The sequence below is a fragment of the Dipteris shenzhenensis genome, chromosome 15 (assembly GCF_047967505.1).
Source record: "Dipteris shenzhenensis isolate YYH24624 ecotype China chromosome 15, Dip_SZ_1.0, whole genome shotgun sequence".
NCBI classification, from domain to species: Eukaryota; Viridiplantae; Streptophyta; class Polypodiopsida; order Gleicheniales; family Dipteridaceae; genus Dipteris; species Dipteris shenzhenensis.
The window spans coordinates 39,411,523-39,483,611 of record NC_141610.1 but is presented as its reverse complement, the minus strand read 5'-3'; the positions used below and the strand labels follow the sequence as shown (position 1 = coordinate 39,483,611).

At 46.9% G+C, this 72,089-nt stretch overlaps 1 protein-coding gene across 2 annotated transcripts; it reads right to left on the bottom strand.

Annotated features, from left to right (window-relative positions):
• Positions 1–19,057: 19,057 nt before the first annotated feature.
• Positions 19,058–59,680, bottom strand: LOC147893792 (DNA mismatch repair protein MutS, type 2). 2 transcript variants are annotated; one of them, XM_087385890.1, is made up of 5 exons: positions 57,330–59,680; positions 57,154–57,223; positions 56,699–56,913; positions 26,023–26,454; positions 19,058–19,452 (listed from the first exon to the last, which is right to left on the bottom strand). In XM_087385890.1, the coding sequence occupies exons 1-5, from the start codon at positions 59,076–59,078 to the stop codon at positions 19,129–19,131; spliced, it is 2,790 nt and encodes a 929-aa protein (XP_087242016.1). In that variant the 5' UTR covers positions 59,079–59,680; the 3' UTR covers positions 19,058–19,128. The 2 variants fall into 2 exon arrangements, with proteins under 2 accessions (XP_087242016.1, XP_087242014.1); XM_087385888.1 differs by having other exon boundaries at positions 56,699–57,223.
• Between the last annotated feature and the right edge of the window lie 12,409 nt (positions 59,681–72,089).

The following is a 72,089-nucleotide window of genomic DNA, read 5'->3' as shown; positions in this document are numbered from 1 at the left end:
TGTGTGCATAACAGCAGCCTATAATTGTTGCAAATTTAATAATAGCTTGTAAATTTTCTTTATTCAACCTACCCCCACCATTTCCTATTAACTTAAGAGGTGTTTCAAAAATGTTTCAAAGCTAAGACATTTCCTACAATCTTGCTGCTATATGAGTTGTTATGTGACTGCAAGGTGGTACCTTGTGACTACCACCCATGTGTTGGACAATATTCAACCATGGGGATTTCATGTCAATCATAGTGATACTGGACAGCAATATGTTTTGCTTTGTGTGTTGAACATAATCTTTCTTCAAGCTAATAATGATTTGATTAAGACATCGGGGCAATGCTTCAGGATGGAGGACAACTATTATGAGATGCATCAGGCTGTCAGTAGAAATTAACTTGTAAATGGTACATGAATCCTAAACCCTGAATAATTACATTTCATGACTCATTCACAAAGTACATCATATAATTATGGCTTGATTCAAAAGTACATGCTCCAAGCCTTGTGAGACTGCTATGAGCCAAAGGCTGAATAATTACAGTTCATGGGTCAATTCAAGCGTACGTCATCCAAGGTCTTAATAAATAAACTTCATACATGACAATACATAGATAGCATCATTAAGTACTATCCCCGCCAGTGTCTGGCATATCTGTGGGTTCTTTCAGGAACAACAATCTTGGATTACACCCATTTTGGATGTTCAACAAACGTTTTCGCAAGTTGCAGGCTATCCTAGTCTACCCAAGCCTCAAAGTGGTCTCCAGAAGCAAACTGGCAGTGGTGATCCTTTGATAGCAACCATTGCCATAATCATGATGCTACCTATCTAATCGAAAACTTGCAACACATATGTGCAAGGACTAATGCCATTTTAAGAAGTATGATGAATGTCCCTTTCATATTCCTGCACACTTGTAAAAGGTTTCATCAATAAGTATGGAACATTCAGAATTGTAGAAAAGGTATTGCTCCCAGAAATACCATAGGTGGTTGAAAAACTCTTGCTTCCCATCCAGAAAGGTGAAATGTGTCAAGTCAAAGCACTTCTAATCCATCCACCCTAAGATCAAAGACTTCAAGTTAGGAAAGCACAACTCAAACCATCATTTTAGGTTGTACATATGCTAAGAGCTCCATATATACACATCAAACCATTGAGCTTCCAAATGCAAAAATTTTATGTATCCTCTAAAACAAAAAATGTGATACCAATATCAAGTCCTATAATGAAGTCTCATAATTGTCGTGCATACACATGCCATTGAGACCAAAACAACTCATTTTTATGGTTGTGCTGATAAACCTACACGCCATTCATGTCTAGAAAGAGAGTGTGATGTTCTTGGCTCTTGCTTTTGGGGATGTAGTCAAAGCCAGCGTAGGCCTACTCTCCCAATTCAAGAGTGGTATGGCAAAATTGTTGCTATGATGAATGACCCCTACCTTGGCTTCTTTAACCTTGTGTGCTACCTTTGTTGATCAAGATAAGACCCACATGCTTTAATAGCACTCAGCTTGGTAGGCCTGAGTTTGAAAGCTCCTTTCACATATGTGACTAGTGCAACTTCTACGACACTTAAACAAACCACAACATGATTATGTTCTCATTCATAAACCCTAAACCTCTCTCCGTCTCTTGCTCTCTCATAAATTTTTCAAAGGTATGTCAATATCTACACTCCTAAATTTTGGAATGAATAGATGTTTGTCTCATAAAGATATAAGCATTGAAAGAAAAGCTATTAGTTAATTTTTCTAACTTCATTGAGGGAGTCATCAGTTAAGGAGTGAAAAGCACCGACATCTATCAAAAGATCCTACTCTTAGTTCTTCACATTTATGTATGATAATAGTTCTATATTTTTATATGTTGATTAAATATTTTTAATATGTGCTAATACAAGGCACTCTCTCACAGTGTTCAGATAGAGAACACGCTCTAATTTCTCTCTACACTGAAATCCTATTAATTAGTTTTGCATCTCTCTCTCTCACCCCTCCCCTATTCTCAATTAACCTAATCTCTCTCTGCACTAAAATCCTCTAATCACTCTAATCGCTTATGCTTTAATCGACCCACTTGATCCTCTGCGCAATTCTTCCCTCCTCCGTCAGTTCCCTTCCCTCCTCTGCTCGCTCTTTCTGCCTCCTAGCCTGGCAATTCTTCCCTCCTCTGCTTGCTCCTCCCACCTACTCCCTCAGATCCCTTCACTTACTCCCCTTGCCTCCCTCCTCTTCGTGCTTCCTCCCCTTCTCCTTCCTCCTTCCGACTCCTCTACTCCCTCCTTCCTCCTTCCCACTCCTTTCTCTCCCTTCCTCCCCTTCTCTTTCTCCTTATATCCTCCTTGTATTGGGGAGGGCTTCACATCCCCCCTTCCTGCATTCTATCTCCCCCCTTCCCCCTCTTATACCCAGTGGTAGAACATTCTAGACTAGAAGGCTTCTCGAAGAAGCCACCGCCATAGTCCCCCCCCCAATTAAATTTCAACATGCTTAGGTTAATTTAGCATCATGACAAGAGAAATTAATTAATGGAGGAGGCTTTTCATGCTGGGGGTACCTATTTGGAAGAAAACTTATGACTACAATTAGAGATTCCAAAATGTGTTGCTCTGGCTATCTGAAACATGACACTTCATTATATGAGGGTATAGACCAAACTTCAGTAACGTGACACTTGAATACATGTAGATATATCCCAAACTTCTAATCTAAAGGCTATAGCCTCTTGTAGGCCCGTGGCTTGTGGTTGGAAGCTATACTTTCTTTTTGCTTTGCCGCAAGACTTGCAACCTTATCAGCATTACTCAAGGTTCTAGACCTTTTCCCCCTGAGGTTAGGCAGAGCATTTGATGGACTCCCTCATGTTCATAGTTCTGCTTGGAATTACACTTTGACCATCCCTTTAACAAATCTCCAACAGTCTATCCCTCTGGACTACTCAGCTTTGTGGTTGCGGTATCTGCTACAATAGTGACTGCATCTATGAGAGCTTCAAAAGACACGTCAACCATTGCCTCTGCATCGACTGTTTCTCCATCTTCCAACTAAATTACATTCTTTTCTTTGCAGTTGTTGGCCCTGGGCTGAGGTCATGTATTGTGCAACCCACCAAAGGCATAGGTTCATTAGTAAAGGTTATGTGCAGGCTCATGTCTTCTAAGCTTCTCTCAGGACCCGGCTTGCAAATTATCTTAAATGCAGGAAAAGAAGCGCATACCATGGGCTTAGATCAATGTCCTTGTCATGTTGTGCCACCTAGAAGGCCCCCAAAAGAGGCCTAGGTTCAACACCAAATCTATGCATAGGTTCATGTCTTCCAGACTTGTCTGATGACCCAGATTGTGAATTATTGACAAAGACTATACATCTCACGAAAGCAGTTGTAAATTTTCAAATGGAGATTTACGAAACTACAAAAACACATATAAATTAGTTCCAAAAACACATATAAAGAAATGCCCAAAACACATAAAGCATTGCCCAAAACAACTATAAGCATTGCCAAAAACACGTATAAAGTAGTGCCAAAACACAAGGTATGCGAGACCAAACACAAAGCACATGCAAAGTAGTCACAAAGCACATACAAGGGAGGCACAAAGCACTCACAATGCAGTAGCATACATATGCAAAGCATTGCCAAAGAAGTCACCATGCACAAAGGCATGAGAGACAAGACACTACCAAGCACATGCAAAGCACGGCAAGACACTACCAAGCACATGCAAAGCACCGCCAAAGCAGCCACAAAGCACATCTAGAGAATTTTAAAGCACATGCAAAGCACAAACATAAAGCAGTGTGATAAAGTAGCAAAGCAGCCATTCACATACGATGACAACACATACAAAGCAATGCCAAACCATCCACAAAGCACACCTAAAGCACTTGTAAAGTAGATGCAAAGCAATCAAAATAGAAAGCAAAGATAAAGCAGTGGAAGCAACCATAGTCATGTAGTGACAATGCAATGCCTACAAACCCATACAAAGCAAGCATTCACAAAGTAGTCACAAACCATTTGACATGCTGTAATAGAGCGCATACAAAGGAGGCATGATGCAGTGGCTGTGGGGTTAAAGGTCACTGTGCCTTAACCCCAGTTATGTACAATACTCAAACACATATATAAATGAATGAAAAAGAAGATTAGGGTGGTTCTGCACCCACTAAAACTTGTGTGGCTCTCTGTCTCTCTCTCTCCTTCTTCCGTTCTTGCTTCCGTTGAGAGTACTCTCAACTGGTATCAGAGCCTGGGTGATCTAGCTGAGCGTGCGTGAATGCTTTGAAGCTCAGCAGCTCTGTGGGAGGAAGGAGAAGCTCTGTGGGAAGCCTTGTGGGCGACTTTACTTGCATCCGAGTGTGCAGAGACCTTGGAGGAACATTTGGAAAAGTCACTTTGGCTTTGCAAAGTGGTTTTGAGAGCCTGTTAAGTGCTTTCAAAGAAAAAGTCGTTTTTTGAGCTTTTCCCTGTTCCGTTCGATGACAGAGACTCCGTATTGACTTGTAGAGGCAACTATTGCTTGCTTTTGGTGTCCACATTACTTCAGGAGCATATTCTTGGTATGCGCATCACGCGTGATCGGAGTAGGAAACTCCTTTGGCTTTCACAAAAAGAGTATGTTACAAAAGTATTACAGCGTTTCAATATGGAGGGGGGGAAGGCAGTGAGTACTCCATTGCCTCCATATCTGAAACTGAGTCATACAGATAGTCCCAAATCAGATGAGGAAAGGACCATGATGGCCAAGGTTCCTTATGCATCAACAGTTGGGAGTCTTATGTATGCTATGATAGCTACTAGACCAGACATTGCATTTGCAGTAGGAGTTGTTAGCCGGTATATGGCTAATCCAGGAAAGAGGCATTGGGAGGCAGTTAAGTGCATCATGAGGTACATGAAGGGTACCAAGGAGATATGCATCTGCTTTGGTAAAGGAGACATGCGTGTACTTGGGTACACAGATTCAGACTATGCAGGGCATGTGGATAGTAGGAGATCCACTTCTGGTTATGTGTTTACCTTTGCAGGTGGTGCAGTGTCGTGGACGTCTCGTGCACAGAAGTGTGTTGCTTTGTCTACCATAGAGGCTGAGTATGTTGCAGCCACAGAGGGTTACAAGGAGGCTATATGGCTTGATCGGCTAGTGGGAGATTTGGGGATTCATACAGGTGTACCGACATTGCATAGTGATTCCATGAGTGCTATTCAGCTAGCACGAAATCCGGTCTTTCATGCAAAGACCAAACACATTGAGGTCAGGTACCATTTCATTAGGGAGGTACTTGAGGACAAGCGCATAGAGCTTGTCAAGGTTCATACAGATGATAACCCTGCAGATATGCTGACGAAGAGTCTACCTAGTCCACGCCTCCGCCCTCCTCTGTTCCGCTCACCCCCGCCACCCATTCCGCCCCCTCACCCCTCGCCTCCCGCCCCACCCCCTCCCGCCTCTCCGCCCTCCCGTTCCACCCCCGCCTTCCCCTCCCGCCTTCACCCCCGCCCCCCCCGTCCACTCGCTCCACCCCGCCCCCTCCGTCCCTCCATTCCCCCCGCCCCCCGTCCGCCCCCTCGCCCCCGCTCCGCCTCTCCCCCGCCCTCGCTTCCGCTCCCGCCTCCCCACCTCACCCGCTCCCCGCCTCCATGCCTCCACCTCGCGCCACCTCCGTTCCCGCCACACCCAGGCTCCACCCTCCTGCTTCTACCCCCCCCCCTTTTTGGGTGGCAGCCTCTTCCTCATCGGAAGCCTCGCAGTTTGTCTTGGCGGTATGGCGGCTCCCTGCCCGGAACCGGAGGCCCAAACGGTCCCTCCCTCTCCAGATGCCTACCACGTCATCCTGACAGAGCAGCAATCATCTCGGGTTCAGGAGGTTGCCAATGGCTTTGCTCTTACCTCTGTCTATGGCAGAGTCATTGGACATTCCCCCTCCAGATCAGCCATCAGGGACTGGCTCCAGTCCACTCTCATGCTAGAGGACGGCCATATTGAGGAGGTGGCCCTTATGGGAAGGGGCATCTTCTAGCTTAAACTCTCCAGTGCGAAAGCTGCGAGCAACCTGATTGCTGGCTCCCCCACGTCAGTGGATGGAAAGATTATCATGATAGTCCCGTGGTACCGTGGATTCAGCGCAGCAGATTTTGATGCCCGGTTCCGTATACCTCGCCATCCAGTGACGCTAGTTTTTCCTGGTCTTGCTGCTGAGCTGCGGCCGATTGTTAGGGACCTGGGCTCCCACTTCGGCTGGGTTATGCATGATACTTTCGCCGATGCGGTGACTATGGCAGGAGCCCCCCGAGTCCGTGTGGCTGTGGCGGATCCTGCGACTCTCCCGGCAGTGATCGAGATCATGACAGGTGCCGGCAGCATCACCCAGAGCATGGTAGTCACCGGACAGCCAGGACAGTGTCTGAGGTGTCACGGCTTTGGGCACTTGGCAGCTGTTTGCCCACGTTTCGCCAGCTCTTCTCGGCCTCCCCCCTCTCCGCCCCCTCCCCCCCCCTCCGGGCAGCCACGCCAGGAGGAGCAGAGGCAGCCGGAGCCCGGACCAGAGATAGCTGGCGGCTGGACTGAGGTTAGAAGGAAAAGAGGAAAGAACAAGAAGATTTCTGATAAAGGCAAGGAGGCAGAGGTTACCCCGCCTGTAGCTGCACCTCAGAGACCCGACAGGTAGCCGCCCCAGGGACATGGGAGAGCATCTTCTTCGACGGTAGCCCGCCCTCCACAGCCTCAGGTCCCCCTCTCTTCCTCTCCCCAGCCTCTTCCCATCCAGCCCCAGCCCATCCCCCAACTGCACCCCTTGTCTCCCGACCCGCAGCTTCAGCCCCCTCATCCTCCTCAGTCTTCTCCCCCTCCTTCTCAGCCCCAGTTCCAGATGCAACCCCATCCCTCCCCCCCCCCGCCTCTTTCAGCTCTCCCGCAGAGCTAGCTGCTCCGACGGTTCCTTAGCCGAGGGCAGCCCCCGCTCCCCCTCCTTCTCCTCCGCTAGCCGCCCCTGAGGAGTCTGAGCTACCTATTCCCCAGCCTCCTCCCCCTCCCCCTCCGCTGGCAGGACACCCTGAGTCTACACCACCACCGAAGCAGGCTTCTCCGTCCGCTAGCCCCTCAGTGGCAGACTCTGACGGGCCTCAGCTTCAGGAGAGAGAGCTCCCCCGCGACTTTTACAGATCTGGCCCCTGGGACTACTTGGATGTGGCCGACCTCAGGACCTTCCCTGCTTGCCTCGACATCAGTATCTTCCTGCTCCGCAAAGGGGCGGATGGGAAGATAGCCGCCTTGGCCCCTAGGGATGGCCCTAGCTTTGCTTTCACGTTCCTCAGCGATGGCACCGAGACCTGGACAGATGACTCAGTCTGGGAGGCCCTCAGGGAGCAGACGCATGCTCAGATTTGCTCCTGGATAGGCCCGTCCGGTGGGCAGCTTCTCGAGACTCAGTGGTCCGAGGGTGACGTGCGCCTGCGGTGGCGCTGCGCCGTCGAACGATTCAGACTGATTGTGATCCTCAGGCCCCCCCTGTCTTGGCCCCTCCCCCAAGATGTCAGAGCCTGGACTCCTCAGAAACTCCGTGCCTTCTACGGGATGTCCACCTCAGAGATCTCGAGCTGGCTCGAGAAAGCTTTCGTTCATGGTACCAAAGGCCTCTCGCCTTTGCTGAAGGTGTTGAAGGACGGGCAGGACGACCCCGCCTCCCCCTCCAAACCTTCCCATAAGCGCCAGCGCCTCCACTCCGAAATGTCAGCTTCTTCTTCGACCTCGACCGCGAGCAGACCAGTTGTTCGCTGCCTCCCAGTCCTCACCATGAGCCTACACCTCGTATCCTGGAATGTGAACGGGTTTCACTCTTCTGGCACCCGTGGTCCTAGGAAGCTCATTTTGAGACAAGAACTTCAGCCAGCAGTGATTGGTCGTTTGGATGTACTTCTGCTCCAGGAACACAAGCTTTCGGCGGCTCACTCCCGTAGATGCGGGAAGATCCTTCCTGGTCGCTCTCACACTTATTAGGAGCCCTCAATCGGCGCACTGGGGAGGAGTGGTGGTGTCTGTACTTCCGTGGGAGAGCAGCTAGCCCAGGGAGTTTTCGGTCATGGCACGTTGATTCCAGGTCGTGCCCTTTGGGTAGGTCTGGAATTGGAGGGCTCCAGAGTTGGAATCCTCAACATTTATGCTCCCACAGATCTCCGTTGTAGAGCCACCTTCTAGAGGACACTTACAGGGATTCTCCCAGACATGGATTCCTGGATTGTTGGAGGTGACTTCAACAATTTGGAGACCTTGGAGGACCAGCAGGGCAGAGGACCGGAGTTTACAGGTATGTCTCAGGCAGAGCAGTCCGCTTGGGACTCTTTTATCTTTGCGACAGGAGGAAGGGACTGTTGGCGAGACCCGTCCTTCCGGCGTTGGCACGGGAGCTTGGACTTCTCGTGGGGTTTCTGCAAGGAAGGAGGCAGACTCCTGGAGAGGCTGGATAGATTTTATGTTAGTGATTGGGCCATCAGCAGAGGCGGTCAAGCCAGTATAGTTCTAGGGACGACACTCTCCGACCATGCGCCTGTGCTCTTACCATTAGATTCGGTAGCTCAGGCCCTTCCCCCCCGCTCATGCCGGATTCCCGACTCCATTTTCTCGAGGGAGGACGTGCGCAGCAGTATTTGCAGTCTTTGGGATAGAGACTGGGGCGAGTGCGCGGATTTGGTTGATTCGGTGGCACAGGCTTTGCAGGAGTCCAGCCAGATCTGCCAGCTCGCAGCCCTACAAGTTCGACAGGAGTGGTGGGGTAGAGAGAGAGCTCTTCGGAGGGACCTCGCCTCCATTCAGCGACTCCAGCAGGCATCCCCGGGCTCGGAGGAGCTTCGGATCCAGGCCCTTCGAGCCAGAGCCCTTCTTGAGGAGACACTCCAGCGTCGCTCAGAGTTTTCCTTTCACGCCTCTCTCTCCTTCTGGGCTCGGAAGGGTGACCGGATGTGCAGGGAGTTCTTCAGGACACATGGCCAGAGAGCTGCAGGTGATCAGCTTCGGAGTCTCAGGATAGCGGAGGGACACATCGTTACGGATCCGGGAGAGGTCTTGGGATTGGCCACCGACTTCTACAGGACCCTTTTCCAGCACGAGCCGCTTGCTCCTCATACTCGTCGTGCCCGTGAGGAGGTGTGGAGACACACTCCTTCCTTGGTCCAGCCTAGCATGCAGGCGACGCTGTTGGCACCGTTTACCACGGATGAGATGCTGGAGGCCTTGATGGCCATCGATGGACAGAAGTGCCCAGGTGAGGATGGGCTATCCCGGGCATTCTTCACCTCCTTCTGGGACCAGATCCATCAGCCCCTCCTAGCAGCTCTTCAGAGGATTTTCAGCAGCGGTTATATGCCAGAGAGCCTCTCCTCGGGACTGATTTGCCTCATCCCGAAGGGAGGAGATAGACAGGAGATCCGTCAGTGGCGCCCGATCACTCTCCTTACCACTGCCTACAAAATCCTAGCCAAGATGATCAGCGCCAGAGTTCGGCCTCTACTTCCAGACCTCATTCATGACACTCAGACAGGCTTTGTCCAGGATCGCAGTATCCTGGATAATGTCTTCACCTTTTCAGAGGCGGCGGAGTGGGCTCAGCAGAGCGGATCACACCTTGCCATCCTACTTCTCGACTTTGAGAAGGCCTACAATCGGGTGGACTGGTCCTTTCTGGAGGGGACTCTGGAGCGGCTAGGTTTCCCAGCAGGTTGGATTCAGGGCATTTCAGCTTTGTACAGGACAGCTTCTAGCAGAGTCATCATTGGAGGCAGGATGGGTGAGCGTTTTAGCTTGGAGAGATCAGTGCGTCAGGGCTGCCCCCTTGCTCCTTATCTTCGTCGAGGCTATGACTTACTACCTCCGGGCGAGGTCTACAGGGATCAGGGGTGTTCGCCTTCCCCTCGGGAGGACACGGAGCTCTTGGACTCGAAGTACGCGGATGACACAGCCCTGTATGTCCAGGACGATGAGTTGATGCTTGAGAGGGTGAGGATGGCCCTGGAGGTCTTCTGCTCGGCTGCTGGTGCGAAAATCAACTGGAACAAATCAGTTGGTTTTCTCACAGACCCCGGGGCGCGTTCTCAGTGGGGGAGATTTTTGGGTTTCAGGTGGATCCCGCGGGGACAGACAGCTAGATACCTGGGTTTTCAGGTCGGCCTGGACATCACGCCAGCTCAGCAGTTTCTCCCGGTGCTAGATTCCATCCGACGGAAGCTGGCTTTCTGGAGCACTGCTAAGCTTTCCCTTGCAGGTCGTGCCTTGGTAGTCAACCAAGTCCTCCTTGCCACGGCTTGGTATGTGGCTTCCTGTTGGTGTTTCTCGAGATCCAGTGTGGCACAGCTTAGGAGGCTGGTTCGGAACTTCCTTTGGTCCGAGGAGGATGGCCTCAGAGATACCAGAGCCAGGGTTGCTTGGCAGACAGTTATTCTTCCACAGGCTGAGGGAGGCCTGGGAGTCATCGATCCAGAGCTGCAGAGTCAGGCCTTGTTAGGCAAGTTAGTCATCCGCAGTTTGACCCGGGGGGGGGCAGACGTGGAAGATGCTACTTCAGCAGGGAGTCGGTTCTTGTGTCCCGCGCCGAGGTGGAGAGTGGCTCCCGTCCCTCAGGTGGATCTTCACTTCCGCCCCGCTTACTCAGCCCCATTCCCCACTCGTTCGTAGCCTCCTCATGGTTTGGAGGCGGCTCCGCCTCAGTCTCATTCAGTCCCCTCCCCGCTGTCAGGAGGAGATCGATCGCCAGCCGCTTATCTGGAATGATCAGGTCAGAGATGCCGAGGGCCTTCAGTTGGGGGAGAGATCACATATCAGGTGGGATGGTTGGATGAGGGGGCCAGCCCGGTCCCTTCGAGTTTGGAGGGACACGTACAGACATTTGGAGACGGCTGATCTCGCAGACGCAGCTGGAGGTGCACGTGGAGCCCAGGCGAGACGCACGGAGATCGACGGCGCGATCCCAACTGATTGGTTGGTTCCACCTGAGCCTCAGATCCTCATGCCTGGTGACGACCGTTGGTTGGGACAGTTCACCCCCCGTGGCATCCCACTGGTGGTCGCAGGACGTATGGACGACGACTCTACTTCCTTCGCGGTTATGGGGGATGGACGACTCAGGAGAGAGGATGCACTCATCGACCCCCTACTCCCATGGCAGAGGGTTCGGATCGTAGGCCTTTTGGGGAAGGTCTGGCGTACCGATCCTAGCATTGAGCAGGATCAGCTGCAGCTTTGGCAACTCTGGCTCTGGGAGGGGCGGGCCTTGTCAGAGCTTGATTGGGACCCAGGAGAGTGGAGCTGGCCAGAGGTTGTGACAGGACAGGGGCCGACATCCTTCTTTGCCTACAGCACGACTCTGGGCAGGCGAGTTCTTGGGAGGATGCAGAGCCGCCCCCCCACCCAGCGGCCCAGTTGGTATGCACAGGGTATTTCCAGATTCTTTTTGCAGGCCTTCTGGAAGGCCTTGTGGGAGAGCTGGCGGCCGCGGAAGATCTCCTACTTCCTGTGGCTTCTAGCAGAAAGACTCAGCTTTTTATGAAATCGATCAATTTTATGATGTATGTTGCCCTGTTGTTCGACTGTGCATACCACACTTTCTGCAAATTCAAACCAGTTCATAGTGTAAGCATCCTTCCTGGTTGCATATCTTGCATCCCTGCAATGCTCAAGGGCAAAACCCCTTAGAAATGCAACCCCAAATTGATTATTGGGGGGAGCCTCTTGGTAGACCCGATAATGCAACTCTATAGCTTCTTATAGAAGGTCGGGGTCACGAATGCTTTTGGACTTAATTCTATAGTCCTTTGGCTTTCTAGGCTCACCGAACACAATGAGACACTCCCGCTGGCAAGTCCACATCACTCAACTTTCGTGGGTTCTTGCCAGTTATATTGAAGCCATAAACCTCATGAAAATATTCAGCAGTATGACAGAACCTCCTTGGTATAACCTCAGTGGTTGAGCGCTATATTTCTATGACTGAAGTGGCGACTCATTTAGAAATGAATTAAGCACAAGCCGAGAGCAACAGATAATGTATTTGGCATGCAAGTCTCCTACAATGATGCAAACGTGCAGACTGCAATAATATTTCACACTCATGAATCAAGTAAAAAACTTTTTTACATACGTACTTGTTCTCCTGGTGACTAGTAGCAAGCAAGCAAGGTGAATGAAACCCAAACTGGATGAAATCACAATTCACTTTGGCATCGTGGGATAGTTTGCAATAAACGCGGGACTCCTTTGCAGAGCAAATCGCCATGTTCCACGCAAGATGCATGGCATTGGAAATTTCGTACACTCCTCGGGAAAACATGCTGAAACTGTAGAAATCGAATTGCCAGCAAGATAGAGTGCTGGGAGAGAAGGGTAAGGAGAAAAACATAGCACTAGGGCCCAAAAATAAGGGTTGGACACCCCCCCCCCCCCCGAAGGTCTTTGCTGCAATAGAATAAGACTTTGTACAACCAACTCTCACAAAGAGCATGGACTGAGTACAATTTGTGTGTTCTAGAGCTCTGAGGCTCTTCTTTTATAGACTTAGCCTCCAACCCGAAAGCAAGAGTTTTCTAATAAGCTAGGCCTATCTTTTAGCTCTGTTCCTAAGCCTAAATTAGGCATACTTTTCTTAGAAAGTTGAGCTTTCCCTAAAATTAGATTTAGGGGGCTTTTCTTGGAAATTGCGCTAGAATTCTTGCTGATTTGGCCTAGTGGGGTCCTCCATAAAGTAGGCGCCCACATCTTGGTGCTTTTGCCTTGTAGGACCTGCTTTTTGCACTTTTCCCTTAATTCTAGGGTTTTTTTGCCCTCCTCTTGGTCCTACACATTGGCACAAACAAAACCGACACTTTAACCCATTAAAGGTTAGACTAATGCATGCATTCTAGTTCTTGGACTATTTCTAGTCCCTTGTGGGCATCCCACAGTTCTCTTTTTACCAATGCAAGGCAAAAGTAAAAACAATAAACTTATTCTTGGTTAATCATCTTCACCATTCTTTGACCGAAGTCAATTGTAACAAAGATTACTCTTTATTTTCTTAGGAGAAGTCCCAAAATGGTGACAGTGAAGCAATGCTCATGGAAGTCGTGGTGTCCGTAGGAAAATAAAACAAGCTATAGCACATCGACGAGCTCAAGATAGTGATGCAGATACAGGGGGGGATGGATGCTCTCTTGCTGGCACTCTGATCAAGATATTGTTGTATGCAGATGGTGTGGAAGAGGGGCCCCAGAGACACCTTGACGCACTACAGTTTTTTTGTGAGTCTCATGATTTGAAGGTCAACCTTGGTAAAACCAAGGTTATGATCTTCAATACATCTTGAGCCGTTATGCACCGGAAGCAGTTCACGTTTGATGGGTCACATGTTGAGATAGTTTCATCATACACGTATTTGGGGGTTGCCTTCTCCGGACCCATCTTCGCTATGAGACCCACAATGCAGGCCTGCTTGGGCAGGGGATACGCTTCATTGGCCAGACTATAGAGAGACAGTGCTTCCTCTCGTACTTTCAAGATCCATGGACCAAGGGGCTGCTTTTTGACTCCTTGGTCCGCCCAGTGGGGATGTATGGCAACCCTTGCTAGGGGCCAAAATTGTCAAATATAGAGTGGGCTCGTGTGGAGCGGCTACAGGTTCTCATGCTATCACGGATGATTCGCCAGTAAGCTGTTCGTCCCTCACCAAGATCATTCAGGTTGAGTTTTGGTCATCCCCATTACCTCTAGATGCTACATTTCAAGTCATCGCGTATCTGCAAGGAGTGCGGGGATTACACTTCTGGGCGCTGCAGACTACCTTGGCTAGCATTGTCCTCCTTTGTGGCACTTTCAGCAGGGGGGACCAGAGATGCTGGTATGAACGTACTAAGAGATGGTTTGAGCAACTAGGGCTCCACATGGATAGACTCCCTCCCTTCCAGCACAGTATGGACACTCCATTTTCTCCCCTCCCATCACACGAGGTCAACCAGGTAATCCATGAGAATCTCTTACAGGTACACACATTCCAGACCTGGTCGGGACGGAGCGAACTCCCAGTGAAGCTCAGCTTCTACAGAGATCACTGCTTGCACATCACAGAGGAGGGATTACCCTTCAAGGAAGCATATCTATCTTTGTGGATCCGTCAATGCAAGGAATCCCCTTCTTTAGATTCCAAATACCTCCTATGTTTACCTACATACTTTTCTTTTTCTTTTTCTTTATTTTTTTGCAAAGAAAGGAACCTTCTATTAATGCTTGAAGGACTTCATACAAACCAGCAGAAGGTGCTGAGTATGGAAAAAATCGGGAAAGGCTGAAAGAAAAGACCGGCATGTTCCAGAGAAACCCAGCTCACTGCCTAGGGGACCCCAGGTTAACAGCCAGGTGGGGGGACAATACAACCAGCGAATCCTTCATAGAGTGAAGATGTAGAAAACTCTTGCACGCCAAGCCTTGCAGAATCGAGCACGCCTCTCAATAGTCAGTCTAGATCCTGGAGTAACACGCTCCCAGGTGGAGCGTAGTGTGTAGATGATATCCTGCCAGATGGCGACCAAGGTAGTTGAGGGTGGAACCGGGTGCTCACCCATCACGAGACTACAGCGAGCCACCCAAATGTTCCACGCAGTGATACTAGCTACCACCTCCCAAACGCTGTCCTTCGAAGGAGGACCGAAGGAGGAGGAGGAGCTAGCCTATCAGGACAGATTGCCTCATGGAGCACTATCCTCTGAACACTCTCACCTTGTATCCGGTAGGCTGGGGAGATCTCATCAATCTGGAACGCATGTCCTCCCTCAGTCAACCAGGCCACCATCCCCCAGGTGTAGTCCCTCTGAAGACTCTGCATACAGGTCATGAACATGAGGGCTCTCATCCATATCCTCGATGCGCTACAACAGCTCCAAAGGTAGTACGGGATCATCTCTGGAAGACCAGCAGAGCAACAATGGCACTGCCCCTCCACTCACATTTGCTCCAACCATGGTTCGATAAGCAAGCCTCCATGGGCGGCCAGCCAGAAGAAGTAGAAACTCTTCCTCGGCCGCAAAATTGGACCATAACCATGTCCAAAACCTGAAACGGACATGGGGCACTCTCTGGACCACCCAATGCCTCTCCCTCGAGGGGGTCCACCTCGAAGAGTCCATCTGAAGCCTCCACTCCTTTCCCAATGTGCCACTCCTTCCCCAAACGTCCCACCACTACTCGGAGGGTCAATGTGCCACTCCTTCCCGAAACGTCCCACCACTCTAATCATCTGCCAGTAATCCCATTAAGACTCCCATCCATCTCAGGGTCTCTCTCAATGAGTGACTGAAGTAGGCCTCCAGGTCCTACAAAAAAGAAGCCGAGGAGCGTGCTGCCTCGTTGCATCATCATCCTCAAGGGGACACCAGTCCGAGAAAATGCCCCAACCATATGCTGTCCCTCCATACGCAAAGTCCCTCCCACCACGACTTAGGGATGGCTAGGTCAATCTCTCTCATCCGTTGCCCTGTCCCTCACAAATGTGCTACGACGTCAAGCCTCGCCTCTGCCTCCATGGGTAATCTGCTCCATCTGCCAAAAGACCCGGCCGGACCACTGTTCCACTATGCCCAACCAATATGAGTCCGCTGTCCGAGCATACGCCCCTCTTGATCTTTGATCTCTGGGTGCCACATAAGGGCTAACGCTCAAACTCATCTTTGCATCTGAGCGGAGCACAAATGAGACCCCCTGCTAGTCTCTGCTAAACCCTGTGAAGGCTCCTCATCAAGGGGGAACCCTTCCCCGTAAGGGGGCCCTCTGAGAAGATCCATCTGTGTGAAAGCTGCCACTACCCCCCAGTGCATGGGGTGTTCCTGAAAAGCCCTCGCTGTAAGAGGAGCTTCCAAGGCTCTGCACCTGGGGTGAGGCCGCGAACAACCAACTTGCCCAAGAGAGCTCTGCCCTATATCTCCGGATCAATGATACCCAAGCCTCCCAGTGCCTGCGGCATGATCACCGTCTTCCAAGCGACCCGGGATCTAGTATTTCTCGTGCCATCCGAACCTGCCCAAAGGAAGTCCCGAACCAACCGTCTGAGCTGCCCAACGCATCCTCTGTGAAAGCACTAGTAGGAGGCGATATACCAAGCCGTGGCAAGGAGGACCTGGTTTGCCACTAAGGTACGACCTGCTAGGGAGAGTTTGGTCGAGCTCTAGTAGAGAAGCTTGCGCCGAACACTCTCAAGAATCAGGGTGACCTGTTGCCCCGCTGTAATGTCAATACCAACCTGGCATCCGAGGTATCTCGTTGTCAGACCCCGCAGTATCCATATGAATCCAAAGTCACTCCCCCACTCACGAATCTCCTTTGTCTCCTCATAGCCTGTGAAGAAACCTATGGAGTTTGTCCAGTTGATCCGTGCACCCGAGGCCTCACAGTAAATAGCCAAGGCGCCCCTGACTCTCTCCAAACTCGTTGTGATGCCCTCAACATACAAGGCCGTGTCATCTGCAAACTTTGAGTCAAGTAGCTCCTCCTCCTGTCTGATTGGGAGCCTCAACCCTGTGAGGCCCGCCACCTGTGATCTCAAGTAATAACCCAAAGCCTCCACCACAAGCAAGAAGAGGAAGGGAGCGAGTGGGCAATCCTGGCAGACCGAGCGAGAGAGAGGAAAGGCCTCGCCCGTGTATCCTCCGATAAGCATCTGACTAGAGCTTCCCGCATAAAGCACAAAAACTCCTCTGTCCCATCTGTCTGAGAAACCCAATCTCCGCATAGTACCCTCCACGAAGGACCACTCCACCCTGTCGTAGGCCTTCTTAAAATCCAAGAGAAGGATGGCCAACGGATGTGACTCCTCCCTGAACCAATCCACTATCTCCCAAAACGTAAAGAAGTTGTCCACGATGCTACGCTTTGAGACGAACCCGGTCTGCGTGTTGAGGATGATGTCAGTAAGATGGGGCCGTAACTGCAAGCTCAAGACCTTGGCAAGGATCTTGTATGCAGTATCAAGCAAAGTGATCAGTCTCCGCTGTCGGATGTCTAACATATCTCCCCCTTTCGGAAAGGAAAGAAGAACCTTAACGGTTGTGGGATTCGAGGGTGATGCCATAGAGCCCCTCTGGCCAGACCAAGGGTCACCACCAAGATTTTCTTTCGTCTTAACAAGCACAAATTCTCCCGCTACATGGACGAAGAAGAAAAAAGGGGGGGTGAGGAAGAAGGACGTCAGAGGGGGAGGCGAAGGCGAGGCGAGGCGAACAAGGACAGGCTGGGTGAAGGAGGGAGAGGGCAAGGAAGGAGGTGGAAGAAGGAAGAGGGGAGGCGGGGGGGGCGGGAAAGAGAAGGCGAAGTGGCGGCGGAGAGAGGTGGAGAGGGCGGGAGGGAAGGCAAGGAAGGTGAGGGGGGGACGACAGAAGGCGAAAGAGGAGAGGGGACGAGAAGGTGAGGAGGTGGAAGAAGTGGGGGGGCGGCGGAAGAGGAGGAAGCGGCGGAGGAGAAGGCGAAGGAAAGGAGGAGGGAGGAGAGGAGGGAGCGAAGGAGATGGCAAAGGAGCGGAGAGGAGGCGGGGGAGGACAGCCGGCAAGGGAGAGGAGGAGGGAGTGGAGGAGGCGGCGGAAGAGGCTGGGGAGGCGGAGATGACGGGGGGAAGGCGAGATGCAGGGGGGTGGAGCTGGCAGGGGACGCAGCTAACGGAGGGGGAGGCATATGGGGCAGAGTGAGGCGGGGAGGCGAAGGGGGCTGCGGAAGTGGCAGGGCAGCGGGGCAGCCAGGGAGCAGCGGCAGCAGCTCCAAGAGCTCTCAGTCAACTTTGACAAGATTCCTGCATACTTATTTTGCTTAGCTTGGGCATCCTGGGTGTTCTTTTTAGCCAATTTCAAATGAGCACTCATCATGCTTGGCTCGCTGATTTTTCGCAGCCATGTCTGCCACTAACTTGCAAGCATTTCCACTTTGCATCCACATATCACTCATCCCAGTCATAAATCCTTGACAAAATTATAAAATGCCAAGACATGCATCCCAAGACCTATTTCCCTCTAATTGAATGAAATGCTTTTGGAACATATCTCATTGCTGATCAATGAGATGCATACCAAATTGGGTGCCCCTTTTTCAACTGGTGAGATCATTATGGCTACCAAAGTCCTTCCTATTAAGTGCTTTCATAGGTAAGGACAGACTCTTCTGCAACACCTTCCTATCTTTTTTGACTCATATTTAGAAGGACCTCACTTAAAATTTTTGAGAGATTTTATCAAGACAGAAACCAATGAAGCTGTCCATATATCTCGTCTTGTTATCCCAAGGAGGTGACCAGAACTCTACTGCGAGTGTTCTGTTCGACATTCTTGGTAAGGAGGAGAGTCATGGACGTGAGACAACCATCAAGACCTAACAGTCTTGTGAGTGAGTTGATTATAACATGCTTGAGGATCCTTTGTAACATCTATGTCTCTCACAGATAAATGTTTTTCATCCCAAGGAGGTGACCAGAACTATTCTGTGAGTATTCTGTTCGACATTCTCGGTGAGGAGAGCCATGGACGTGAGACAACCATCAAGACCTAACAGTCTTGTGAGTGAGTTGGTTATAGCATGCTTGAGCATCCTTTGTAACATCTGTCTCTCACAGATAAATGCTTTTCAGCACATGGGGCTTCCAGCAAGCACGGAGAGCTCAAAACATCAGAGCACTCTTGTGTTTCAAAAACACAGGCTGGGGCATCAAAAAACCAGGTCGACTTTCCAAAATATTCCTCCAAAGTTGGAACTCAAGTACGCAAGTATAGGAAAAGAGTTAGGGGTTTAGGGTTTAGGGTTTATGGATACCATGATTCCGAGTAAACCTCCAGATACTGTGGTTAGGTTCTTATTTTAGTCTTACCATCAAATCCAATGCCGAATACAAAAGGTTACCGGAAAGTAATCCACACTCATACCAGTAACCAGACTATAAGAATCTTTAAAATAAAAATCGTGGGATCTACAGCTCTGACAATCTAGAAAACAACGCTTAACATTCTGCAATCTTCCTCGAGTAATGGGGTTTGGGGTACCACAGTCCCTTTTGACAATGCAAAATAAACTATCTTCAACAAGGGATGATGAATTAATACATGATACATCTGTACTTCCACATTGTCTAATCAAATAATGATTACTTGATATATACAACTGTGCAGCCAAAGTTCATAGGACTCTCCTGTTCAAATTTGACAACCAAAGGATGTCCATTCAGCTTTTGTAGAACAGCCCTTTTCAGTGCACCAGTTCCCTCTCCATGAATAACAAAGAGAACCGACATCAACTTAGTGTTTCCAATTGCACGATCAAGTTGTACAAGAGCATCCTCCACATACATCCCTCGCAAATCAACAGTGTTTCTTGATGTTTGAATAGCAGCATCAAACTTCAATTCCACATTCTCACTGGAAGTCGTCTGAGCACTGCTTCGTTTACTCCTTTGAAGGTCACCACGATTCTGAAGAGGGGCAACAACATGGTGAGATTGGACTCAGAAAGTACAGTAACAAACCTCCTAGAACCTTTTTCCCCTTTCTTTTGTGCAGATGTGCAGGGAAATTGTAAACAATTGAAGGAAAACAATCAGCATCCTGACAGCAGATTGAAGATTAAAATTGCAAAGAGTGTTAAATAGTGGTAGAATTATATTCAGAGCTGCGAGAACAACATAAACCTTAGACAATATTTTTTTTTAAGTTATTTCATTTTGAAGATCGTATGAACTTTCAAAATACATAAAGCTCAGTCGATGTCAATCACATTCAAGAGATAATTCCTACCAGGCCAAGTTGATCAAACTAAGATATCTTCATACTAGAGCTCTACAAAATTTGTATTACGATACAAAAACAATGTTCCTTGGAGGGCACCAGGGATAGAATGTCATGTTATCATGGCAAGTCATCGGATAAGTTAATATCAGATAGTGCTCTACTTTTTTTTGAAGCTGGTTAAGTATTTACAACATGGCAATTATCCAGTATATTGAAAATATATGGAGACAACCTTCAGTTTTTTACACCATAATCAAGTACTGATCATTGCCCTACATGAGATTAAGGAAATAAGAATTTGTTAAGGAAAGAAAGGCCGGTTTAGCCATTAAAGGACACAAATACAACAATTACCATAAAACCAGTGGAAATGGCCATGTGACCACCCTGGAAATGTTCCTGTATGGGAAAGAAGCATTTCAGAGTTATTTGCAGGCTAGGAAAACTGTATCCTTTCTCATCAAAGACATGCTTAACTACCATTGTGAGCTTTGGTTAAAGGAAGCAAGCCTGTATATGCTAACATGGTATTAGAGACTAGGAGATCTAAATTGCCAAGTTGCTTGCAGTATTCTTGTTGGAGCTTTCTTTCAGGTCACCTACATATTGCCATGAGATCCTGCATACCATTCCAAATTTTAATGAAGCACAAAGTCGATGGAACCAGGTATCCGCCGTTGTTAGAATTATTATTATATACTAGGCAGTGGCCAATGTAATGTAATAAGTGGGTTAGGGGCACTTTTCCCTCATAGAGGTTTTTCCCCCTAACCACAGTCTAATCCCTAACTACGGTTAGTGATTAGATAGGGTTTTGTCTAAGTGACAAAACCCCTCATCACTCTTTTGTACTCACTTCATTTCAGTCCACTATTGAGTAGACCTACATTCAGCTCACACTCTTGCTCACTCTTGCTCTCCTTCTTTCTCACATTTGGTATCAGAGCACGTTCACCCTGCCCGACCTTCTGCTTCCAGCCCGCAAGCTCCATCTTCAAGTTCAGCTCCAGCTTCAACGCCTCCATACAGCTCGCAATCAGTCCGTACAATAGTACAGTCATCGGGACTGTTTGTCGTCGCCATCCGTACCTCTCTGTGTAGGCGTCTGTACAGCTCGTGCGCCATCTGTCCGTATAAGTCGTACACCTGCACCAGATCCGTACATCTACGCCGCAGGTGTGAACTGCATCAGTACCATACAGCTCCCACATTCTGTCCGTACCTGCATCCCGTACCAGTTCTGCCGTACATGTCCCGTACCCGTCATTCTGTACAAGCAATCGTTGCCGTCCGTACATTTGTACGATTTTCGTACAATCGACTGTACTTCTGCCATACAGTTCCATCCATACTGTACGGACTGTTGCAAGTCGTCAGAGCAGAGTACTTGCACAGGGTTCTTGTTGGCAGGGCTTTCTTTGCAGGTGGGCCTTGGAAGGCGTTTTTTGGCAGGCAAGTGTTTTTTGGCAGATCAATCACAAGAGCCCCTTCTACGACCAACAACATGCCTTCTCTGTTATGGAATTGCACCTTTGGACTGCATGTAGCCCGAACTTTGCATCTCTTCTGTGACCACCAATCACCTCACTTCACACAAATCATCAAGAGAGCCATAAGCTCTCTACAACAAACCGGCTACCTTCCTCTCTTCACACAGAGAGCTGTAAAGCTTTCTACAACAGACTATCTACCTTCACGAATCAATCACGGAACTGCCAGCAAGTAAATCATCTACCTCTACCAATCCATCGTGAAACTGCACCCACGATCAGTTCATCCCACATGACATCAAACTAACTCAGCATGAAGCTGACCAGCTGTATCCGCTCGACAGGTCAGCTGTATCCGCTCGACAAATATGCTGATCACGAACTTCAAAACCTCTGCCATCAACCACAAGCCTTCTCTATCAAATCGGCCACCCACACTATAGATGGCGCAACTCACAATCACTAAAATGAACCACTAGCTGTGATTCCCAATCAACAGATCACTAACATCTGAAGCAAACAAAAAGCTGCTGAAAATAAGTTCGGCCTCCTGTGATATGGCGCAACCACAACTTCACTTGAATCAAGTCAAAGTTCCTCTGAAACGAGCATAGGCTCAAGTAACCACGATCAGCTGCCCTCTACAAAGGTGAGACGAGCAAGAAGATGATCCTGAACCAGTTTGTCCACTCCTCTTATAGAGATCCAACTAGTAGTTCCACTAATCTACATCCCTCCTTTTCCATGCAAATCCTTAGCCATCGATCGGCTCCTTTTTTAACACCAATGAGAGCCTCTCTTTTTACTTCACTTTTCCACTCTTTTTGTGGTCCTCTACCCTTTGTTGCGGCCATGCGAAGTACTTCTTGTCTATAGTCTTTCCGAAAAAACATGGGTTCTCCTTCAGCTTCCTTAGTGACCACATCTTTTTCCCTTTCATTTGCCCCTTCACTACTAGTGCTCCTCTAATACACATTCTTGAACCCCTTCATGCCGAGGTTCCAAGGTCCACATCCAAGCTCCATGGATCATCCAATCATCAAATTGGCATCGAAGTCTTTGTCATCATTTCCTGCAATCAGGGCTCTCATACAAGCAAACATTTATTTATGAAGTATATAGCCAATACCAAACATCGTTTTCAAAAAATAGAAGAGACTATTGTCATGCAATACACTATATCATCTCCTACCCTATCTGTGCTAGCTACATATGAGCCTATCCGTGCTAGTTCCACCCATGCATGAGTGCTCTTATATATGACCTATATAGCATTTTCCTTCATGTACAAAAAGATATCGGCCACTACCAAAAAAGCCCATCAACGCAATAGATCATGCTACACTCGTCTTTCTTTTTTCGAGGATGGACTAGGACTATTCACCCTCAAAAATCACTCGCTAAGGTGAGCCACTAGAGATTTCGTCACAAGCTTCTAGCTCCAAGAGAACCAACCCCCTCCCTCCCATGAGTACAATAATGAATTGGAATGCACATGGCTTTCATGATCATACACGTCAATAGTCACATTGACTAATTATGAGAAAGGAGTTGCAATGTGTCCTTGTGGGGCATTCAGTGGACGCTTTGATGCTTCAAAAGCATATGTTCTCAACAATGGATTAGTAACGGTAGGCTAGGGTGGAAGAGTATGCATTTCCATAGAGCACACCGTAGCGTCAAATGTCTTTGACTAGGAGGAGCCGATTGGGAGCTGTAAAATATGAATGGGCATTCGTCTAGGGGATTTCTAGCTTGAGATCCTTTGTGTTTATGCACTAGTGTGCTATCAACAGAGGGCTCCTTCTAGCACTAGCTGAAGGGTTGTCTCCCTAATGTGGACAGTGGATTATTAGAGGATTTCAATAGTATAGTTCAAGGAGGACAAGCCATGAAGTTCTTCTTTCTCGGTCATGCCGTGGCAAAGACAGGTGTTGGAAAAAGTGATGAACTATGAGATTAGTTTACTAAATTACGTTGGGGTAATTTTCGGTGTGGATTAATTAAAGGCCAAAAAGAGTAATATGTAGACCTTAGGTATCCATGATGGTATGCCATGGACAAGGGGCGGAAAAAAAGACTGGTAAACACATCAAGGTACTCCGTTTGTGACAATGGAGGGAAATACAAGTCAACAGAGTTTAATTCCTTTTTCAGGCACTATGGGATAGATGATAATTCACATGCAGATACGCTCTTGAGCAAAATGAAGTAACCGAGCAAAAAAAAAAAGTCATTGCAAAGTCAGCAAGATGTATGCTCGATGAGAAAAGAGTCCCAAGGCACTATTGGGCAAAAGCATGCGACACAACTTATCTGATGAATACAAATCCTAGAGCTATCTTGTGGAACATGACACTAGAAGAGGCACTCACTATACTCAAGCCCTCTGTCAAACACTAGAGAGTATTTGGCTCTCTTGCCTATGCTCATGTTGCAGATGCACTAACGGATAAGGCTATTGATGGCCAGGTCCACCCTTCTCACACATTGGCTAGTATTTGGATAGAGACTGTACACACTTTGATGGCTATTTGGTTGAGCATGTAGGGGTCTTCTCAGGCGGCCTATACCAGGAGGACTATTTTCCTCAGGGAGTGGAGTGGCTCCCCTTTTTTCTCAGAGTCCACCACAGGTTTGAGGTGGCATTTTCAGGCTCAACCTTGGTGCTTTACTAGCTCTTCTTGATGAGTAGGTTGTTTGCCCACTCAGGGTATTCTGTTTTTCGTGCTACACGTGCTGTATTTCTGCCATGAACATTTCTCTTGGGGTTTTTTCATTAAAAAAAAGGGGGCCTGGAGAGGAGCTGTCATGTTGGCAGCAATCTCACTGCCACATGGGCAGCAAGTGTACATCCTTCTTAGATTAGATTTAGGGCATCCACATGGGTACCCTGATCAATGTCATTGGCTGACTTTATGCCATGCTTTTGGGCTGGCATAAGGACTGGTAGCAGACCATCCAGGAGCCCAAACAGTGGGCTGATGGCCATGGGGGAAAGGCCAGCAAACAAGGGCCTTATATAGGACAAAGGGCGGATCTGGTCGGTACGCGGATAGACTGCAGTGTGCAGTCTTTCAGATCTACAAATTGGAAGGAGTATCTTCCAATTTTAGAGTTTATCTATAATAGTGATATATGGATGTCAGAGTGGAGCTCAACCATCTGCTAGAAAGGGTACAAGCAACCAAAGACTTTCTCTAGACATGCATCCGAGGTTGAAGCATGCCCAATGTAGTATTAAAAAAGCTCAAGATAAATGTAAAATTGAAGAAGAGTTGAAAGTACTTGAGTCATCCGAACCCCTAAAGACTGATAAGTGCCCTAAGCTGTCTCCGAGGTATTGTGGTCCATTCGAAATACTTCAAAGTGTTGTTGAACTTGCTTAGGAATTAGCCCTACAAGAACAATGTGGAATGCATCCAATATTTCATATTTGTTGTTTGAAGAAACGACTGCTTGAAGGTTGATAGTCTAGTAGCCTGTCGGAAAGAGATTGTATGAGAATTGATTGAACCTTTCATGCTTCCACACGACTTCTTCATGTCCAATAAAAGGCTATGTGCCATACAATTACTCATGAATATTTAGTAAAGAGGAAAGATAGTTTAGAAGAGAATGCTATTTGGGAAAGTGTAAGCAAACTCAAAAAGTTATTATTATTGTTGCCAAGGAAAGTGGCTAGTAGCACCTAAATAGAACAGTTAGTATAATTAGTACTAACTAGATGTTGTACGTGCCATAGGAACATTCAATATGTGCCCACTCAACTTAGGCATGGCAGATGGATGCGTCTGGTATGTTCTTGTAGTGTTCTACCAGATGATCTACCAAGGCAATATAGTGTACACTTCCTATATGTTTGTGGTTGGCTGTTCCTTATGCTTGTGTGATGTTGTAATAAAGTTCCTTTCAAATAATGACTTTCGTGCCAATCAATACGTAAATACATATTAGAACATGAAAACAAGGGCCTTATATAGGGCATATGAAGGATCTAGTAGGTGGACAAATTTCAGTCTGTAGTCTGTCAGGTTGACAAATTGAGAAGAGTATCTTCCAATTTTGTAGTTTATCAATAATAGTTAAAAGCATTCATCTACAGGCTATAGTCCATTCATGTTGATGTATGGATTTCAGAGTAGAGCTCCACCACCTACAGGAAAATGTACAAACCACAAGCCCTTATTGAGGTACAGCTATGTCTTAATGGTTGTCATAATCTGACAAGATTTGACCTATAGACTGTTGTTATGACTTCTTCCATTCAATAAGCAGTTAATACTAGAGATGAGATGATTGTTAAGGATAAAGTAAGCAGACAGCTTTTAAGGGGATGACTCCAAATGTTACTTTCAGATTGGCTTTGTTACTTTTGAAGCCGATTAAGACCCATTAGAAAAAGGGAAAGAAAATAATGAATTTATGACAGTAAGATCTACGTTTGATTTGGCAAAAGCCAATTCCTACATTAGTAGTTTGTGTCGACATATAGAATCCTTTACTGATCCACCAGGCAGCTAATCTCAAGAACAGTCTCATCTCTTTTATCTTACCTGGTGGTCAAATCTTGCTGATCAGCCAATAATTAATAATCGTATGAAGAGACTAACACCTTTTCCCCTATTTTGTAGTTCACTAATTGCAATGTAGAGTCCTTCTTCTCAGCCCTCAGAAAAGCACATGCAAGCCGAGAACACTTTCATGCATGTGAGAAAAGCTGACTAAGCCAGGACCGTGTTTGAAAATCAAATAATGACAAACCTTTGATTGTTTCACTGTCTTTGCCACCTCACTTAACTTCACACGGACTTTCAAACTGCCAAACTGTACAAGTAAAGTGTCATCATCATTCGTAGGCATTTCAACAACCGTTGCTAGTTTTTTACCAAGCCTTTGGATCAATACAAGGTCCCCCACAGAAGGTCTCTCTACTGCTTCAACATCGGTTTGAGTCTTTTGCAACTGCCCAAACTTGTCTGTATATGTTTCAACAATAGAAGCTATGGCACTATGGGCATCGCGCATGGACATGTATCTTGCGTCTTCATGGCGATTCTTTAAGGACCATTCGAAGGTTGAAATGACTTCATCCATACGAGATTTGACAATGTCAATGTCCCTGTTCACATCATCTTCCCGCTGCAATCGTAAAGCTGCAAGACGCTTCTCCAAGTCGTATGCTTCTGCAACCAACTAGTTTCAGATAGAAAAGTAAACACTGATGTTTGAAGCACCATAAGACAGAAAAACTTGTCCAAAGCATGTAAAGTCCTACAAATTTAGATAGATTAACCACCTGCGATTCAGGATCGAAGGAACCTTTTACAGAATTCTGAAGGCAGACAGGAAAGGAAGGACAAAAAGATTTTGCCTTGGTGTGCTTTAAGTTCCAAAATTGATGTGGCCCATAAGATTTATTTGATTCTTGCTTCAGCAGAAATGTGATAGATTACAGTTTGTGTAATGAGTGGGAAAATTATGCAAAGTTAGTGGGGTTTGCACTAGGGTTGACAATTAGCTAACAGCAGGACTTGAGGGAAGGAATATAAAATCACAAACCTACACTCATTTTTACTCATGTATTGGTTATATCCCCCTTAGTTTAATCAATCTCCCTGCTCCATCTCTCTCTCTCTCTCTCTCTCTCTCTCTCTCTCTCTCTCTCTCAGAGGTCATCATGGACGATATATCGCGGTATTTCCTTTAAATGAGTGAGACAGATTTATCCAAGCACCAAGATATCTACATATTCACCTCTTGCACAGTATGGATCACTGTCACTCAGCTCAGGACCTCATTTTGCAAATTCCAGGTCAAGGACGGACGCAATATTGCAGCCACACACCATCGTAGAGACCTAAGACTTTGCACTGTTTGTAACACACAGGAGGTAGAAATAGAGGATCATGCGTTGATGCAATGCCCCAAATACTATGAGATCCAGGGGAGAGATCACTCTCTTTTCACTTTCCGCTAAACCATCATGGGGCTCCTTCAGCTGTCAACTCCAATGGCAAGCTTCAGCCTCCTCAACCGCTGCCCTCAGTGCCACTCCATACACAAGTAAGCCAGGCACTCAGGATATCAACTGCCTCTAATGTCTTCCTCACCAAACATCCATATGGCATACCATTGGCCTCCTTTCTTTCCTACAAAAATTCCCTATTCTTCCTAAACCAAGTATGTTTAAATTCAAAAGGTTAGGTAGCCACACACCATGCCTCTACTAACATAGATGCCTCTTCTCTCATAAATGCCCTGCGGTCCTGTCTGTCCTAAAAGTCCTACTTGTCACAAGTCCTAAGTGTCTTACTTTCCATTTCTACCTTAGCTGCCATTAAATTTTAAAAATAAAAGAACAACAAGATTGCAACAAGGTAAGGCCATTTGGTAGTCAGACATACTGTGGCATGCTCATATTCATTTTTTTGCCGAAAAAACAGTGCTAATTATATTACTTCGAGAGCAAGATACAAAAGGTCAGCTTGTAGCTGACGGGCTGCGTTCACAAATCGGACACAGCCCAAAAAGGTACAAAATAAATCACTATCTCACGGAGGGATAAGGCGAGTGTGAATGAACAGCCAATGGGGTGGTGAGTAGCACCACCGAAGGCCCTGCGAAGTCTGCTCGAAGAAGAGGCCCTGTGTGTCCCAAGCCCGGAGGAAGCATCTCCGCTTCTCCTGGCCGGCCCGGGAATCTCCCTGAATCTGGTCCCACTGGCCTCTGAGTGTATGAATAATCTCACTCCAGATATCCGTCATGATCTGGGCAGTCGATAAGGAGGTGCCACCGAGGATCTGCGCGCAACGCGAGGTCCAAATGTGCCATCCTGCGATGCTGCTAATAATCTCCCAGACTGGCTGCCTCTCCTGAACTCCTGTATCAGCCTCTGCTAGGTGCTGCGGGATACCCTCGAGCGGCCCCCACGTCCCCTGTGTGATAAGGAAAGTGGGGTCCTGCTAGCAAGCCTCGAATAAGTGATGAAAACCAGGTGCTGTGCTGCACCAACAGAATGCGCCCCAAGTGATCAAACCTAGCTCCGGTGCTGCGCGAGTAAGAATCCCGAAAGTCCACCTCCACACTTCCTGGGCGCGAGTGCAGCTCCACAGGCAGTGTTTAGGTGACTCCTCGTCCTCGTGGCAAATCTGACAGCATCCGTCCTGGCCTATCTTCCGCAACCAGCTCCCCACTGGAAGACCTTTGTGGGCAAGAAGCCACAGGAAGTAGGAGATCTTCCGCGGCCGCCAGCACTCCCACAAGGCCTTCCAGAAGGCCTGCAAAAAGAACCTGGAAATACCCTGTGCATACCAGTTGGGCCGCTGGGTGGGGGGGCGGCTCTGCATCCTCCCAAGAACTCGCCTGCCCAGAGTCGTGCTGTAGGCAAAGAAGGAGGTCGGCCCCTGTCCTGTCACAATCTCTGGCCAACTCCACTCTCCTGGGTCCCAATCAAGCTCTGACAAGGCCCGCCCCTCCCAAAGCCAGAGTCGCCAAAGCTGCATCTGATCCTGCTCAATGCTAGGATCGGTACGCCAGACCTTCCCAAAAAGGCCTACAACTCGAACCCTCTGCCATGGGAGTAGAGGGTCGATGAGCGCATCCTCTCTCTTGAGTCGTCCATCCCCCATAACCGCGAAGAAGGAAGTAGAGGAGTCGTCCATACGTCCTGCGACCACCAGTGGGATGCCACGGGGGGTGAACTGTCCCAGCCAACGAACGTCACCAGGCATGAGGATCTGAGGCTCAGGTGGAACCAACCAATCAGCTGGGATCGCGCCGTCGATCTCTATGCGTCTCGCCTGGGCTCCCCGTGCACCTCCAACTACGTCTGCGAGATCAGCCGTCTCCAGATGTATGTACGTGTCCCTCCAAACTCGAAGGGACCGGGCTGGCCCCCTCATCCAACCCTCCCACCTGATATGTGATCTCTCCCCCAACTGAAGACCCTCAGCATCTCTGACCTGATCGTTCCAAATAAGCGGCTGGCGATCGATCTCCTCCTGGCAGCTAGGCGGGGACTGAATGAGACTGAGACGGAGTCGCCTCCAAACCATGAGGAGGCTACGAATGAGTGGGGAACGGGGCTGAGTGAGCGGGGCGGAAGTGAAGATCCACCTGAGGGACGGTAACCACTCTCCACCTCGGCGCGGGACACAAGAACCGACCCCCTGCTGAAGTAGCATCTTCCACGTCTGCCCCCCCGGGGTCAAACCACGGATGACTAGCTTGCCTAACAAGGCCTGACTCTGAAGCTCTAGATCGATGACCCCCAGGCCACCCTCAGCCTGCGGAAGAATGACTGTCTGCCAAGCAACCCTGGCTCTGGTATCTCTGAGGCCATCCTCACCGAACCAAAGGAAGTTCCGAACCAGCCTCCTGAGCTGTGCCACACTGGATCTCGAGAAACACCAACAGGACGCCACATACCAAGCCGTGGCTAGGAGGATCTGGTTGACTACTAGGGCACGACCTGCAAGGGAAAGCTTAGCAGTGCTCCAGAAAGTCAGCTTCCGTCGGATGGAATCTAGCACCGGGAGAAACAACTGAGCTGGCGTGATGTCCAGGCCGACCTGAAAACCAAGATATCTAGCTGTCTGTCCCCGTGGGATCCACCTGAAACCCAAAAACCTCCCCCACTGAGAACTTGCCCCGGGGTCTGTGAGAAAACCAATTGATTTGTTCCAGTTGATTTTCGCACCAGCAGCCAAGCAGAAGACCTCCAAGGCCATCCTCACCCTCTCCAGCATCATCTCATCGTCCTGGACAAACAGGGCTGTGTCATCCGCGTACTCCGAATCCAAAAGCTCCGTGTCCTCCCGGAGTGGAAGGCGAACACCCTTGATCCCTGTAGACCTCGCCCGAAGGTAGTAAGTCATAGCCTCGACGAAGAAGAGAAACAGGTAAGGAGCAAGGGGGCAGCCCTGACGCACTGATCTCTCCAAGCTAAAGCGCTCACCCATCCTGCCTCCAATGATGACTCTGCTAGAGGCTGTCCTGTACAAAGCTGAAATGCCCTGAATCCAACCTGCTGGGAAACCTAGCCGCTCCAGAGTCCCCTCCAGAAAGGACCAGTCCACTCGATCGTAGGCCTTCTCAAAGTCGAGAAGTAGGATGGCAAGGTGTGATCCGCTATGCTGAGCCCACTCCGCCGCCTCTGAAAAGGTGAAGACATTATCCAGGATACTGCGATCCTGGACAAAGCCTGTCTGAGTGTCATGGATGAGGTCTGGGAGTAGAGGCCGAACTCGGGCGCTGATCATCTTGGCGAGGATTTTGTAGGCAGTGGTAAGGAGAGTGATCGGGCGCCACTGACGGATCTCCTGTCTATCTCCTCCCTTCGGGATGAGGCAAATCATTCCCGAGGAAAGGCTCTCTGGCATATAACCGCTGCTGAAAATCCTCTGAAGAGCTGCTAGGAGGGGCTGATGGATCTGGTCCCAGAAGGAGGTGAAGAATGCCCGGGATAGCCCATCCTCTCCTGGGCATTTCTGTCCGTCGAGGGCCATCAAGGCCTCCAACATCTCATCCGTGGAGAACGGTGCCAACAAAGTCGCCTGCATGCTAGGCTGTACCAGGGAAGGAGTGTGCCTCCACACCTCCTCACGGGCACGTCGAGTACGAGGGGCAAGCGGCTCCTGCTGGAAAAGGGTCCTGTAGAAGTCAGTGGCCAACCCCAAGACCTCTCCCAGATCCGTAACAATGTGTCCCTCCGCTGTCCTGAGACTCCGAAGCTGATCACCTGCAACTCTCTGACCATGCGACCTGAAGAACTCCCTGCACATCCGGTCACCCTTCCGGGCCCAGAAGGAGAGGGAGGCGTGATAGGAAAACTCTGAGCGACGCTGGAGTGTCTCCTCAAGAAGGGCTCGGGCTCGAAGGGCCTGGATCCGGAGCTCCTCCGAGCCCGGGGAAGCCTGCTGGAGTCGCTGGATGGAGGCGAGGTCCCTCCGAAGAGCTCTCTCTCTGCCCCACCACTCCTGTCGAACCTGTAGGGCTGCGAGCTGGCAAATCTGGCTGGACTCCTGCAAAGCCTGCGCCACCGAATCCACCAAATCCACACCCTCGCCCCAGTCTCTGTCCCAAAGACTGCAAATACTGCTGCGTACGTCCTCCCTCGAGAAAATGGAGTCGGGAATCCGGCAAGAGCGGGGAGGAAGGGTCTGAGCTGCCGAGTCTAATGATAAGAGCACAGGCGCATGGTCGGAGAGTGTCGTCCCTGGAACTATACCCGCCTGACCGCCTCTGCTGATGGCCCAGTCACTGACATAAAATCTATCCAGCCTCTCCAGGAGTCTACCTCCTTCCCTGCGGAAGCCCCACGAGAAGTCCAGGCTCCCGTGCCATCGTCAGAAGGACGGGTCTCGCCAACTGTCCCTTCCTCCTGTAGCAAAGATAAAGGAATCCCAAGCGGACTGCTCTGCCAAAGACATGCCTGTAAACTCCGGTCCTCTGCCCTGCTGGTCCTCCAAGGTCTCCAGATTGTTGAAGTCGCCTCCAACAATCCAGGAATCCATGTCTGGGAGAATCCCTGTAAGTGTCCTCCAGAAGGTAACTCTACAACGGAGATCTGTGGGAGCATAAATGTTGAGAACTCCAACTCTGGAGCCCTCCAGATCCAGGCCTACCCAAAGGGCACGGCCTGGTATCAGCGTGCCATGACCGAAAACTCCTTGGGCTAGCTGCTCGCCCACGGAGGTACAGACACCACCACTCCTCCCCATAGCGCCGATCGAGGGCTCCCAATAAGTGTGAGAGCATCCAGGGAGAATCTTCCCGCATCTACGGGAGTGAGCCGCAGAAAGCTTGTGCTCCTGGAGCAGAAGAACATCCAAACGACCAATCACTGCTGTCTGAAGTTCCTGTCTCAAGATGAGCTTCCTGGGACCACGGGTGCCGGAAGAGTGAAACCCGTTCACATTCCAGGATACGAGGTGTAGGCTCATGGTGAGGACTGGGAGGCTGCGAACAACTGTCTGCTCGCGGTCGAAGTCGAAGAAGAAGCTGACATGTCGGAGTGGAGGCGCTGACGCTTATGGGAAGGTTTGGAGGGGGAAGTGGGGTCGTCCTGCCCATCCTTCAACACCTTCAGCAAAGGCGAGAGACCTTTGGTACCATGAGCGAAAGCTTTCTCGAGCGAACTCGAGATCTCTGAGGTGGACATACCATAGAAGGCGCGGAGTTTCTGAGGAGTCCAGGCTCTGACATCTTGGGGGAGGGGCCAAGACAGGGGGGGCCTGAGGATCACAATCAGTCTGAAGCGTTTGGCGGCGCAACGCCACCGCAGGCGCACATCACCCTCGGACCACTGAGTCTCGAGAAGCTGCCCACCGGACGGGCCTATCCAGGAGCAAACTTGAGCATGTGTCTGCTCCCTGAGAGCCTCCCAGACCGAGTCGTCTGTCCAGGTCTCGGTGCCGTCGCTAAGGAACGTGAAAGCAAAGCTAGGGCCATCCGTGGGGGCCAAGGCGGCTAGCTTCCCATCCGCCCCTTTGCGGAGCAGGAAGATACTGATGTCGAGGCAAGCAGGGAAGGTCCCGAGGTCGGCCACATCCAAGTAGTCCCAGGGGCCAGATCTGTAAAAGTCGCGGGGGAGCACTCTCTCCTGAAGCTGAGGCCCGTCAGAGTTTGTCACTGAGGGGCTAGCGGACGGAGAGGCCTGCACCGGTGATGGTGTAGACTCAGGGTGTCCTGCCAGCGGAGGGGGAGGGGGAGGGGGAGGAGGCTGGGGAATAGGCAACTCAGACTCCTCGGGGGCGACTAGCGGGGGAGGAGGAGGAGGGGGAGCGGGGGCTGCCCTCGGCTGAGGAACCGTCTGTGCATCTAGCTCTGCGGGAGGGCTAAAAGAAACGGGGGGGGGGAGAGGGATGGGGATACTGAGAAGGAGGGGGAGAAGACTGAGGAGGACGAGGATGGGGCTGAATCTGCGGGTCGGGAGATATGGGGGGCAGATGGGGGATGGACTGGGGCTGAACGAGAAGAGGCTGCGGAGAGGAGGAGAGGGGGACCTGAGGCTGTGGAGGGCGGACTACCGTCGAAGAAGATGCTCTCCCAGATCCCTCGGGCGGCTACCTGTCAGGTCTCTGAGGTGCAGCTGCAGGTTGGGTAGCCTCGGCCTCTTTGCCTTTATCAGAAATCTTCTTGTTCTTTCCTCTTTTCCTTCTAACCTCAGTCCAGCCGCCAGCTAGCTCTGGTCCAGGCTCCGGCTGCCTTTGCTCCTCCCGGCGTGGCTGCCCGGAGGGGGGGGGAGGGGGCGGAGAGGGAGGGGGCGGGGGAGGCCGAGAAGAGCTGGCGAAGCGTGGACACACAGCCGCCAAGTGCCCAAAGCCGTGACACCTCAGACACTGTCCTGGCTGTCCGGTGACCACCATGCTCTGGGTGACGCTGCCGGCATCTGTCACGATCTCGATCACTGCTGGGAGAGTCGCAGGATCCGCCACCGCCACACGGACTCGAGGGGCTCCTGCCGTAGTCACCGCATCAGCGAAAGTATCGTGCATAACCCAGCCAAAGTGGGAGCCCAGGTCCCTGACAATCGGCCGCAGCTCAGCAGCAAGACCTGGAAAAACAAGCGTCACTGGATGACGAGGTATACGAAATCGAGCATCAAAATCTGCTGCGCTGAATCCACGGTACCACGGGACTATCATGATAATCTTTCCGTCCACTGACGTGGGGGAGCCAGCAATTAGGTTGCTCGCCGCTGTCGCAGTGGAGAGTTTGAGCCAGAAGATGCCCCTACCCATAAGGGCCACCTCCTCAATATGGCCGTCCTCTAGCCTGAGAGTGGACTGGAGCCAGTCCCTGATGGCTGATCTGGAGGGGGAATGTCCAATGACTCTGCCATACACAGAGGTAAGGGCAAAGTCATTGGCAACCTCCTGAACCTGAGATGATTGTCGCTCTGTCAGGATGACGCGGTAGGCATCTGGAGAGGGAGGGTCCGTCTGGGCCTCCGGTTCCGAGCAGGGAGCCGCCATACCGCCGAGACAAACTGCGAGGCTTCCGGTGGGGAAGAGGCTGCCACCCAAAAAAGGGGGGGATAGAAGCAGAAGGGTGGAGCCTGGGTGTGGCGGGAAGGATGGAGGGCGGAGGCGGAGGAAGCGGGAAGGGAGGGCAGGAAGCGGAGGTGGCGCGGGGTGAAGAATTGTGGGCGGGGAGCGGGCGAGGCGGAACGAAAGCGGGGGCGGGGGGAAGGCGGAGTGGGACGAGAGGGCGGGCGGAAGGCGGAGGAAGGGGTGGGTTTTTTTTTTTTTTTTTTTTTTAAATTGGGTGGAGCGAGGGGGCGGGGGGGGGGGGGAAGCGGAGGGCGGGAGGGGGAGGCGGGGGTGGAGCGGAAGGGCGAGAGGGGCAGGGGCGGAAGGCGAGGGGTGAGGGGACGGGAGGCGGGGGTGAGCGAGGTGGTAGCGGGGTGGGTGGAGCGGAAGGCAAGGGGGGGGGGGGTACGGAGCGGGGAAGGGAGGGGGTGAGCGTAGCGAGGGGGGGGGCGGATCGGGGAGGGGGTGAGCGTAGCGAGGGGGGCGGAGCGAGGCGGAGGTAAGGGGGAGGGGAGGGGGGGTGAGGCGGGGTTGCGAGGAGGGTGAGCAGAGGTGCGAGAGGGGGGGGGGGTGAGGTCGGAGGGGGGTGGAGCGGCGGTGAGGCGGGGATGGCGAGGGAGGGCGCGGGCAGCGGCGGGTGAGGGGGTCGGTGAGGGCGGAGAGGGCGAGGGGGGCGGTGAGGGCGGAGGGGAAGGCTAGGGGGAGGTAGGAGTACGACGGGGGGAGGGGAAGCTCGCAGGAGCAGCAGAGGCAATCTCTATGTCCTTCAGTCGGAGTCCTTCTGAGGCAAACCTTTACTTGTTGGCATGCTCATATTCATCCTTATGAAGAATACAATCATTTGGGAAAGCATGGATGGAGTTGTAGTGCAAGATGTAGCCTTCCCCCCATCCAGCTAAGAGTGTCTCTGTCCCCTAAATTTTTTCCCTCGATTAAGGTTGTAGTTCTTTGCACTTGCATGTCCTCAACCCACGTCTATGTCTTCCTATCTCAAAGATCTTACCACATTCTAATCCTGTTTTCATTTAGTCTCATAGCCCCTTTGAGCGAAGTAAAGGAAAGTCCTTACAGATCACAAAAAACCAAATTGAGTCTCTGCAGGAAAAGGTTCCTGTCTCCCTAGTGAATCCCTTCCAAATGATATATGGCCTGAGGTTTCCATTTTCTTCCGCAATTCTGAACCTATGGTGGTACAAGATTCTGAGCCAAAAATGGCAGACAGTTCAGGAAAACATTTCCGATTTTTGCATCTGACATGTTTGACTCTGGTAAGATTCTTTCTTAACAATGTTGCCCAAATTCTATCTAGTTTCTGGAACGCTCTCAAGATCCACTGCCCCGTAAATCTGATTGCAGACTCCTCTAAAGAACAAGGCTTGAGCATTACGTGTAACCCACCTCCTTTGATCATGAGTAGTACCTACAAGTGCTTGCCCAACAAGGGCAGCTTGTTGGCCTTTCTGCCCACAACCTGCACCATCACCACGACCCCCCACTTAGTATACAGGAGTACCTATCACAATAGGACTGAGACGGGCCTCGCCACCTGTAACATAATCCCAAACGCCCTTGGCAACCAATAGATTGTGAATCAAAAACTCCAAAGAGAATAGTTGGTGCCATCCATCAGATCATCCTGTGCAAGCAACTGAAAGACATCATTTAGATTTTATTGTGGCATTTGAGTAAACAAAAAGAGGCAAAAAAATCTCAACAAAGTACACGTTCTTTGAACACTCTACTCAAGCAACAAAAATCACTGCCTAAGCCTATGCTGGGATATGTGCTGCAGTCCCAGAATTCTCTCAAAAGCCATCCCCTGCTTGGCTCAACAAGGCATAAACCCAGCTGAAAGACACCTGTTACCGTCTCTTCCTAATCTAGCCTCTACTGCAGATCACGGGAGCAGCACCATGATTCTCCTCCCAGCCAATTCATGCTAAGGCTACAAGCGAGGCAGAGAGCTGCGTTACAAAAATCCACGTGAATCAAATCCTTCTCTTCTCTCTCTAGCCTTAGCAAACCCCAAATCCCTAGATAGATCTAGATGCCACATGTCATCCATATAGGGCCTTCCTAATGCAACATTTCACCCCTCTCTTGGGATGCATTTAATTCCTTGCCCCTAGGCACAATCTTAGCACTAGGCCCTTGGTCTCAGATCTATCTAGTCTGGTGCTATCAGCCCTCACCTAGGACCTTGACATTAAATCCCTCCTGATCATTTACATGAAGCGCAAACACATATATTACGGAAATAGATCCTATAAGGGAAATGTCGACTGATTCTTCCGAGGTCATGCTACCTCGGCTAGAGCGTAACATTCCTTCCCTCTTCAGACATCAGCGTCCTCGATGATAAAGTCTGGGAACACTCTCCGCAACTGATATACGGATTCCCAGGTAGCTTCGGATAGAGGCTGACCATACCATGCAACCAACACCGTGGGTATCTTTCGATTTCGTATTTGCATTGTTCCTCGGTCCAGGATTCTTGTTGGTTTGCGCCTTGCAATATCCTCTATCTCCTGAAACAAAACCACACCTTCGATTAGTGAGTTACCTGTATGTAAAAATTTCTTTAAGCGTGAAACATGAAAAACCGGGTGCACCTTACACCCCTGTGGCAATTCTAATTTATAGGCTACACTGCCTATTCTCTTTAGAATTAACCACGGCCCACAGTATCGAGGTGATAACTTAGCACACTCTCCTGAAGTCAACGACTTCGAGTGCGAAGGAATTCTGAGAAAAACTTTTTCTCCTTCTTCAAATATTCTTATAGACCGATTTTCATCCGCATACACCTTGGCTCTATCCATAGCCTGGCGGATATTAGCTCTCGCAAGTGCTAGCATCTCCCGCATCTGAACTACAAAGTTCGCGGCACTAGGCACTTTCTGAGGTACTCCAACTATAGTCGGATTGGCTGGTCTATAACCATAGTTCAGCTCAAACGGACTGAACCCAGTAGATGAATGTTTCCTATCATTGTAGGCAAACTCCAACAATGGCAACCACTTGTCCCATGTCTGTTGCCTCAATGACACATATGCTCTCAGCATATCCTCCAAAGTTTGGTTGACTCTCTCCGTCTGACCATCCGTCTCAGGATGATCCCCACTACTCATTCCCAACTCAGTCCTTAGTGTCTCGAATACCGCTGTCCAGAAATGACCGGTAAATCTGACATCTCGGTCTGACACTATGGATCTAGGTAATCCATGCAGACGAAATATATGTCTAATAAACAAATCTGCCACTTGCGGGGCACTAACAGACTCTCTAGTCGGAATGAAGTGAGCCATCTTGGTTAGACGATCAACCACCACAAGGATAGAATTATATCCTCCTTGGGTTGCAGGTAGCCCTACAATAAAATCCATGGAAATGCTCTCCCACTTACTTAGTGGTATTTCCAAGGGTTGTAAAAGTCCGGGTGGCTTCACCCGTTCGGCCTTACTTACCTGACACGAGAAACACCGTGTCACATATTCATGAATATGCTTTTTCATCTTTGGCCAAAAGAAATCTCGCTTCACGAGATCATATGTCTTCTCGACTCCTGGATGTCCCGCACACGGGCTATCATGGCATTGTCGAATGACTCTCTGCCTGAGATCATTCTGACCAGGTACTACCACCTTGCCATTTCTAACTAGCATACTATCCCTTATGGTATATCTTGCATAAGTTTGGCCTTTTCTGGATGCCAGGTCATCCCTTTCATTTTCCCCGGGTTTTAACACATGAGCCTTAGGCCATAAGCTCTGGACAAACTCGTCCACCTTCTGAGTTTCTCTGATCTCGGTCATTAGAGCACTCTCTAATACCGTGAAACTCAGGTTGTGCATAATGCGAGACAACGCATCAGCAACCTTATTGTCTTTTCCTCTTCGGTACCGAATCGTTAAATTAAACTCCTGCATGAGCTCTGCCCACCTAGCTTGGCGGCCCCTCAAGTCAGGCTGCTTACAAAAATGTTTCAGAGTATCATGATCTACATCCACATAAAACTCTGAACCATACAGATAATGCCTCCATGTTTTCAAAGCATGGATAACAACATACAACTCCAATTCATGAGTTGGCCAATTCCTTTGAGAGGGAGAAAGCTTCTTGCTTTCAAAGGCTACTGGCCTTCCCCCTTGAAGAAGGACTGCTCCTACCGCAATGCCACTTGCATCGGTTTCTAGGAACAACGGTTTCTGGGGATCAACTATTTTTAACACCGGTCCTGAGACCACAGCTTGTTTTATGGTGTTAAAACTTTCCTGTTGATTCTGTCCCCAAACAAAAGGTACTTTATCTGAGGTCAGATCAGTCAATGGCGATACTATTCCGGAATATCCTTTGATATGCCTTCTATAAAACTGGACAAATCCCAAGAATGATCGCAACGCGGTCAGACTCTGAGGGATTGGCCAAGTTAGTATCACAGCCACTTTCTTCGGATCCATTTCTACCCCCTGTGGAGTAATTATGAACCCTAAATACTCAAGCCTAACCATACACAGTATAGTTTTCTTTTTATTCACATAAATACTGGCTTTCCTCAAAGTACTGAACACTACCCTTAAGTGTTCATGATGTTCAGTAACACTTTTACTGAATATCAGGATGTCGTCAATGAAATGTACTACGAACTTTCCGATATACGGACGTAGTAAATCGTTCATAAGCATGACGAAGGTCGCTGGAGCATTGGTAAGTCCGAAGGGCATTACCAAAAACTCATAATGACCAAACTTGCTCCTGAAAGCGGTTTTATGCACATCCTCGGCTCTAATCCGGATCTGATGATAGCCGCACTTAAGATCTATCTTGCTGAAAATCACGGCTCCATGTAATGCATCTAGCAAATCATCAATCCGAGCCATCGGATACCTGTGCTTAACAGTGATATTATTCAATGCTCTGTAATCTATACAGAGGCGAAACGTATCATCTTTTTTCCTCTTTAATATCACTGGCGAAGCAAAAGGTGAGAAACTTGGTTGAATCTGCCCCAACTTGAGGTATTCTTCCAGTTGTCTACGCACCTCCGCTTCTTGAGCAAAACTCATTCTATAGGGAGGTCTATTTACAGGTTCTGCCCCCGGGATCAGTTCAATCTTATGCTGAACTTTCCGCTCTGGAGGTAACCCATAAGGTAGTTCATCCCTAAAACATTCAGAGAACTCCTCTGTTATAAGATTAGCCAGCTTGGCCATCTCACCACTTTGCGTAACATCAGTGCTAGTCGAAGAATCATTCACCGACTCTACCGATGCTGTGCAAAGGTACAAAAACTCTACCTGAGCCTTTCTGATTTCCATCACAGAAACCAACGGTCCCTGAGGTATATCTCTTTCACCTCGCAAGACATAAAGCACATCATTCATCTTGAATTGATATACGTGCTTTTTCCAATCAATGGCTGGATTCTTCCTAGAATGCCACGCCATTCCCAGGGCTATATCCGCATGAGCAAGCTTAGTTATTTCAAAATCAAGCTTCTCAGCATAGTCCTGAATCCAAAGCTCCAACTGGGTAACCCTTTGGTCCCATACTTCAGTTGAACTTCCATTGGCCATCCTAACTGTATACGCATAGTCAGATGGACTTGTCTTTAGTTTCAACCTCTTCACGAGCTTGGAGTTAATCACATTGTGAGTTGACGCTGAGTCGAACAACACAATGACATCATGACTGGCCACTTGCCCTTTCATTTTGATTAACTCCGTATCATTGAAGGCTGTATACCCCGTTGCTGCGGGCTTAGATAGGATGTTATCAGGTGCACTCGTCACTAACTTAGCAACAGACACACAGAACAAACAAGGTACTAACCTCTGAGAAGATCCCGCTAGCTGAATCTGCATCTCCTCCGCTCTGGGACTTCCCTGCATCTCCACGTCGCACTCTGAGATCACCATCTCAGCCATCCGACGATCTTTATTACGTGGACAATCTCTCCACTGATGAGGTTGAAGGCAACCAAAGCACAAACCTTCTCTCCTCGCTTTTTCCCGCTGTTCTGGGTTCAAGGGAGATTTAGACCAAGCCCGGGCTGCCATTGGGGTTACTTTCCTCTTCACTCCAATGGTGGTACTTGGTTTAGGAGTTTCAGCCGGTCTCGCCTGCTTGGCTTGACCACTCGGCTGCGAACCACTCCCTCTACTAGCCCACTTCTTCTTCAACCCAGACTTCTTCGGATACCCATACTGGGTTCCGACCTGTGCAAACCCACTTGGCTTGCTGCCCTTGGCATCCTCATAGTTCAGGGCTATAGCTATTGCATCATCTAGTGTGTTCGCGTACTTAGCCCGAACTTCCATTTTTATTCGATCATTCAATCCAAATATGAAATCTTTCACTTGGATTGATTGAGGCAGGGGTTCGTCAACCTTCATTACACTCTCTCGAAACTTATCAGTGTATTCTGCCACTGATAAATTTCTCTGATGAAGGTTCCTATATTGATCCCAAGCTCGGGATGCTTCGTCAGGAGGTAAGAAGTGTTTCCTGAACTCTCTTTTAAACCCCTCCCAGGTAGTGGATGCTATGCCATCTTTTTGTTGTTTAATCCACCACCGATCCGCTGCCTCACTAAACATATGGGTGGCCTCGCGGATCTTTTTGATGTCATTTCTGATCTCACAAATGGCCCTGCGTTGGCTTGTAATTGCTGCGCTAACAACTGCTGCAAGGCATCCTCCAGCAATGCAATCCTGCCAGATAAAGTGTGAGCTACTGGGCGCGATCCCTGCTGGGTCGGCCGGACTCCTGACTCACCAGGGTCCCTCCTGGAAGCCCCTTCTTCTGCTTCCATTTAGTTCAATAGGTGTTTTGTTTTGGGGTTTTTTTTTTTTTTTTTTTAAACACCCCTAGAACACTGTAATCACAAGCTGACACAATTCAGTGTACTGATACTCTGAACACAATTCCCTATACTAGGGAATTCCTGCAATCCCACATTCACACTGATCGAGCATTTAATACAGGCATATATCACAGATGGCGCTTTTCCCTATACTAGGGAAATTCCTGCAGTCTAATTCAAACTGAAGCACACAGGCATCTGCACAGGCATAATATGTCCCTATAGCATCGTAGACTGTAAACTCTATGCAAGCGGAGCATCAACAAACTAACTCAAAAGAAGAAAACACAGAATTGACACAAGTGACAGAGAGCCCCCTGGTCTATGAACTCGCTCCCCAATTAGATCCGCGGGATATTCACGAATACAGATGTCCACGAAACCTGCTCTCTGATCGAAACCTGTATGAGGGACTCAGGCCAAAACTCTGTCACGGGCCAGCCCGCCACGTACTGCCTGCTCGCTAATCGTTACTACAGCAAGTAATTGAAACTAGTGGCCAACGAAGTCCCAACTAACAATCTGGCTATGTATCGCCCATCCACAAATCTCCCCGAAGATGAACACGAGCCATCCCGCCGTTCTGCGTCAAACTATCAGCTAACCCCGTCCGTCAAGTCGATGAGCGCAGAACCTGCCCGTCACCCCACGAACTATCACGCACCAACGATCCGCGATGCGCTCTTCACTGATAGCACTATTTGGTGATCCTGCTCATTCGTCGTTGGATCACGTGTTTGCGCTCCACGCCTGCACTACGTGACCAGATGGCCGCCCGTGTCCCTCTGCGCTCCACCGGTTCGTAGGCCTGTCAATACGTTACAGGGACCCCAAGTCCTCTCGCAGGCCCTTCAACAACGACAGAAAGGGACTCAAATCCAGGCTCCGTCGGCAGCTCCTTCACAAACAACGGGTTTGCGCAAGTACACAGGCACTTCGACGATCTCACGCTATACATCACGTGAAGGTCACCGTCGAGTGCTTCGCCACCAACGTTCCACACCTTTTTCCCTTCGTAACCTTGCTCTGATACCAATTGTTACCGTCTCTTCCTAATCTAGCCTCTACTGCAGATCACGGGAGCAGCACCATGATTCTCCTCCCAGCCAATTCATGCTAAGGCTACAAGCGAGGCAGAGAGCTGTGTTACAAAAATCCACGTGAATCAAATCCTTCTCTTCTCTCTCTAGCCTTAGCAAACCCCAAATCCCTAGATAGATCTAGATGCCACATGTCATCCATATAGGGCCTTCCTAATGCAACATTTCACCCCTCTCTTGGGATGCATTTAATTCCTTGCCCCTAGGCACAATCTTAGCACTAGGCCCTTGGTCTCAGATCTATCTAGTCTGGTGCTATCAGCCCTCACCTAGGACCTTGACATTAAATCCCTCCCGATCATTTACATGAAGCGCAAACACATATATTACGGAAATAGATCCTATAAGGGAAATGTCGACTGATTCTTCCGAGGTCATGCTACCTCGGCTAGAGCGTAACAACACCTCTGTCCTAAACCAATAGCTAATTGCAAAACCCTATTCCTTTCACGGAAGTAAACGCATGATGGGTGAAGATGATAGCCGGCCCAATATGCAATGAAGTAAGGGTGAGAGTGGCTTTTGGTTGTATGGTTCAACCTATAGTCCATGATTCGGGACCCAAAAAAAGGAAATATAGCAAATTTAGGACCTGAAAGTAGGAAATATAGCAAATGAACCACCAACAGATCTGATCCGCAGCATGAAGATCGTTCTCAACACAATAGAAGCTCCCCAAAATGCTGATTTTTATCATTGCTTTGCAAAAAGTAGCAAGTTCCCAAAATGAGTGGAATGAAAACGCATCCAAGTTTAACATATGGGCTGTGTTTCCACAATATTGCTTGACATAGGTTCAAAACAGCGAGGAGAGATCTCAAGAAGCCCTAAAACAGCCCTGAGAGTGATGGAACAGCTTCAAAAGAGGAAAAAAGCCCTGAAAAACACCTCAAAATGTGTGCCCAGCCCTCCAAACAGCTGCTGCTGTGACAGAAAATCAGTAGGAAAACGTGAAACCGGCCTTCAATAAATTTAAAGGGCAGTAGAACTAACAAATAGCCAGCTAACACTGTTATTTCAACAGTTCAGCAAACAAACAACTGGCGATTGGGAGCTAGAGTGCCCCTACACCAAGGCAAAGACACAAATTGGCCCCAAACCTTGGCGCCCCTTTCAGTATTTCTTTAATTAAGTGAGAGGCCCAGAATTCCAGGCTACATAAAGGATACAGTCTTTCTTGCATCTGGGGCATTCCACATACCCTGCATAGCCTTTACTGTTCACTGCTCTCACCACTCCTGGCAGTAGGTCTTCATCCCTAATCCAAGAAGCTTGCACACAGCCTGGAACCGCCGTCACTAGTAACCATACTTGGCCACACAATTCCCTATAGCTGTCACTAGTGCTGCCCAATTAGCCACCTATCTGCTCAAAGCAGAAAAAGAAAGCATTCGAGAGCTTTCTCCAGTGTTCAGGACCACCACTACCTATAGTCTCTCACCCTATGGGCAGCATACATCTTGATACATCAACCTCTTTCCCTTAAGTGAACTTGCATCACAACACAGTGAACACCATAGCAGTCACACCCATACCATCCATCTATGGGTTCTAGGGATACTTTCCATCTCACGAATGGATTCACGTGTACCAACAATGTGCCATCTTCCTAGCAACCACTGCCTGCATGTAACCTACTTCTAGATATCTAAGCCTGTCTGTAACAACTGCAACAAAGAGACACAGGTACTACTACTCTCTTGAGCATCAGACAATCATCTAGACCTACACTCTGCTAACTTGAAGTAGCCACAACCGAAGTTGGCTGAAGCTAAAAAGCTTACAGGTAAAGCTATAAGAACTTAGGTGTATCTGCCAGATCACAATCTTCCAGCTACTTCGCATACCGTTGTGAATGATTCCAAAACTTCACCAGAAAGAAACTTTACCTCTGACTTTCCTTCCTTTATGTGCCAATACCTGCTTCCAAACTAAGATCTCATCAAGTCCGTCAACTTCTGGCTACACACAGAAGGCATAACTTCTAGCACATCTCCCTGGAAACGTTTAAGAAGATTCACATTTCAAGCATTATGAATTCTCCAAAGATCTGGTAGCTTCAACTAGTATGCTACATCAGTGATCTGCTACGATGCACATCCCTACAAAAGCATCCATCTCTTGTCAGAAAGCTGGCCAAAGAAAGTCTCAACTACTTTCATTAAAGCATCAGCACATCGATGCCCTGCACGCTAGGCCTAAACTGCTTGTAACACCAAAGACGACCGTGCATCTGAAGGAATTCATCTCTGAAAGTATAATGTAAATGCTGCTGTCCATCAGACAAGTGATCATAGAGTCCTGTAGAATCCTCAACCAACTCATGACTCAACGCATATGCTTCTCAGACAACCTAGTCTGAATGAGGAAAATATCTAAAGGTCTGGTGATCTGTCTGCACAGTGAAATCAGCCCCTAGCAAGTTATGCTCCCACGCAGAAAGAGCATGAGCCACAGTGAGCAAATCTTTCTCATATACTTGCAAATTTCTTTCAACATCCTGCCACATTCTACTCTCGTAGGCAACACCCCGTCCATTCTGCATAAGGATTGCACCAATGTTGTTCCCACATACATCACAGTGGACAACAAAAGCCTGACCAACATTGCCATTACCCATAGCAAGGTTTGCTATACCAGCCCCAGTGCCATGCATACCAAGCATGCCTATAGGATCTCCCATAATGCCACTGCATTCCATTTTGCATTCATGGCTGCATGCCAATGTTTCCATTCATAACTCTCTGCATTCTGACCGAAGCATAATCCCTTGCATACCTTGCATTCCAAGCTGACAACCAACAGGGTGATTTCCAAGCATTCCTTGGCCATTCCCAACTTGGCCAGCCACTTCTTGAAACACAAAACCACCACTAAAATACCATGGATGCACTGTGGGGTGCGGAATGACTTGCTGTCCCTGATTTGCATGCTGAAAACCATTTCCTTGGCCATGCAAATCAACACAAGGACCATGAATAAACTGCAATGGAGCATCTTGTCCATTTAGCATAGCTATTGGCTGTCCATTCAATGGAATAGGTCCATAAGGCTGCCTATCAGCATTCCGATCATCATCAACAGAAGCTCTTTCAAACAAAGATTGTCCATCTTGAGAGGACTCCTGTCCCCTATCCCAATCCTCGTCACTGTGTGACATACTTGCTGAATTCTCCTGTCCATTTAATGGCATAGGTCCATAAGGCTGCCTATCAGCATTCTGAACATCATTAACATAAGCTCTTGTTGGGATATCTCAAGGTGTATGCCCCAGACACACCTTGGGTTCTATGTGTGTGTGCTAGAGGCATAGTTAGGTGCCCATAAGCACTATTAGGTGGTAGATGCCACATTGGATGATTGAGAGATTCTAGGAGCTGATTGAGGAGATGATTGTGGAGCTCAGAGGTCATCAGTGATGTCAGTGATCATGTAAGAGGTGCCTACATAAGGACCTCAACTTTCTTCATTCCTCTCATCTTGTGTTCACTTCATGCTTTCCCTTCAGTTCCTCAACATGGTATCAAAGCCCTATGATCCTCCTTGAGCCCATTTGTGCCACATCATCTTCTTCTTCTCTATCTTCTTCTTCTTCTTCATCTTCACCATTTCTTCCCCTTCTTCCAACACTTGCTAGAGCTTGTTCTCCCTTGTCACTTCACCATTCTCCAAGTAGTACGGGCGAACTTTCACCTGCAAGGAATTGAAGAAAGGTCGTCTCTGCTGGTCGCCATTTTCCGAAAATCGTCGAAACTCTCTTCAGCGTATTCTCTGTTTCTGCTCCACCTTTCTCTAATTCCTCTTAGGGGAAGCTTCTCCATACCTTGGGCTATCTTGTGTTGAAATTTGAGCCGCATGTGAGTATAGAGTGAGTGAGAGAGAGCAAGAGAGAGTGTGAGAGCTGGAAGCTTGGAAGCTGAAAGCTTAGTTGCAATAGAAGAGAGTGAGAGTACAACACACTGAAGGAAAAGATAAGGTTTTGTCCTAGTGACAAAACCTTAGTAGTCACTAACCATAGTTAGTGAACTAACTGCGGTTAGGGGGAAAAACCTCTTAAAGAGGGAAAAGTGCCCCTAACTAGCTTATTATATTACATTGGTCACTGCTGAATTATATCTATAATTCTAACACCCCCCTACAGTGCCAATGTCATGTACAAGGCTGATCAATCACCAAACGGATATAAGTTCACGGCACTGCGAAATGCCTCAAACTTTTCACGTGGTAGTGCTTTGGTGAGAATATCTGCAACGTTGTCATGTGTGGACACAAAGATCATACTGATCTCTCCTGCATGCAACTTCTCTCTGACGTAGTGATAGTGAACCTCGATGTGTTTCGTGCGAGCATGAAACACTGGATTCTTTGCCACTGCAATGGCACTCTGACTATCAGTGAGAATTGGAGAGGGACCCTCCAAAGATCAGTAGATGAAGATCAGCAAATAGATGTCGTAGCCAGACACATTCAACTGTTGCTGTGAAAGCTGCCCTGTACTCAGCTTCACATGATGAGGTAGCCACTGTAGATTGTTTCTTGCTCAGCCATGAAATACAAGATTTACCCAAAAAGAAACAATTGCCACTAGTGGACTGCCTAGTGTCATAATCACCAGCCCAATCTGAATCACTGTAGGCATGCATCTGCAAGTCACCCCCCCTGGGAAATAGTAAGCCAAAAGACTTTGTGCCCTGCAAATAACGGAAGATGCGCTTAACTGCCTGCCAATGCATAGTTTTTGGGCTGTGCATGTACCTACTCACCTGAGATACTGCAAACTGAATATCAGGTCTAGTGTTGCAGAGATATATGAGGCATCCAACAGCCTGACTGTAAAGTGTGGCATCAACTGATTCTCCTGCATCATGCATTGTGAGTTTCAGCCCCGGTTCCATAGGAGTGGATATGGGCTTACACTCTTGCATGTTAAATCTGTCCAGGAGTTTCTGAACATACTTGGACTGAGACATAACAGTGCCACGTCTCTCATGAGAGAACTGGATCCCCAAATAAAAGTGAAGCAGCCCCAAATCTGACATGTCAAAGTTGGTCTGCAAATCAGCTTTGAAATCTGCAATTTTTTCTTCATCGGACCCTGTGAGCAATAAGTCATCGACATAAAGAAGGATGACTAAGATTTCCCCCCCATCCATCTTGATGTAGAGGGTGCTCTCAGTAGGACTATTGTGCAGCCCCTTGCTGGTCAAAAAGGCATGTATCTTGGCATACCATGCACGAGGGGCCTATTTCAGCCCATATAAAGCTTTATTGAGCTTGCATACTTGAAGTGCATTTGCTGTAATTTCAAAGCCCGGAGGTGGTTTGACATACACCTCTTCCAGCAAGTCCCCATTTAAGAAGGCTGTTTTTATGTCCAACTGATGAACATTCCACTCAAAATGTGCAGCCATTGCAATTACTGATCGGATGGTGGTCATCCGGGATGTAGGAGCGAATGTCTCCTCATAATCTATGCCCTTTTTCTGAGCATAGCCCTTAGCAACCAGCCTGGCTTTATATCTGTCAATGGAGCCATCTGGCTTCCGTTTGACTTTAAATACCCATCGTGTGCCAATGGCATGTTTACCCTGTGGCAAGTCCACAACATCCCAAGTCTGATTTTTTGCAATGGACTGCAACTCATCGTGCATGGCATTCATCCAATGCACATTATCTTTTGCCTCTTCAAATGTGGCAGGCTCCTCCTCATCAAGGAGAGTACCTGCATATGCTAATTCCACTGAATTAGCACCTTCCATGTGCCTTGCTGCACTGCGAGTCCTGCCAGGTAACGGAGCATCAAGTTTACTCTCCCTAAGAGTCTGTAACAGCCAGTTTGGGACTGTTTTTGCTGCATGTATGTCTGCAATTTCTTGCTGCACCACCTGTTCCACTGCCTGTGGAGGGGGCAAGACATCCTGTGGCGGAACTGAAGCATCAGGAGGTTGCTGTAAATTCTGATTTGGATCAGAAAAATCAGCAGGGGAACCCAAAGCAATGGGTAGCAACCCCTCAAAGACATCCTCTGAAGACGAAGGCATTTGAAATTCAGCCTGAGTGTGAGCTGAATTTTCAGAAAATATCACATCTCTACTTACTATGATTTTGCGTGTAGCAGGATTGTAGAGACGATACCCCTTGCTTTCTACACTGTATCCAACAAATATGCATTTGATGGCTTTATCTGACAATTTGTGCCTAAATTCAACTGGCACATGTGCATAGGCAAGGCATCCAAAGACTCGGAAGTGATCCACTGAAGGCTTCCTGTCATTCCAGACCTCAAAAGGAGTTTTTGTTTTTAAAGCCTTTGTGGGAGCCCTGTTCAAAATGTAATTGGCACACATCAAACCCTCTAGCCAGAATTTATGAGGCATGTGTTTGCTTTTCAGCATACATCTGTCCATCTCCATGAGGGTTCTATTTTTCCTCTCAGCTTTGCCATTTTGCTGAGGGTTCAGCCTGATTGTGAGCTGATGCACAATACCCTTGCCCTTGAGAAAAGCATCAAATTCTGCAGATAGGTATTCTCCACCTCTATCCGTGCGTAATGTCTGTATCCTGAGTCCGGTTTCATTTTCAACCATGGCTGAAAAGTGTTTAAATACCGTGAACACTTCAGATTTCTTTTTCAGCCCATAAACCCAAGTAAAATTGGAGTAGTCATCAATAAATGTGACGAAGTAGAGATGACCACCCAAAGAAGGAGTCCTCATGGGACCACAGACATCACTGTGTATAAGCTGCAATTTGCGAACATCTTTAACTGAACCATCCTTCTTGAAGGGGAATCTATGCATCTTACCTAAAATGCACCCTTCATAGGCATGTGGAGGAGGTATCTCAAGAGGTGGCAATGCATCAACCATTGAAAATTTCTGAAGTGTCATCAAGCTGTTGTAATGCATGTGGCCATATCTGGCATGCCATAATTCTGCATTTTGCATGGCAGCTGTAGGGGTAGAAACTGCCAGAGCATGGGCTGCTCTTTTCTCAAAAATATCAAGCTGAAAAAGTCCACGCAGCAGAGTACCAGATAACCTTAAGGCATAGTTAGCTTCCCTGTCTCGGACAGCACATTTGTCATCCTCAAAGATAACCTGAAATCCCCCTCTGTTAAGAGTGGACACTGAAAGGAGATTTTTGGTTATGCCAGGCACATATAAGACATCTGAAAGTCTGAAAATTGAGCCATCAATGGCAGTGAGCTCAACCTCTCCTGTGCCACGTACTGAATATGAGGAGTTGTTGGCACAAGTGACTTTCTTACCAACAGGAGGTGGATGCAAGGAAGTAAAAAGACACTTCCTAGAAGTGATGTGCTTGGATGCACCGCTGTCAAAATACCATGTGTTCAGTGTTTCATTAACACTGAAAGCAGATGCATCTGTAGAAGAGTCAAAGCTGCAAGTCAAAAATGCATATGTATCATCACTGCAAGAGGCTGTACTATCCCGAGCATCTGGAACAGCCAATCTAGAATCTGAAATGCAAGATAAAAAGGCATAATCTTGACCAACAAAGTTGGCTGCAGCATCCCCACTATCAGATGCATGAGGGGCTGAATCTGAAACAGCCATACCTGAGCTGTTTTTCTTTTCTTTTGCAAGCCTTTTCCTGCATTCTGCTATGTGATGACCTGGCTTTTTGCAGTAGTGACAAAAACCCTTCTTTTTGGGCTTACTTGCATCATTTTTAGCCTTTTGTGAAGGCTGTCCTGACCCACTGGAAGGCTGATTTGCTGATGTCTTTGCCTGTCCCTTTGTTTTTTATTTAAATTTTGAGAGCATGGCTTGTTCACCTGCACGTGAAGCCAAATTTTTCCTGGTCTGCTCTTCCTGAAGTAGAAGTCCTATCAACTCATGAAAAGTGAGGGGATTTGCACCCCCCCTCAATGATAAGTTCAGCGAAGTGTGAAAGCTGAGATAAGACTCAGGAAGAGAATTCAGAGTGTTTGTAATCATCTCTGAATCAGGAATAATTTCATCTATGTTTAACAATTGCTCTCTGAGATCCTGTAGCTTTGTGAGGTGGACTGACATGGAGTCACCCTCCTCCATATGTGTATTGCTCAACTCTCTTTTTAAGAAAGATACCCTGGCATCATTTCTTGCTGCATACATGCTTTCCAAGATATCCCACGCTGCCTTGGAGGTCTTACACGACCGGATATGCGAAATGATAGATCTTTTCACTGAAAGAGAGATGCATGACAAAGCTAAGGCATCCCGTGAATCCCATCTCTTCTGCTCTGGAGTAGTGACTGTAGCTGCACCAACAACTTGTCCTGCAGCTGCACCCTGTGCACGACCTCTTCCACCTCCTTGCTGAGGAGGGGTAGCAGGTGCAATATCTGCTGATCGGATCTCATCCCCATTGACATAATCCCATAGATTTCGAGAAATCAGAATATTACGTACCATAAAACTCCAGAGGGAGTAGTTGGTACCATCCAACTTGTCTTCTTGTGAAAGACCACCAAACGGAAACTCATTCTGATTTTGATGGGCCATTTTTTAGAAAAAGATTGAAGCGGATACAGAGCTGAATTCCCTTATTGGGAATGGAATGCACAACTTCCAAAAAACACAGCCAAGCACGGGCTGTAAATGCAACTTAGATTTCTGTACTTGCACTATCAGAAATCTGTCCAAGCATCAAAAACTCTCCAAAATCTGCCAAAAGTGCTTCAAACACTCCAAGAAAGGCAGTATGTACTGAATACTCCAAAAAATGCTCTCTCAACACAAAAACCCCAATTTGTGGCTTGAAATTACAACCAGAAAGGGGCAAAATTACTAAAAGCCCCAAATCTGCAATTTTTGAACAAAAGCCCCAAATTTCAGACTAGATCTGCAGATCTGTCTGTAAAAGCCCCAAATTTTAAACAAAATCTGCAATTTTGCTCTAGATGTAGCTCCAAAACTGCACAATGATTGCAATGTCTGCAATATACAAAATGCCCCAAATGTACTCCCAAACAACTGAACCAAACTATGGTTTTCTGCAAGATGTGCCTACCAAAGAACACCTGTGGCTGAAGGCAACCTGTGTAAATCTGCAAATACAGATCTGAAAGTACAGAACTGCACGCAAATCTAGGAAGGGTACAGATGGTACGGTACATTACGGACTGTACGGTACAGTACGTACGGGCTGTACGGCAAGTACGAAACTGTTAGCGTAGGTACGGAATCCAACTGTACGGCCAAATTGTACGGATGTTGCAGCGTAGGTACGGCGCTGTACGGTTGCTATACGACAGTTGTACGGCGAGATTGTACGGAGAGGAGCGATACAGGTACAACAGTCTGTATGGTGATGTACGGAGACTGTACGTACTTTGTACGGTGCTACACGGAATATGTACGGACGATGTACGGCGCTGCAACGGACCTGTGTACGGGAGCTGTACGGAGGCAGTACTGACAATGTACGGCATCAGTACGTCGAATTCCGTACAGTCGTACGGACTGTACGGACGAGTTGGAGCAAGCTGAAACGTGAAGCAAAGGGGTGGTGCTTGAAGGGAGCAGGGAGCCCGAAGCTCTTGAACCCGCTCTGATACCAAATGTGAGTATAGAGTGAGTGAGAGAGAGCAAGAGAGAGTGGGAGAGCTGGAAGCTTGGAAGCTGAAAGCTTAGTTGCAATAGAAGAGAGTGAGAGTACAACACACTGAAGGAAAAGATAAGGTTTTGTCCTAGTGACAAAACCTTAGTAGTCACTAACCATAGTTAGTGAACTAACTGCGGTTAGGGGGAAAAACCTCTTAAAGAGGGAAAAGTGCCCCTAACTAGCTTATTATATTACATTGGTCACTGCTGAATTATATCTATAATTCTAACACCGCAATGGCTGCATATTCAAGGAGAAAACACGGAAAAACCAGTCGACTTTCAAGCAGCTAGCTATGGCGACGTATTGTGCCTCTCCTCCTCAGTGGATTGACAAGGTTGTGCGTTTGATGCTACATTAGATGCTACTTTAGCATTTCTTATGTTTTAAAGTGATGAATAGCATCAGTACAACTGTGGCTACAGCTTTGTTTTAAGTTGCTGTACCTGGATTTGCTTGGAATACTTTCATTTAGTCACCTCTATGAAGCATGCAAGTGAAAGCATCATTGATTTGTAGTATGGAATTTGGTTACAAGTCTTTGCTATTCTAAATGCTTGTATTTTGAAGCTCTTCAACTCTTTCTAGCCTTGTAAGAGAGTAGACACTGCCCATTCTGGGTTAGACCCTCTCATGGCTACCATCTTGAATATGGATAAGTTCAATGGTAAAGGCTTTCACACATGGCAGATGAAGGTTAAGTTTGCATTGATGAGGGAAAACCTCTGGGGGCTTGTCAAACTGGCTTCAACTTCTTCTTCAACAGCCTCTAATGCTGGAGAATCCTCAGCTCCAACACACCCGGCAACAGATCCTGCTAGAGAGGAGAAAGCCTATGGCATCATTGCTCTTGCCTTAGGAGATGACTATATTCATCACATCTCTGACTTAGAGTCTCCTTCAGAAGCTTGGCAGAAGCTTGACATTATTTTTTGTGCTAGCTCTCACATCTCAAAATTGTCACTTAAGATTGCTTTCTTTGAATTGAAGATGGTTAGTGGCACTCCTCTGGCTGCCCATGTCAATCTTATGCAGAGTCTCATGACTCAACTTGCTTCTATCAACTCTCCAATCACTACAGATGATGCAATGGCAGTATTGCTCAAAAGTATGCCTGAAGATTATGATCATGTTGTTACCACTTTGAAAATTCTTCCTAATCCTAATCTTGAAGGTCTTATTTCTGCTCTTCAAGAAGAAGAAAGGCACATGGAACTCCGGAGAGGCAATGACACAACATACCAGAGAGGCAATGACACAGCCTATGCCATAAAATTTCAAAAGAGCAAGTTTTCACCTTGCAAACATTGTGGGAAGACTAATCACCTCTCAAAAGACTGCTGCAAGATCAATCCATGCAAACACTGTGGCAAAAACAATCACCATGAAAAGTATTGTAGAGCCAAAAAGGAAGCAACTACAAAGTCAGAAACTGCCAATCTACTTTCATTTGATGAGTCTCCACATGATGAAGATTATGCTTTTTGAACCATCTCCATATATGCTCCAGATCTCTCTTTTTATGTTGAGTCAAGGTACTCAGCCTGAATAGTCCTCCAAAATGAATGAAATAAACTATTGTGTTCTTTGTAAACACCTCTGGTCGTAGGCCATGTGTATGTGTTTTGCTCCATGGTACCTCCTGCAGACATTGTGTGCATGTACATGCAGTGAAGATAACCATTGGAAGGTCTTATGTATCCCTTTTGTTTACCTCACACCCTTGGGAACCCTTGCTAGCATGAGATCCTAGCCATAGATTAATCCTTGACCACCATGAGATGGCATGAGAAACTATGAGACTAGATGAATCCTTGACATAGCCTAAGGCATTCCCTTGAGGGGGGGTTTGTTGGGATATCTCAAGGTGTAAGCCCCAGGCACACCTTGGGTTCTATGTGTGTGTGCTAGAGGCACAGTTAGGTGCCCATAAGCACTGTTAGGTGGTAGATGCCACATAGGATGATTGAGAGATTCTAGGAGCTGATTGAGGAGATGATTGTGGAGCTCAGAGGTCATCAGTGATGTCAGTGATCATGTAAGAGGTGCCTACATAAGGAACTCACCTTTCTTCATTCCATAATCAAGAATTCTCATTTTGTGTTCACTTCATGCTTTCCCTTCAGTTCCTCAACAGCTCTTTCAAACAAAGATTGTCCATCTTGAGAGGACTCATGTCCCCTATCCCAATCCCGTCACTGTGTGACATACTTGCTAAATTCTCCTTGCTGCAATTCAATTACAGCAAGCAATACTTGCACCAGAGACAACCACAGGCTCACCTACTTATAGCATATGGTAATGTCTCCTCCACGGGTTGACCCCCTTGAGGAAGTTGGTGATGTCCTAGCAACGTTAGGGTTTAGTTATTGGCATTGACTCACCTTCACAGAGAGTTTTCAGGCTTTCTAGTGAACTCAGGAGTGAGTTCTTAGAGGAACGGGACTATGTCATGTCACATGTGCATGGCGTACCTAGAGTTGGATAGCAGGTGAACGTGGGTTGTGGGATGGCAAAGGGCCGGTGGCTATTTATAGCCGAGGTTGCCATATATAGAGATTGCTTCATATATAGTGCTCACTTTATATGAAGGAAGCTATTCATAGCGTTACGCTATCTATAGCAGGTTTCCTTCTATGTAGAGGGAGGGCCAGTGCTATTGTGGCAGTTCAATTGAGCACTCCTCAACTGATGGATGGGGCTTGGACCCTGGTCAGGACTCTAGCCATATACATGGTGGATCATAGGTGGTATATTGAAGGTCCTCTAGACAGGCTCAAGTGGTATGGGACGCCTAGGTTAGATACGGGCCTATGGATGAGTCGAGCTATAGCCCACGGGTGGTCGAGAGGATCGAGGTGCCTGCGCATGATTCTGGTTGGATTGAGGACAGGTTTCTAGGTCAGTGATAGGGTTAGATCCTATAAGGTTGTGTGACGTGTCATGTACTCTATCCCATATATCATCCCTGTCAAACCAAATTTTGGTATCCGCATGTGGGTCCCCATCTACACCATTTTACGTCAAAGCAAATTCTTGGACATACACTGACCTTCTTGTCACACCTTACTAATCAGAAGTTGCCTTCCTCTTTCAGTTGTTGAAGTCGATCTCTTATTTGGATGGCTTGATCACCAAGGCAGATACCTCCATGCTTCATATCTCTGCCTCCAACACAACCGTAGTCTCACAGATCTGAATTCCAAGCACACCACTCTACACGGGCGGCCGTGGCTCTGATACCATGTTAGAGAAACCTAGTCTTTGTGGCTAGTTTTTCCACGCAACAGAACAGCAGATGGTTAAGGTGTGCACATCGGAAGAATCGAGGATAAGGGAATACTTGATTCAAAACCTCAAAGGCAACACCCCTCTTCAACTTTGCAGACACCTTTTCAATTGTCACTCTTGACTCCTAGGAGACATTTTGACATGGAATACACATTCAATCCTCAATGATCTCTTACAGCCTTGTAGTCATTCCAGCATTTGGCTCAGCAATGCAGAGATACTCTTATAGAAGGGGGGGAGGAGGGGCACATTGCACCTAATACATGTATACCTTTCAGCAGTCACATTTTATGTTAGCACTTCTTTTCCAATTCAGCAAGTATCATGATTTTGCACTTAGTCACGATAGCACATGCATGTGTGAGATCTAGCAGTTGGCTTGCATGCATGTCACAAGAGCTCATCAAAACCTCAAAGATCCAGAAGGGTGAAAGTTCATGAGAGCCTATAAGCTAGGTTTCTAAAAATGATGTACTTCATCTTGTGGTGGTATATATTGTCAACAAAGGCTGATATGAATAGATTTTCCACCAGCTTGAAGAGTTGGCAATCATTCAGCCTCTGTAAAACTCCAGGGATCTCGTAGGCCTCTGCACCTATAGGATGATCATTGAGTGAACATACCATGGCTGAGTTGTTTGGGACGTCCAGCAAGATCTACATAAGTGAGCTTGCAAAACACACAAGGAGGCACGCTCATTTCTGACAAGATCCTCTGCCTTGGATCACATCTTTGCTCTATGAGCCTCATTGAGGATGCAAAGGATGGCACAAGTGTTTAGTTTTGTCAACTTTGGGAAGGCCTTTGATGGTACCACAAGCCTTGATGTCTCAACAGGGCAAGGTTCAGATGCTTTGATGTCTTTGTTGTTGTATTGTGTGGCTTGGCCATAGCCATGATAGATACATAAGTTTTAAATTGAAGTCTCCATGATACTTGAACAAAATTGGGGTTTTGGATGACATGTTTATGTATTCATTGGGATAGGACATTGAGAGATCAGTTTGTCTACCCGTTAATCCCATCCAATGTCACCAGAGATTTGAGATAGCAAGCTTCTCCTTGAGATGGAAGAATAACTTTTGGTGTTCACAAATACTTAAGACTAATTGTCAATGCATACATACAACTTATGTGAGTTTCTTTAACTTATATTCAAAATTAGTAAATGTAGAAGTGGAGTCTAGTGCCTTTTTGCTTCATGTAGTGGGTTATTCTTCTATGCTCGCGTTGCAGCAAGGCACATGGTTGTCGGTTATTGCAGTCTCCCTAAAGGCAGGCAAAGGCCACGCAAACAGAGTGTGTCCCATGGCGTCGGACAAAATGAAAATCATATGTCTTCCATAAGTATGCTCCTACCCTTTTCAATTTTTAAATCTTCTTAATGGAACTTCTGACCAGTATCATATTATAGATTTGTTCTCTATCATGCACCAGCAAGGCCATAGCAGAGACTGGCTTTTACTCTTTTGTCTTCATTTTCACATCACCATAATAATTACACAAACATTGCAACTCAAACTCATGTTACCTCATCATGCAGCTGCATGGCCTCTGAGAGCGTCAAAGCAGCATCGTCAGCCTGAGACTGCAAAATCTTCCTTTGCTCCATCAGAGGATCCATGAGCTGACTGACACGTTCAGTATGATTCTCAGGGGCCAACTTTGTCATCCAATGCCGTGCACGAACCAAGATACTTTCATCAACTCCAAGCGACTCAGCTATGTCTAAAGCATTTGACTTCCCTGCACAGCCCCAGAGCACCTTGTATTTAGGACGTAAAGTTTTAATGTCAAACTCCAATGATGCAACCTCAAACCGCTCGTCTTTTTCTTTAAGCTGGCTCAGCTCAGCAAAGTGAGTAGTCACGACTGTTAGACACGTATGATAAGCCATGTGCTGAAGTATTGCAGTTGCCAACGCAGCACCCTCAGAAGGATCTGTGCCACTTCCAATCTCATCAAGCAGGACTAAGGACCGCTCACTTCCAGCTTGCATTATTCTACAAACTCGTTGGATGTGTCCACTAAAGGTAGATAAGCTTTGCTCCAAGGACTGGGACACGAAAAAAAGAACAGCACCCTTTCCTTTCAGTTCTCAAAAGTCGTTTGCATAAGCTTGCTTGAAACAATGGAATATATTCATAAGTGAGACAATTTACCTGACTATCACCAATATCTGCCAAAACTTTGTCGAACCAAGGAAGAACGGCATTCCCTTTGGCAGGAAGAAAGAGACCTGCCTTGGCCATCAGTGCAGCCACTCCAAGTGACTTCATTGATGCTGTTTTCCCTCCTGTGTTTGGCCCACTTATAACTACAACACTAACAGCAGATCTAACCTTGAAGTCTACAGGTACAGGCAGATTTGAATTGGCCTGCTTCTGGTGGTCAAATAATGCAGGCCCTAACAGTAAAGGGTGAGACAAGCCCTCAATGTAAACTGAAAAAGCATTAATTGCTTCATTGATTTTTGTATTATGGTCCTTCCCTCTCAAAGATAGATGCTTCCTCATGTCAAATGCAGGCTTTACTGATCCCAGCCATTTTGCATGCTCAGCCCTGGCACATGCAATATCCAAAAGGGTGACCTTTTCCGACAAGATCCATACATCTTCTGCCACATTAGCAAGTTTGCAAGTTAAATTCTTTAAGATAGCAAACTCTTCTGCTTTCTCCATTGAAGCAAGCTGTACTTCGTTGTTGTTCAGCTCCAAAGCAGCTTTGGGTTCCATAAACAGAGTAGCTCCAGAGTTGCTTATATCAAGGACAACACCGCCAGAAACAAGATTCCTGTGAGATGCCTTAACAGCTACACACAGCCTCGCCCTACGTGTAGTTACAATGACAGAATCCATTCCTCCTGCCTCGACAATCTGTTCCCCAATCTCACGAAGTAAAGCTTCAAGGGCCCTCATGTTTTCCCGCCGAGAAGTCCTAATAGCTGCCAAGGTCGGGCTGGCTGTATCAAGAATAGAAAGAGAGGAACTATCAAGCGACTCTTTCAACTCAGATTCAAGGGAGGTGCACAAGTTTCCTCCTGCCATGATCGAGAGAAGAGGGGAAAAAGCATCATTCCCCTTACAGCCATTCAAAGACAGTCCTGCTGCTGTATTTGAATTTCTCGGAACAGAATGCTCCAGCTGCTTCCAGAGTCTCCCAGTAGAAAACAGCATTTTCTGTATTATGCACAGCTCATTAACACTGCATATTGCACCAGCCTTTGCTGCTTTCAAAATTGCCTCCACATCTACTATTCCGGAGAAGTCAAGAGGTGATGATAACAAATATGCAGAACCTGTCTGATCCAACAGCTCCTCACTCTCAGCCTGATTTTTCCCGTGAGGGATGTTACCTGTCTTTGCAACTGCCACTCCAAGAGCTGTAGATGCAAATTGTGCCACCTGTGCACAAATAGAGGACCACTCCAAAAATTTCAGAGATTCCCTTTGGATACCATCGAGCTCTTCCTCATCTTCATCACTGTCACTCTTGTCATTATCAGAATGGACATTGACAAAAGATGCTTCCTCTTGAACCATTGCTTCTGAAAGCCCATAACTTCTGCAGATATACTTCCCTGATTTAATTGAACAAGCCTCTTCATGTGCATATTTGTTACATGAATGCTTTAACACTTTCAAAGCCAGTGAAAGTACATGAGCAGGAGGATCTGAAATAGCCCTCCCCTCAACAGCCTGAAATACCGTAAACGTGGACAGCTTTGTCTGTTCACAGAGAACAAACGTAGTCATGGCATGGCCAAGACGTGCATGCCATGCACAACGTTTTCCGCAGGCTTTTGAAGTTGCTATATCACTATACCCTTTGCGCAATTTGTCTTTTGGACAGATTAAGATTTGAAGCCATTCGGCTCTGTAACAGGGTCCTCCCAGAAGGGGATGAGTCATCTTAAAAGAATTTTCCGGTGGACTCAGTGCTGCTAGACAAAAACAGGAGCATTACGCATTCCATACTAGCCGCGAACCGTCTTTGTAAAATCACATGTTTGCCATTGGTGAAATGGATTCTATTGCAAGTGATGAAAGTGAAATTCTCAATGAAGAGCCAAAAGGGTCGGTTTGACAAAATTGTTTTGGAGTCTAGGCTTGCGGAGATATTGTCAAACCACTTATAACGACACTTCGCATTGTCTAGGAAACTGATTAGAAGGACACGACAACTGCTTCCTGACGGATGGGCATCCTCTCAGCTCGTTGCTCTGAGCTCTGCTCGACCGTTAGCAGTGCCTTGTTCTTTTTCATACGTTGTACAGTTGCATATGGCAATCTCATTTCGGTGTTGGGTACAGCACGCTTGCAATTAGAATTTCCAAGACGCCAGGGAACGTATAAATCTTCTCGTCGGATAATTTCAATTTTCCAGAAACGGTCTCTTCAAGAACTATGATTGCTGTTCTCAAGTTGGGAGTAGTACTTCAGTACACAATCGAGGACTTGTAAGAGCTAGTCGTAAGGATGAAATTCAGCCATCCAAAGTTGCCCACATCTATGTAGTTATCACCAATCCTCTAATAAACAAGGGAGTACAAGTACTCGTGAGCACTGCCTTCAAGTTGGTTCTGTTAAAGGAAAACAATTGTCAAGATGAATAAGCCGTGTATAGGAAAGTTCGAATGATTTGCAAACTCCGTGTGTGTGTGTGTGTGTGAGAGAGAGAGAGAGAGAGAGAGGAGGGGGGGGAGAGAGAGAGGGGAGAGAGCAGGGAGAGAGAGAGAGAGAGAGAGAGAGAGAGAGAGAGAGAGAGAGCGGGAGAGAGGGGGGGGAGAGGGGAGAGAGAGAGCGGGGGGGAGAGAGAGAGAGAGAGAGAGAGAGAGAGAGAGGAGAGGGGAGGAGAGGAGAGAGGGGAGGAGAGGGGAGGGGAGGGGAGAGGAGAGGAGAGGAGAGAGAGAGAGAGAGGAGAGAGAACCAAAATAGAAGGGGCCACGTGGCAACAAAGTGTGTGGGATACTTTTTTAAGAAAAGTGTACCTAGAGCGTTGCTTGAGCCTTTTGAATTTGTTGTCTTTGCTTTATACTCAACAAACACAATTCAACTTATTAGGGGAGCTCTATGTGGATCTATTGGATCTTTTTGTATATGGCTTTGGAGGCTTTAAGAATTTCTTTTGTATCATTGTGTTCTTTTGGACATCATTGTGATGAGGACTCTCTCTCTCTCTCTCTCTCTCTCTCTCTCTCTCTCTCTATCTATCTATCTCTCTCTCTCTCTCTCTCTATCTATCTCTCTCTCTCTCTCTATCTATCTCTCTCTCTCTATATATATATATATATATATATATCATAGCATACATACACGTGAGCATGTGTGCACATATGTGATACACAAATGTATATATATGTGCATATACACATGCATATAGCAAGTGCCCCCCTCTTCCCGAACACACACAAACACACACACACACATATATATATAGAGAGAGAGAGGCTCCTTTTACACATGCATTGATCGATTCTTAAATTGCTAATCAATTCACCTTGCATACTGTCTTAACCCATGGCTCTAAGACCTTCCATCTCCTCCTTCCTTCCAAAGCTGAACTGCCATCTCCTCCATTCCATTGACCTTTTGTCCCCTTCTTCCTCCCAAAGCTGAACTGCCATCTCCTCCATTCCATTGACCTTTTGTCCCCTTCTTCCTCCCAAAGCTGCCTCTTGTCTTTCCACCTCCTCCCCACTGAAAGCATGCCTCTTGTCTTTCCACCTCCTCCCCTCTCCAAGCCTCCATCAAAGAGCTCCTTCTTTGTGACACATGGCAGGCTCTTCTCCTCCAACCTGCCACGTGTCCTCTTTTTTTTTTTCTTCTGTCCATGGTTAATAGGTTAAAGATTATATTGTGTAGTGATCTTGATTATCATCTCCTACACACTGAGAGGCGTCCGCAATTGGGCACTACATTGAACCAATAGGAGTCCAGTCGGCCGCCCATGACTAAACCTTCCAATCCTACGTGGACTCCACGTCTTGCTTGGCTGCCCACAACAATGGGCACCCTTCAAATCTATCAATCACCTGTGTTTTCAAGTCCACAAAACCAACAATAGACGATTGTTGGCCGATGTGAAAAGCGGGTGGTTGCCCATGGGTTCGCACTCAATTTTTTTGAACCCACGATGGGCAGCTAGTCTATAATCGGGTGGCCCGTTCCAAACTGCCCAGGACTCTATTTGGGCACTCGCACATTGGGCTAAAGTTGGGCACCCTTTGGCAATGTGTAAACCGCCTAGGCATACTTATTAACAATAGCATGTAGTTGTTGTCATTCTTTACATTGCAATCTTTTGCTCGAGTATCATTGATATCTTTCTTAGCCAAGTGCTCGCAAAAACTAGTTTGTAGTGCATGTTTCCGAGCTGAAGTTGAGAAATCTCGGTTGGGATTCAAGGTCACCTTTAATGAAAAGGGACATAATCTACATGTTTTTTTTGAAAAGCTAGGTATTTATATGATTTTGTGGAAAATTTTAAGATTCAATCTTAGTTAAGCTTTGCCCTATAGGGGAGTAATAGCCCAAACGTTTCCATGGATAATAACCTAAAGGATTCAACTTACTCCCTTTTTTATATGATACTTTTTTATGGCATGTTGAGCTTCCTTTGCTTGGCCTTTTTGGAGAACAAGGTGTCAATGCCACCATAGGATGGATTGACCTCCTCAACAAGTAGAAGGACATATATTATGGAAAGTTTTGTCAATATGCATGTGTCAATCTCGTAGTTGGTGTGGATTTGCAATTGTTGCTCCAAATGTGATTCATTGAATTGCAAATATGATTCCAAATGTATTGTATTTAGTGGACTGGAAAGGGATTTCAACTTGTGAAATTTGGAGTTCTTCTTATCCACACAACATCATTGTTTAGTCTTTCCATTTCTTTTTGTGCACATTTACAGGGCAAACATTGATCAAGTATATCATTGTTTACTCTTTCCATTGTTTTGAATCTCAATAATGCCGTGTAGGTTAACCCTAGGTTAGGCTGTGTGCTATGATACCTTTTGGGGAGAATGCCAGCTTTTCCATGTATGCCCTTATGTCTATGAACCATTCTAGCTATGGTAGGTTAGACGGGGATGTTGTCTTGTAAGCACACTTTTGCAATTTGAGTGTCTTTGGTAGAATTGTATGATCTTTTGGTTGCTATACTTCTTTATGTTTTCATCTAGTGGTGTTAATATCATTGTCTCATCCAAAGGTGCCTTAGGGTCATGAAAGAGATGAATCTCTCTCTCTCTCTCTCTCTCTCTCTCTCTCTCTCTCTCTCTCTCTCTCTCTACACATTTGTGTACAATTATGTGTCTGAATTTCTCTTATGTTCTCGTCCCAAAAAGACCAAGTGATGTGCTTATCCACAAATAGTATAATTTCATTGTTTAAGTTAATAATGAAAATTGGCGTGTTTTCCTACTATTTTTCTGGTGAGGGGTGGTGGATGTCTGCTCTCATGGGGGGTTTAGTTTAAACATCTAGACTTTGGTCTATCGGATCATTTACTAGTGACGTGCCATTCTGTTGTCTCAGGATGAGTTGGGGGATCTCTTGACATACCTTACAAGCTTGATGATAAATTGATGTGGGTGGAAGCGTTTCCCCAAGCAATTGCAGAGCTATGGAATTACGAAGCGGATGTTTCCCTCAATCCCATTGTACGATGGGATAGGGCTAGCAGGGCAGATAGTCATGACTGCAAAAAAATGGGAGAAGTGGATCAAGATGGAAAAGAGATGCCTCAATGACTTGCTTGTGGAATGCAGAGCCTCAATGATGGAGGCTACTTCTCAGGACCTAGAAGATGCTATTTTAACCACAATACTGGTGGAAATCAAAGATGCCATTAGAGACTTGGTGGGAGAGCTAAAAAAGTGAGGATTTAGGAGCAAGCTTCTGTGGTCATTATTAGGGGACCGCTGCTCTAAGTCTTTTTTACAAGTAGTTAAACATAAGCATGCGGTAGTGTCAATTGATCACATTGAAGATTGGAATGGTAACATGGTGACTGAATTCTGGCACCTAGCAAATGTTTTCAAAAGGGAGCTTACTGACATTGTGGGTTCATCATGAGAGGTCTCTATGGATTGGATGCATTGTTTGGAAGAGGTGTTATTGGGGTTAGGAACCTCGGGTGTCTACTTTGTCTTGGCATGCCCCTTCTCAGAAAAAGAATTGTAGGAGTCTCTGGATATGATGGACGGGCCTTTCGAAGACGTCAACGTTGGATTAATTAAATTGTTTCCTAAGAGGCAGAATAGGTTGAAGATTAGGGACTCGAGACCAATCTCCATGCTTATGAAATTATTGCAAAGACAATGGCTTGTTGAATTCAGGATATCTGCATGAGTGTGATCTGATCTTATTGCGGGGTCAGTGGAAGTGTGGAAATCATCTAGCCTTGTATGGCACAGTCCAGCTTCTAGAGAGTGTGGGTTAAAGTTGAAGCTATTGTTCGAGTAATGGGCCTAATGTCTAAGTTTTATATAAGATTCCACTAGAAATAAGTCATGTTAGGGGACCCTATAGGGGTCCTGTCATCATTGTTTGCATGCTGGCCATATCTTAGGGGGGATGTTTGTAGTGCTAACTAGCTAGTAAGAAACCAAGTGGCATTCAAAGATAATATCTCGATGGGTTACAAGGCGAACTATGCCTGGTTAGCCAGTATCTAGCCGAGGTAGTGCATGCTTTGGTGGTATAATACCCCTACCTACTTTGGTGATTCATTCCTGCTTCTAGCCTAGGCCTTGGGGTCATCCCCCTTCTTTTGGCCACTTTTTGTATATGGTATTTTTTTCGGAATGACACCCCCTTATTAATGAAAGCTTGTTTTGTTGGGGGAGATATGGTGGTGAGATCTAAAGAGTTTGTTAGTAGTGCTTTATGGCGCGATGTTTGAGCGAGTGTGTGCATCTTGGGGGGGGGTCGGCCAAGACAATCATGTGCCCACTTGTTTGGTCTAAGGCGGCTAGCCTTGCAATAAGACCGTGGTGAGGGTTGAGTGAAAGGGGAAGGAAAAGTGCTTTAGTAGAAAGTTGATGATACTCTTAGGAATTTCCAAGTGGATTTGTTAACATACCATATATACAAAATTTATTGAGACAACAAAATTATACCTTAGAGAGGCTCCCCGCACAAGCTAGTCGTGCTCAACCAACCCCATTGGTAGGTAAGTCTAACAACCCCATGTAGGGCCAATGCTAGGGCTGGGTGAGAGAATTGAGCACTGGCATTGCAACTCCAACAAAAGTCTCAACATTTTAGCCCAGCCTTGCAATGCTCAAGCATTATCATTGGCCTAAATAATCTTAACGTTTATGCTATTTGGTGAAATAGCCTGCAAAACTTGCATTCAAATCTCATTAAATACTCCGATGGAAGAGGGAATCCTTCATGGGGGACATTGCTTTTGCAATGTTGACTAGGCAAAGAGTTTGGACTTTTAGCACTAGTCGTAGCACACTCTTATGCTCTAGCTAGATTTAGCAGGCAGTTATAATTTTGAAATAGTTGGCATGCTTTTACTCCAAAAAGCATTGATACAATATGCATTTTCATTACATAGCACATTGCACATTCATGTGCAAGGAGAGATGGCACGCTTACTCTCCAAAAGTTATAAGACCAAGAAATGTGCCCTTCCTTGGATATATTCCACATACACATTCGTGTGGGGAGAGTTGGCACACTTTCACTTATAAGACCAAGGAATGTGCTCTTCTTTGGATACATTGCACATTGCACTTTGCATTGATAGAATATGCATTTGTATTACACAGCATTTTGCACTTATTGCACAATCATACATTGAGAAAGAAGATAGTATTGCATATAGATAGTAATGAGTTAGTTGTACATGAATTAGTACAATAAACACAACATCCAGAAGCAGAAGCAACAAAAACAAAAAAAATATTGTGTTTAGAAACAACAAGGAGGGCTTTATAAACTTTGTCATAGGTACCGCAATCCCTTCTAGACCAAGGGAAAGCTTGTGAGCTGGTGAGCTATGGCTATGGCAGATGAATGAAAGAATTTGAATGAAGAAATGAAGAACAAAATCAAGACAAGAGGAAGGCACCTAAACAAATAAGTATGGAGGCGGCTTAGCGGAGTTGGGAATGGAAGGCACACTGCATGGTGTTGAAGACGGTAGGTTGTAAGGAGGGTCAAGAGAGGGAGTAGAAATCAATAAGAAGGAGATGGGTAGAAAGACAAGGTGGAAGAGAGAAGAATTCATGAAGAAACAAAGAACAAAAGCAAAACATGAAACGGTGCGCAATGCACCTAATGAAGTAATCATGGAAGAACAAGCACAAGATGAAGGTGGCTTGGCGAGTTTGGGAATGAAAGGCACGCTGCATGACTGAAGATGATAGCTTGCAAGGGAGGGAGTACACGTCAATAAAGAGATGAAGAAAGAAGGAAATGGAGGATAAGAAGATGATGGAGTGGAACAGAAGGTAGAAGAGAGGAGAGTGCATGTTGAAGGATGACGGAAGGTGGTGACGAATGTAGGGTGTGCATAAATTAAGGGCTCATTTCCCTTATTTTATTAGCAAAGAGATGAAGAGAGAAGGAAATGGAGGATAAGAAAATGATGGAGAGGAAGAGAAGGTGAAAGAGAGGAGTGTTCATGTTGAAGGATGGCTGCGGTGATGGAAGGTGGTGGTAAACAAAAAGAAGAGCAAAAGATAAAGAAGGTGGTGAAGGTAGGGTGTACATAAAGGAAGGGCTCATTTTTCTTATTTATCAAATGACTTATAAAAAAAGAGCACCACACGTTACTAAAAGACAGTGCAGCTTTTCATTTTATCTCACTATGCTGCCTACCTAAATATTGCTAGAAGCCTTCTCTAAAGGTCGCCGATCCTATTCTTGGATTCATTTCTTTGCCACTCAGGACTTGCATTGCCGTTTGCATGTAATTGATAAGGGTGCTTATCTGTTGCACTCCCTCTTGGAACTTAGGTGCCTTGAAGATCACAGGCTCCAACAATCTCGCCATGTGGAGAGGAAAACCTTATCATTGTCAGACTTGCATTGTACGCTGCTCAATCATGAAGGGAAATTTGGAGGCCAAAGCCTTGTCAACTCATTGCTTGAAATCCAATCCCAAACCTCTATTTTCATTAAAAATATGTTCACTACAAAATGTGACGCCACATTTTTTTATCATTTAGGAAACTGTAAGGGTAAATGTGTTACAGTGTAAGTACTAAGCAACTAATTAGGGTGCTTATCTTTCCCAACCCCTAGAAAGAACAACTTTGAATTTAGATGCCTTAAAGATCACAAGCTCAAAATAATATCACAACCTCCACCCACATGATTTTTATGAAAAAGGTAGTTGTATACTATTTACATATCAAACTTTTTACATCCTCAGAATCTTAAAAGATTCTCCATAATAGACCTTCATATATAAAGTATGTGCTAAAAAGAAAGAGAGATGACAACAATTGGTTTTCACTCTTCTTCATCTTTGACCTTTTGGGAGTCTGGGGTCTTTCTCTTGTCTTCTTTGGCTTCCTGGTACCTACTCTTTCTTCTGGTGTACAACCACGGGGGGGAGATTTGGTGGAACCTTTAGTCGCAACAGCATTTCCCTTTGCAACATCATCAATATAACATCTAACATCTGAAGGAGAGAGGGCTTCTCTGAATTAATGCCCTCTGGCAGCAACAATGGGCGATCTTGAAGGGGGTCTTCTAGGGGAGGGAGCTCTAAAGAATTGAGTAGAAGGAGGGGAAGTCATTACAATGGGAGTTGAGGCCTCAAGGTCAACCAATGTGACAACTTGTATCTCTTTGTAAGCAACATGTTGATAAGGTTCAATTGGGACTTTGATCACCACTGTATGAGACTCTTCTTGATTAGTTAAGAGCATGTAATTCAATCTCCATATTCAACTAGAAGTGGGATTCATTGTACAACTCCTTCCGGACATGTTTTTGTTCCTGTCCCACCATTCCCCAAACAAATTATCAGCAAACATATCAATATCATTAAATTGAAAATTGTTTTTGGCAATCTAGGTATACAAGATTGCATGTGCTCTAGTCTAAAGCCAAGTGTCTTTTTTAATTTTGGAAGCATCTCCTAACAAGATAGCCTTCTAGTTTAACGGCTCACTAGTGAGCATGCGAGCTAGTTTCTCATAATAGCTAGCACTTATTTTATGATAGTGAACCTATCGGTTTTATGGCAGCAGTTAGCATTTAGTTTTATGATAGTAAGAACCTCTTTTATGATAGTTAGCATTAAATTTTATGATAGTTAGCACCTATTTTATGGTAGTTAGCATTCTATTTTATGATAATTAGCACCTCTTTGCTACTAGTTAGCATTTGTTTTATGATAGTTAGCACCTATTTATGATAGTCTGCACCTGTTTTATGATGGGTTAGCATGATACTAACACATATTTAATGATACTTAACACCTGTTTCACATGCTACAAAAAGATGGAAGATGTCTTCTCTCACTCCTGGGCATCTCTTACAATGACCATCCCATTTTGCTATTCTTAAACTTGTAGCATTAGTCCAAACTCCCATGTGCAACATCAACCATAGTAGGGTGGACATTTTTTCCCGGATGTCTTTGGTCCAGATACTCTCAAATCTTCTCTTTGACTTCTCTACACTGTCTCCAAGCATCCATCTTCGATGAATTTCTTTATAGACATCATCAATTGTGGAAGTTGGCATGGGGATAGGGAAAAAAACTATGCTGCCTACCCAACTAAACTCTCCTTTGTAGACCAAGTAATTTCCCCCCTTCCATTGGGTGTCACCTTTCCAGAGAGCAATCTTGTTCAAGATTAGATCATTCTGACTACTAGAAAGGGAGAATTCTCTTCTAATGTCAGGCAAGCTTTTCCACTTCAAGTTAGCTTTGTCCCACAGTTGACCCCAGCTTTGTAACCCCTTTTTGAAAAGAAGGCGAGGCTCTGATAAAGTCTTTGTCACTCAAAGGGTTCTCTTTGAAAATAACAGAGACCCAAATAAATCTAAAGCCCCCTTACTAGAGAAGACTATAATGTTGAGATGGTGTAAATTGTACCATCTACATAGGGCATACGGGCAAACCCTAACCCTAAGGGGTTCACATGTATATCTTCATGTTCATGTTCAATACAACTTAGTGTATAAGTAGCTATATCATGTACACTCCTCTCTCTCTCTCTCTCTCTCTCTCTCTCTCTCTCTCTCTCTCTCTCTCTCTCCCTCTCCCTCTCTCACTTCCGCTATCATGATATTAGAGCACCAGGTGCTCCCACTCCCTTCATGAGTGTCAAGCCCTCCTTTTGTGAGGCATCCTCCATTGAGAGAGTTTTCCGAGAGAGAGTGAAAGCCCTTGCCCTTGTCAAGGCATCAACCCCTTGTTCTGTCAAGGCACAAGCCCTCCCTTTAAGGCATCTCTGTTCCTTCTCAACATACAGTCCTTACTTGATGCAGCTCAATGGTGGGCAACTATGCAAGTCCTCAACAATGGCTTCAGCACATGCATGCTTCCATGACTAAGGCCCCAAATGACTGCATAGCATTGTCCCTACCTCAACCACCAAGCAACACCAACAAATGGTCCAGTTGGCTCCACACATGCTGCAAGCTCCTCCACGACTCCTACACTACTCCAAATGCCATAAGTGAGCAGAACGACTCCCGCTAAACTTCATCATCCAATGACTCTAGTCATGGCAAAGCAACAACGACATTGCATCGACCTGACACTCAGCTTCAATGAGCGACTCAACTGAGGCAACCATGTACTAGAGTGCCCTCCACACCTAGCCGTCTTACAAAGACCTCCATCAATGCCTTCATTGCCAAAGCTCCCCCGTAGCTACAACCTCAAGCACTCAGCCACTTGGGGGTTAGGTTTAGCTAGTGGCTAAATTGGTGCCATGTGGCAACCTTACCCATATGTTGACACGTCAGTAGGCCGACCCGATTGCCATATGAGCATTTCCATCGTAGGGCCACGTCAGCCGACTGCCAAGTCACTTGCTGCCATGTTAGTAGACGTGGCTCAGTGCCACATCAACAAAGGCCATGTAGTGCCATGTCATCAATGATGTCATCATCCCAATCATCATGACACATGGACCAACCACATCATCAGGCTGTTAGATCAACCCTAGGTGCCAAGTCACCTTGTACAACCATCAATATGCCATGTTCAATAAGCCTACACAGTCACCATCCACCTCATTAGTGCCATGTGGCAGTCCCTTGCTAGGCACTGATATCCCTTCACAAGCATACCTTATAAGTTGCATGTTACCACCTAGTGCATGCCACATCACCTTATGCATTAGTGCAGTCCTGCCCCAATGTAGTGGACATCATCAGGTTCAACAATAGCGTAAAGTGGGGAGACTCAATGTTTCAGCATGCACTTATGGCAGTAGTATAAAGTCCTTACTTGATGCAGATCAGTGGTTGGATCCATGACTTCAGATCAGTACCAACATCAGCATTTGGCACTGCATATGCCTCAGGGACATCTCAGGTTTTCTCAATTGCCTTTTAGGCTTCTAGGCCTTTATACTGTTAGCTCCACCTTGAGCCTATGACAGATGCTACATCCCATGCTGATGGATGTTTAGCTATGCACACATCAGATGACCTTCAGCTCATGACAGTTGAGCATGCAGGTTTGACAAGCCACTGTAGCTTGTCAGTCTTATGGGCATCTTCATTAGCACAATAGTGTATCACACCTACAACTTCCCCAGCTTTTACACAGCCCGTGGATCACTCTGTCCACACTGACTATGTGGTCTTCTTCAAACCCCGCCTCATTCGACAAAGATTATAGCCCTATTGCAACATACCTCAAACATTGCTGTCAGTTCTTTTGGGTTGGTGATACTCTTGTATGTCACAACCTACCGGATTATTTCTCCATCGCTACATCAACTAGCCTCACATCCAGATGCCTCTTTTTTAGAGCAGTTGTTGTAGAGTCCACGTCGACTTATGACATGTTTTGCATGCATCCATACACACAATTCTCCATGCGATCATCTTTCAATCGACCAAGCTTTGATCCAAGTGGACTTCACTTTGTACATATTTCCTTCCTCTGTTTTATTCCCAAGGCGAAGGATGACCCACAACTTAAGAGGGGTAAATACACATCATGTACATGATCGAAAGTTGTACCCATTTTACATTCTTTTGCTACATAGTCACTATGATCACATGTGCTTAGCACATAGAGTATGATCTGGTGATCATTTTTGCTTCTTGGATCACCTCCAAATTCCACCTAGATTAAAACTTATGGCTCTTGGAAGGATCGCCAAATTTTGATACTAGGAGGGTGATAAAAAAATGATGTGGCACATGGTGATGTGGCATTGGGTGGTCACATGCAGCTTACAAGGTGTGCTTGTGAAGGGATATCACTGCTTAGAAAGGGATTACCACATGGCATTGATGAGCTGGATCGTGACTATGTAGGTTGATTGGACATGGTAGGTTGCTGACTATACAAGGTGACTTGGCACCTAGGGCTAATCTGGCATCCCGATGATGTGACTAGTCCACATGTCATGATGAATGGGATAATAACTTCATCAATGATGTGGCACTATGTGGTCTCTGCTAACATGGCAGTAATTGACTTGGCAGTCAGCTCACATGGCTCTATGGTGGAAACGTTGACGTGGTAGCTAGGCCGTCTACTGATGTGTCAATGTATGGGTGAGGTTGCCACATGGCACCAATTTAGCCATTGAACCCCCAAGGCACACTCCTCGGTAAGTCCTCAACATGAGGCACATTCAATAATAAGCCCTTAGCATGAGGCAATATTTCAGCATGCACGTATGGCTATAGTATATAGTCCTTACTTGATGCAGCTTACTAGTTGGATCCACGACTTTAGATCAATCTGTTCATCAGCATTCCGCACCGCATATGCCTCACGGAAATCTTATGCATTCTTTGTCACATTTCAAGCTTCTAGGCCTTTATACTATCAGCTCCACTTTAGACTATGACACATGCTACATCCCATGCCGATGGATGTTTAGCCATGCACACATCAAATGACCTTTAGCTCATGACAGTTGAGCATATAGGTTTGGCAGGTTGCCATAACTTGTCATTTGTACGGGCCTCTTTGTCAGCATAACAACATATCATACCTACACCTTCGGCCCCAGATTTTCAGCCCTTGGATCACCCTATCCACACTAACTATGCGGTCTTCTTCGACACCACATCATTCGACAGAGATTGTAGTTTTACTGCAATATACCTCCGCCACTGTTGTTAGTTATTTTGGGATGCTGACACACTTGTATGTCACAACCTACTGGATTCTTTCTCCATAGCTACATCGACTAACCTCAAATCCAGATGCCTCTTCTTCAGAGTAGCTGCATAGTCTATGGTGACTTATGACATGTTCAGCTTTGACATGTTCAGCACACAACCATAGACATAGTTCTCCATGCAGTCATCTTTTGGTCGTCTGGACTTTGATCTAGGTGGACTTTACTTTCTGCATATTTCCGTCCTCTTCCATTCGGCCTATCTTTTGGATTTTATTCCCAAAGGCAAAGGATGACCCACAACTTAAGAGGGGGAAATGCACATTATGTACATGATTGCAAGTTGTAATTATTCTACATGCTTCCGCTATGTAGTCATTGTGCTCACATACTCACATACTACTTTGATTTCCTTTCAATTTTCTTTTCCAGTTTTAGATGCTATCATATGCACCAAACAAAACACAAAAAGGTCTTGTACATGCACCGTCTACTTACCCAGTGCAATTTAAGAGGGGGTGTTGAGGATGGTGTAAATTACACCATCTACATAGGGCATAGGGGCAAACCCTAACCCTAAGGGGTTCACATGTATATCTTCATGTTCATGTTCA

Excerpts from the sequence above, each read along its gene's own strand:
- LOC147893792 (XM_087385888.1), bottom strand. The coding sequence starts at position 59,078 with ATGACTCATCCCCTTCTGGGAGGACCCTGTTACAGAGCCGAATGGCTT. Across the intron at positions 57,224-57,329 it reads CAGATATTGGTGATAGTCAG|TCCTTGGAGCAAAGCTTATC; the intron begins GTAAATTGTCTC and ends TTCGTGTCCCAG. Across the intron at positions 19,453-26,022 it reads AGACAGTGAAACAATCAAAG|AATCGTGGTGACCTTCAAAG; the intron begins GTTTGTCATTAT and ends GCCCCTCTTCAG.